This window comes from Rhinoderma darwinii, chromosome 2 (assembly GCF_050947455.1).
Source record: "Rhinoderma darwinii isolate aRhiDar2 chromosome 2, aRhiDar2.hap1, whole genome shotgun sequence".
Lineage (NCBI taxonomy): Eukaryota > Metazoa > Chordata > Amphibia > Anura > Rhinodermatidae > Rhinoderma > Rhinoderma darwinii.
This window is the reverse complement of record NC_134688.1, coordinates 249,321,368-249,380,670: the sequence shown is the minus strand read 5'-3', so window position 1 is coordinate 249,380,670 and position 59,303 is coordinate 249,321,368. Positions and strand designations below refer to the sequence as shown.

General features: G+C 45.5%; 1 protein-coding gene across 1 annotated transcript; it reads left to right on the top strand.

The window, feature by feature from the left end:
• Positions 1 to 12,373: 12,373 nt before the first annotated feature.
• On the top strand, positions 12,374 to 57,889 carry HPCAL4 (hippocalcin like 4). The gene is made up of 4 exons (XM_075853054.1): positions 12,374 to 12,581; positions 44,993 to 45,170; positions 45,827 to 46,042; positions 55,400 to 57,889. Exons 2-4 carry the CDS (start codon positions 45,009 to 45,011, stop codon positions 55,595 to 55,597), a joined length of 576 nt encoding a protein of 191 aa, XP_075709169.1. The 5' UTR covers positions 12,374 to 12,581; positions 44,993 to 45,008; the 3' UTR covers positions 55,598 to 57,889.
• The last annotated feature ends 1,414 nt before the right edge of the window (positions 57,890 to 59,303 follow it).

The window sequence follows — 59,303 nt, the reverse complement described above, 5'->3', positions numbered from 1 at the left end:
CTCCTCCTCCCAGCAAGAGACTCTCACACTTGTCACGGTTAATCTTGGACCCAGATGCCCGCGAGTAACATTCCACTTCTGACATCACCCACTCCGCCTCCCCTTGCGAGGAGACGAAGATGGAGATGTCATCCGCATATGCAACCACCCTCTGAGTGGCTTCAGTCCCTTCCAAGCCGATCCCGATCCCCGCCAATGGTCCACGGTCAACCCTTCTAAGAAAAGGGTCAATCGCGAAAACTTATAGCAAGGGACTCAGAGGACAGCCCTGGCGGACACCACACCCAACCTCAAAGGGGGTTCCAACCCAACCGTTAACCAGTGCAAAAGTCTCTGCCCCAACGCATAAGGTCTGGAGCCAATTGACAAACCCACCCGGCAGGCCATACCTCAGAAGGACCGACCATAGATACTCATGATTCACCCGGTCAAACGCTTTGGCCTGGTCCAAGGACAGGACGTACCCCTTCCACTGGTCAGAATTTCCCCGCTCCACTGCCTCTCTGACACTGAGGACAGCACTAAATGTGCTGCGGCCTGGAACGGAACAATGCTGGACAGGTGAAAGGAGTCGGGTTGCAAATTTCACCAACCGATTAAACAGCACCTTGGCGAGAACCTTTCTGTCCGTATTGAGGAGCGCTATGGGACGCCAATTCTCAATACGAGTCGAATCCTTACCCTTTGATAGAACAATCAAAGCTAACCTCCTCATTGACCTCGGCAGAGTGCCCGAGGATAGACACTCATTAAACACCGATGTCAAGAGGGGAACTAGGGCTCCTTTAAAGGTCTTATAGAATTTGGATGTTAAGCCATCCGGCCCTGGCGATTTTTTTCAGACCCAGCCCGTCAATCGCCAGCATTACTTCCTCTTCTTTGATTGGATCTATCAAAACATTAAGAGAGGAATCCTCTCATGGCTCGGGAACAGTTTCAGCTAGGAAAGCCGACATCTCCTCTCGGTCTGGATCCTGCTTACCCAAAAGGTGAGAGTAGAAGGATCTAACGATCTCCAGAATCCCTGACTTGGATCTCCTCAGGGACCCTGTACTGTCTATTAGTCCAGTCACTATTTTACGACTCACTGACATCTTACAGTTCCTGTAGGGTCGGGCGAGCGGTACCTCCCGAAATCCCTCTCAAGAACCAAAGATGCGTGCCTATCATACTGACACCTCTTGAGCAACGCTTTCACCCCGGAGATCTCCACCTGGCTACCTCCGGCCGAGACCAGACGTTCGAGTTTCCTCCTCAGTTCCTGATACAGGCGGTACCTGCTCATGGACCTGAGGCCTGAAAGCCGGCGGAAAAATCCTGCCACCCGATATTTGAACAACTCCCACCACTCTGACTTAGTGCCACCTAGATCCAACAAAGGTACCTGGTCCTGAAGAAAATCCTCAAAGGCCTGTCTTATCTCTGCTTCTTCCAGGAGAGTGGAATTCAGCCTCCATATACCTCGTCCCATCCGGAGGGATTCTGCAATGTCCAGAGAAAACAAAATCATACGTTGGTCGGAGAATTCCACCTCAATAACGGACACTGGTGAAGAGATGGCTTCCTCCTTCAAAAAAACCTGTCTATTCTAGACCTACAACTACCTCTTTGATAGGTGAACCCGGGGTGACCTGGGGTATGCCTAATGTGGATATCTACCAGGCGAGCCTCGCTAGCTATGCTATTTAAGGCCACGCTATCATAGCCCAGTCTATCTTTGGAACCTCCTCTATCACGGGGTCTAACGACAGTGTTAAAATCCCCTCCAAAGATGACCTGTCGACTAGAAAAAAGGAAAGGCTTGATCCTCATAAAGAGACTTTTTCGGTCCCACTTTGTTTGGGGACCATAGATGTTAATTAGCCTTAACTCTTGTCCCTTCATGAGAACATCTAAAATCAGGCACCTCCCCATTTCTAATTCTATCATCTGTCGGGATTTTACCGATGCGGTGAAAAGAACCGCCACACCGCTATATGGCTCAGCTGCAAGAGACCAGTAGGAGGGTCCACGTCGCCCTCCTGGCTTTTACGACATCTGCCAAAAGTGACAGTCTGGTCTCTTGCAAAAACAAAACGTCAGCTTCAACTCGGCTGAGAAAATCAAAGGCTGCAAATTTAGCTATATCTGACTTAATGCTGGCGACATTAATGGAAGCCAGCGTCAACGGTGCGGGTACCGCCATCCTGGATGATAAAATTAGACGGCTTTCTTCTTCCCTCCCGTCATGATCTGAAGAGGACCCTCCAGACCCTTTCTCTTTAGTTCTATTTTTGGAGGTAGTGGAGTCCATCTCCTCCTGGCGGACCTCCTCCCCCTCACTCACACTCCCATCCTCGTCCCCTTGTCCCAGGTTGACCCCTGCCCCAGATGCCTTTGTACCTCTCGGGGGAAGGGGCCCAGCACCCCCTGAGACCCCTACCTCACCCTCCTCCTCACTTTGCTGAGGAGCTGGAAGATCCATGAGGGCTTGGTAGCGGTTGGGGGAGAGCACCTGAGGGGTGCAGATTTTACCTTCCATGGCCGGGGCTTGGCCAGATGACTTTGGCCCCCTCAAGATCTTATCCTGTGTCCCAGATGTTTTTTTAGGCTGTATCCTCTCTTCCTCACCAACACTTTCATATTGGGAGGATTGAGAGTCCTCAGCCACTTGCTCCCTCTGGATCCTCCTGACCTCCTCATCCAGTTCAGCGTCCCCAAGTGCATCCGTCTCCAGGGCAGGCTCCGGGTTCAGGCCAGAGGTCCCCCCAGTTACCTGGGCTTCCCTCAGCTCCCTCTCCTTATGCCTCTTCTCCAGCCTTCGATGGTAGGAAGGCTGGAGCCCTTTCCTTGATGTCTTCACTTGCCCTTTTTCCCCGCCATCTCTGCATGCCTTCTCACCCACAGGAGTCACCCCACTCTCTTCTCCTGCAGGCTTGGCGACAGCATTGACCACGGAGCGAGGACACCTACTGAATGGGTGACCTAAGTCACCACACAGGTGACACCTAATCTGGTCACACGATGCAGCTAGATGACCTACCCCCCCCCACAGTGAGTGCATTTCTGCACCGTGCAGGCCGCACTCAAGTGTGAGGGGTCGCCACACCGGTGACACAGCCTCGGTTGTCCCTGGTAGAAGACCAGGATGCGATCCCTCCCAAGGAAAGCAGAGGATGGAATGTGGGACACAGTTTGCCCCAGACGCTTAAGTTTCACCATAAACGTCCAGGCCCCCGACCAGATGCCAAACTCATCCAGATTTTTCCTGGGCATCTCCGCTACCTCTCCAAACCGACTTAACCAGGTCATGATGTCAACACAAGAAAGTGACTCGTTACGGGTGAGAACGGTCACCTTCTTGAGACCATTCTGGCGGGATATTGCTTGTGCAGCAAAATCCCGTCAGCCGGGCTCGTCCTTCACCAGCTCATAATTCCCCCAGAAGACCTCCAGGCCTCCCGGTTGAACAAAGCTGATGTCAAACTCAGCTGAGCCATGAGGGTGTATCAGGGCAAAGATGTCACGTGCCCTGAAGCCCATCCCCAGCAGCAGCTCCACCACCATTTTTCTGGGGGGACAGATCTCATTGCCACGCCACCGGAGACGGACCACATTCCTCCTGACCACAGCCTGCCCGGTTGTCGGGAGTGACCACTGATCCCCTTTTTTCTCTCGGAAGGCCTCTAACCCGTACCTATCTATCCAGAAAGATAGGTCCCTCTGCACACCCCCTACAATTAGGGACTGCTTCCCCTCCCTTAAGGCCTGCAGGAGGCGCTGTTGCAAGTGACCTTCCCCAGGGCCAGAGGACGAGGATGGGTGGGCTGGTGGTCCCCCCCCACTACCCCGGCATAAGTCCTGCTTAAGGCACTGGGGAGAGGAGCCACCGGCCCCCCCACATCATCGGCTGATACATTCACCTGCGATCCTACCATTCTCTTGGCCAAGCCAGGTTCTTTATTTTTTTGCTTTTCCGTTGCTTTCCCTGCCCTGACCCTAACCCCCACCTCTGCATCATCAGGTGCAGCTACGAAGCGGCCGCCAGATGACATAAGCGGCACCTCCACGCGATCCTCCGCATCATCGGTGTCCATATCGCTTGCCAGGGCAGGAAAAGACATTTCTTTACTTGCAGAAATATTTTTATTCTTATCTTTATTTTTACTTTATTTATTAACTTTATTGCCTTCGGTGACTTCATTTGCTTTTTCTTTTGCAGGGCTGCTTTGCAGCGGGCATTCTGCACTTATTCTTGCCAGGCCACTCCCCTCCTCCGCTCCGGAGTGGCTGGCTCCGCCCCTTGGAGAGGCTCTGACTCCGCCCATATCCGAGGCATCGGGTGCCTGCAGACCTATCACGCCGGCCGGTCCCTGTGTGAGAGGACCGGCCACGTTACAGGCACCCGACCCACGGGACCGCGCTGCAGCCGACTTCCGGTCCGTCCCCTCCTCCGATGCACGGCTCACACCGCCCACCGGTCTCCGGGGCTCGCCGTTAGCTGGGTCTGTGACCACGCCCCCTGCTGCGCTCCGGCTGCCAGTGCCGCCCACTGCACTGTGAGTAGCGTCCGGCGCCATTTTGCCCGTCGTCGCTTCAATCTTCCCGCTTTCTCGCCCCAACTCCACTGCAGAAGCCGGGGCTGGGGGGCCTGCGGGACCTGCACTCTGGGCCAGAATCTCTTCTGACCCGGAGTGCAGGGGAGACCCATGAACATATACGAGCCTCACCTCTTGTTTTAGCCGTCTCTCCTCCCTCTGCTTCTGTCTCAGCTTCTTCCTTCTCCGCTTCTCTGCTGCCGCGTTTCGTGCTTCCTCCTCCGGGGGCAGATCCGGGGGCAGATCCGGGGGCAGATCCGGGCCGAAGCTGAAGTTCTCCAGAGACACGGGGGACTCCTGATCCCGGATCTCTGTTAGTATCCCGGGGGGATGCTCTCCCTCCAACCCGGAACTGGACTCTGGCAGGCGTGCCATGTTGGGAGAGATCTCCTCCCTCACCGTGAGCTCCCCTGACTCACGTGGTGCCTCAGAGTCCGACTCACTGTCAGGGACCGGCACCGGCGTGTCAGGGGTTTCTTCCATGGTGACCTCCATGCTGGTCTCCATGCTGGTCTCAGCTGCCTCTTCCTGCTGCTTCCCCACTCTCTCGCTTGCGTCAGCCATCGCCTGGAATCTGTCTTCATTTTTTAGCTTTTCGGCGAAGACTCCTCCTCCGGCCATTATCGTTCCCCTCCGCTCCTCCACCTCCTTCACTTCCCTTAGCAGGGCACGGACTTGTGCAGCGAACTTCGCCCGCCTGCTGCCTGATGACTGCCGGGCCACGGTCAGGTCGCCGCGGATTCGCTGCAGGGACCTCCCCAGATCTTTGTACTCCTCCATGTGGGCCCCCAGGCGGGAGCCAAACGTGGCGGCGTCTTCTCCTGGCCTCAGTGACCCCCACTCGGACGGGTCCCTGCAGCCTTGTTGATCCATTCCCAGTTGTCCTTCTCCTCCTCTCCTCATGGCATGCTGCGATGCCCCAACCCTGGGAGAGGACGAGGCCACTCTGTTACTGCCTCGAGATGTCCTTCTCTCCCCCAGGGCTGGCTCCACTTTCCCAGCCAGCTGGGATGTCCCTCCACCCCCCACCGGCCTTCTCCGGAGGGTGGAGGACCGGGACTCCATCTCCAGATGGAGCCCCCCCTCGGGGCACTCTGCTAGCCCAGGCAGGTGTAGTAAACCTGGGCAGGTGATAAAGCAGAGTCCCCAGGACGGTATATGCTCCAAGCACAGTGCACCACACCCAAAACACTCCTCTCTCCTCAGAGATCAAGCTCGTTCTGGCACCTGTCTTAGCCTGAATCCACCGCTACTGTCTGCATTGCCTCAGGTACCCTTTCTGGACTATAGACATTGTATTGTACCTTTTTGGCCAGCTGCTATCCCGCTACACGGTACAGCCCAGGGGGTCCACACCTCGCGCCGTGACAGTATGCTCAGGCCATGTACCCTGCTGGTCAATTCAAGGGCCTGTAGGACCTGCGAGCACGGCAGGATCAACGTCTTGTGGCAGTAGACTCCATGGCACAGAAGCTAGGGGCGCTAGCTGCTTCCTTCTCTGCTCCTGTTCCAGCCTCTCCGACTGATCCTCCTGCTACACCTCCTGGCAGCTCCGGTTCCGATCCTCGGTTCTCGCTGCCACTGCCACTTTGTTTCCATGGAGACACAAGCACGTGCAGGGGATTTCTTAACCAGTGTCATATCCACTTCACCATGCATGCCAGAGCATTTCCTTCAGACGGAGCCGGGATCGCCTTCATTATCTCGTAACTTGCTGGCAAGGCCCTTGTCCTGGCGTGGGCGAACCCAATATGGGAACGACAGGGACCCGAGACTTCCAGGGATTTGTGCAGTTATTCCGCACTGTGTTAGAGGAGCCTGGACGAGTCTCGTCGGCAGCTACTGCTATGCTGAACCTTCGCCAGGAGGACGCCTCCGTGGGCGAGTACAACATCCAGTTCCTGACCCTGGCAGGAGAGCTGTCCTGGAACAGTGAGGTGTTGGTAGCCTCCTTCTGGCATGGCCTATTATCCGAGATTAAGGACGAACTTGCTGCTCGGGATGTACCTTGGACGACCTGATTCTAGTTGCCACCCGAGTGGACATGAGGCTCAGAGAAAGATCCCAAGAGGCTTGACAAGAGAGAAGGCTTCCTAGACTGATGCCCAACTTCCAGCAACCCTTCTTACCTTCATCTACAACTCCACCCGAGGTCCCGATGTTAGTGGATCGGCTTAAACTGTCTGTTCAGGAGAAACAGCGCAGGCGCACTTCTGGACTCTGTCTATATTGTGGCCTCGCTGGCAGTGTCGTGTGTCTGTGTCCCCAGAAGCCAAAAAACTCCAACGCCTAGAATTGGTTGGAGAGACAACCCTGGGCGACTCAGCAATTGATAGAGAACTCTCCTCCAAGCTGTTCATCCCTGTGACCATTGTCGCTGGCGAGAGGCCCCATCTGGTCTCTGCCTACCTGGACTCTGGCTCTACAGTCAATTTCATACGCCAAGACCTTGTGGATCTTCTTCACTTGCCCACTGTCCTTCTGGAGAAGACATTGGTCATTGCCTCAGTACATGGACTTCTGCTGCCTGACCCAATATTGTATGTGACCAAGCCGCTGGTGCTTCAAGTGGGATCCCTTCACTCTGAGCTCATCTCCCTGTTTGTCCTGCCCAAGGCCCTCAACCCCGTGCTGCTGGGTTTGCCTTGGCTCGGTCTACATGCCCCAGTCCTGGATTGGAACTCCGGAGAGGTTGTCCAGTGGGGGCCCAAGTGTCTCAACCACTGTTTGGGGCATATACATCCGACTCAGTCTCCTCCGCATCAGTCATTGGCAGGGTTGCCTCCTTGTTACTCTCAGTTCTTAGATGTCTTCAACAAGAAGGAGGCAGAGACGTTGCCACCACATCGAGCATATGATTGTCCTATTGACTTGGTTCCTGATTCATCCCCTCCTTGTGATAGAGAATACGTTCTCTCCTTACCTGAAATCCAGTCAATGTCTGCCTATATTAAGGAGAATCTAGAGCGGGCATTATACGTAAATCCTCATCCCCTGCCGGAGCCGGGTTTTTCTTTGTCAAGAAAAAAGATGGATCCCTCCGACCCTGCATTGACTACCGGGGTCTCAACCAGATCACGGTAAAGAACAGATAGCCATTGCCCTTAATCTCTGAACTGTTTGATCACATACGTGGGGCAATTTTTTTTCTAAACTAGACCTGCTGGGGGCCTACAATCTAATCCGGATTCGTCAGGGTGATGAGTGGAAGACTGCACTTAATACACGTGATGGGCACTACGAATACCTGGTTATGCCCTTCGGCCTGTGTGACGCCCCCTCGGTTTTTCAAGAATTCGTCAATGACATTTTTCGTGATCTCCTCTATATCTGTGTTGTGGTGTATCTCGATGACATTTTGATTTTTTCCCCAGATCCAGTAACTCATCAGAGACATGTCTGCCAGGTTTTGCTTCGATTAAGGGAGAATCACCTATATGCCAAGCTAGAGAAGTGCGTGTTCGAAAGAAAGTCTCTACCCTTCCTGGGCTATATCATTTCCATTCAGGGCCTCAAAATGGATCCTGAGAAGGTAAAGGCTGTCCTGGAATGGCCACGCCCTCAAGGCTTAAGGGCCATTCAGCGCTTCCTGGGGTTCACCAACTTCTACCAGCTGTTCATTTCCAACTTCATTGACAGCTCCCATTTCTACCCTCACCAAAAAGGGCATGAATGCCAAGGTGTGGTCTCCAGAAGCAGAGGCCGCATTCAACAACTTAAAGAAGGCCTTCACGTCAGCCTCAAATCTTCATCATCTTGATGTGTCCCTACAGTTTTTGTTAGAGGTGGAGGCCTCCTCTGTTGGTGCTGGCACACTTTTGTTCCAGAGAGGTTCGAAAGGCAAGACTGTGGTATGTGGCTACTACTCTAAGCTTTTTTCTCTCGAAGAGCGCAACTACTCGATTGGAGATCGGGAGTTACTGGCCATCAAGCTGGCCCAGCAGGAGTGGAGACACCTACTAGAAGGCGCAGCTCATCTAATCCTGGTTTTTGCGGACCACAAGAACCTCACCTATCTTCAGACGGCTCAATGGCTGAATCCTCGTCAAGCCAGGTGGTCGCTGTTCTTCGCTCAGTTCCAGTTTGAGCTCCACTACCAACCTGCCGACAAGAATGTGAGGGCCGATGCCTTGTCTAGGTCGTTTGAGACAGAGGACACTGTGGAGTCCCCACAGAATATTATTGACCCTTCCTGCATCTTCTCTGTCAACCCTCTGCAAGTTAGAGATATTCCTCCGTGAAGGACTTTTGTACGTCTGGGAGACAGAGGAAGAATCCTTCACTGGGGACACGGTTCCAAGCTGGCAGATCACATGGTGCCTGTAAGACCCGAGACCTAATTGCCCGTCAGTTCTGGTGGCCCACACTGCCCAAGGGCGTCATGGACTTTGTTTCCTTCTGTACGGTATGCGCAGCAAACAAAGTTGCCCACTCCAGACCAGCTGGTCTGTTCCAACTAGTGCCTCTGCCTGATGGCCTCTGGTGACATATTGCAATGGACTTTGTCACAGATCTGCCTTTCTCTGCTGGATGCAGTGTGGTCTGAGTGGTGGTGGATCGATTTTCCAAGATGGCTCATTTTGTTACACTGACTGGCCTGCCTTCTGCTTCCCGACTGGCCGATCTCTTCGTTCAACACATCTTCCGCCTGCACGGCTTGCCTCTGCATATTGTCTCGGATCGAGGGGTCCAGTTCACCTCAAAGTTCTGGAGAGCACTCTGCGGTCTCCTTGGTGTAAAGTTGGACTTCTCCTCGGCCTACCATCCCCAGTCCAATGGTCAAGTCGAGAGGGTTAACCAGATTATGGAAAACTATCTGCGGCACTTTATCTCCAGACAGTATGATGACTGGGTGCAGCTGCTTCCTTGGGCTGAGTTCTTTTATATTAATCATACTAGTGAGTCCACCACCTCCAGTCAATTCTTCATTGTTTACGGTCAACATTCATGAATACCTCTTCCTGTCTCCACTATGTCCCAGGTGCCTGCAGCAGACTCTACCTTCAGGGACTTTCTACAGATCTGGCAGCAGACCCGATCTTCTATTCTGCCGGCGTTCAGCCGCATGAAGAAAAAGGCAGATACTAGAAGACGAGAAACTCCCCAGTTTCTTCCAGGTCCTAAGGTCTGGCTGTCTTCCAAGAATATCTGACTGAGGGGGCCATCTTACAAGTTTGCAGCCAGGTTCCAAAGACCCTTCGAGATTCTGCGGCAAATTAATCCTGTCTCTTACAAGCTTTGGCTGCCTCCTACCCTCAAGATACCAAACTCCTTCCATGTCTCCTTGCTGAAGCCTGTGGTCCTGAACCACTACTCCAGGACTTCTAGTTCTGCAGTGGCTCCTGGCAGATCGTCAGGTACTTTCGAGGTGAGGGAGATCCTGGCCACCAAGAAAGTAGGAGGAAGGATGTTTTATTTGGTGGATTGGAGGGGATTTGGTCCAGAGGAGAGGTTTTGGGAACCAGAGGAGAACATCGATGGTCCTGTCCTCGTGAAGAAGTTTCTCTCCCACTCTGGTCCCAAGAAGAGGGGGCGTAAGAGGGGGGATACTATAACATCTATGGGCGCGGACCATCGTCCTGACTTACCCTCTGATGGCCGCCTCCATGGACGTGTGAGTTCTTGGCGGCATCTCTCTCCTGAGAGACGCTGGCACTCGCTTCCTGGCCCGGACACTGTCTCCCGAAGGACGCGCGCTCTCGCGCGTGTACGGCCTTATAGGGCCAGTGCGCGCACAGTTGCAGAGAATCTGCAATTAGCCCAGAATGCTGCTAGACTATAAAAGGGGCTCTGCCCTCTTGATCATTGCCTGAGCGTTGTTGTGTTACCTAAAGTTTGTCATTGCAAATGGTCTCCTAGTGTTTTCCAGTTCCCAGTGTTACCCGTTCCTGATGCCTGTACCCTGTATCCCGTGCTACCATGCCTCTGTGCCGTCAAGAGGGGGAGTCGTGTTGTGTCTTCCACTGCATCTATTGTGTAACAACCCGCCGGGTGTCTGTCTACTGTCGGAGCCTCATCTTAGCCTGAATCCACCGCTACTGTCTGCATTGCCACAGGTACCCTTTCTGGACTATAGACATTGTATTGTACCTGTTTGGCCAGCTGCTATCCCGCTACGCGGTATGGCCCAGTAGGTCCAAACCCTCCGCCGTGACAACTGCATTGTGCCAACTGTAAAGTTTAGTGGAGGAGGGATAATACTATAAGGTTGTTTTTTAGGCATCGACCTGGGCCCCTTAGCTCCAGTGAAGGGAAATCTTAAAACTTCAGCATACCAAGACATTTTTGACAATTGTATGCTTCCAACTTTGAGGGAAGGCCATCTTCTGTTCCAGCATGACTGTGCCCCAGTGCACAAAGTAAGGCCCCTAAAGACATGGTTGGTTGGCTAAGTTTGGTGTGGAAGAACTTGACTGGCCCACAGAGACCTGATCTCAACCCCATCAAACACATTTGGGATGAACTAGAATTGAGATTGCGAGCCAGGTCCTCTCATCCATTATCAGTGTCTGACCTCACAAATGCTCTTCTGGGCGAATGGCAAAATTCCCAGAGACACTTCAAATCTTGTGGAAAGCCTTCCCAGAAGAGTGGAAGCTGTTTTAGCTGCAAAGGGAGGACCAACTCTATATTAATGCTTATGGATTTAGAATGGGATGTCATAAACGCTCCTGTAAGGGTATGTTCACACGAGGTCATTACATCTGTAATTGACGGACATATTTCGGCCGCAAGTACCGGACTGAACACAGTGCAGGGAGCCGGGCTCCTAGCATCATACTTATGTACGACGCTAGGAGTCCCTGCCTCGCTGCCGGACAACTGTCCCGTACTGTAATCATGTTTTCAGTACGGGACAGTTGTCCGGCAGCGAGGCAGGGACTCCTAGCGTCGTACATAAGTATAATGCTAGGAGCCCGGCTCCCTGCACTGTGTTCGGTCCGGTACTTGCGGCCGAAATATGTCCATCAATTACGGACGTAATGACCTCGTGTGAATATACTCTCAGTGTAAAGTGTAGGTGTCCCCATAGTTTTGTCCATATATTGTATTTTGCCTAAAATAGATTTTTTTTATAAGCAGCTCCAAATAATGGAATTAAGCATTACCTATGTAGGAGCAATATGTACTAATAGCACATTAAGGCTCTGTTCACACTACCATTTTTCTGTCAGGTCTTCATTGATAGCCTTAATAGTATATTATGCTGCACTATTCTATCCAGTCAACAGGGCGAGGTTCTATAAGAAATCGGATCATAAAGGATCCGTCATGGCTGCAGTAAAAATGAAAGCCATGATCCCAATATGAACAGAGCCTTATCTGCAAGAAATATTTTGGGATCCATATGATTTGCATTTTCATACACAGCCGTGCTTTGTGCTTATGACTTACGTCATAACATCATATGGAAGCTAGATGGAAGTAAATGTGAAAAGCTTGTTCCCCACAGATGTCTGTGTTATAAAAAGAGAACTGCTTCTTTCACTGCGTCAATTTTCCCACCACTAAATACATGTATTTTACAATTGCCTGTGCCGTGCTGCTATATCTGGGTATATAGGTAAATGCATGTATCCCTGTGTACGTACACATGTGAATATCAATTGCATCATTCCATTGGAGCGCTGCACATTTTTCTTACAGATTCTGTTTCCATGGAAACAAGTCAATGTGTGCAGCCTCTTAATACCCTTACTGAACTAAACAGTCATTTGCAAGCCCCTAAGCTACCAATAGCCAAACCTGCCCCTGTAATAGTGTAATACTGAGCCACAAAGGCATCCCACCTGAATGATGGATAGGCCCACCAATGACAGAAGCTGATCTGTACAAGAGGCGGGACTATGCAAATGAGTGACTGGGAAACATCGTGATCCAGGTTCTGTTGATTGCCCCCAAAAAGCAGCTCATCGTGACCATTCGAGACATCTCCGACAGAAGAACCGAGAGCAAGATCAAGATTCTGGGAGAAAATCAGACAGAAGGCTAGCTATTTGTGAGGTGAGGGCATTTATATTTATTTAGTGCCATACATAAAAGTGTTCTGTTATAGAGGGTGTGCACTGTACCATATGGCTGGCACTGGGATGCTCCGCACAAGTGATTTTATACTGTCCACTAGCATTGATAGATTAGAATACAGCGTATTGTATACATCAGACGTGTGACTGGTTCCTTCATAATAGACAGATCTTGTTAATATTCATAGGCTGCTTTTACATTCCAGGGGAATGGAAATATATTTGTATTATCACAGAATGCAATCATTTTTTGGGAAGTCAAACAATGGAGCACACACGTATGTAACGGGGGAGAAAAATACCAATAGACTTAAATGTATGGCACAGTTTTATGTCAGCTCGATGCTACGCATATTGATCTGAATACAGAAGAAGATACATTTGTCTCGACCAATCAACATAGACATCTTAAGGCACGTAAAACCAAATAGTGATATTGCTATAGGCATCATTTTTGCTACATATACATAAATAAACATAAGACTAGACCCTCCCTTGAAAGAACCGTGTGGGCTTTCAGTGTGAATATCACAGGGGGGGTGGGGGTGACAACGCTTTGCGGGGAAAGTGAGGCATATAAACACCCTCAGAATGCACTCTGGGAGCTCTGTGTGTACCAGGCAGTAGTTACCATGGAAACCACCTCAGCACCAGCTCACACTTACACAGGACAGAAGATGGGGCTGGGGCTGCATTTCTGAGGGAGTGGGAGAGACTAAGGGGATGAGGGACATTTGTAACAACGTATCTACATGCAAAAGATGCACTGGACCATAACAAGCAATCTGCAGTTCGATGTTATTTAAGTAGTGCTAGTCATACAATGAAAGCAAGTATTCCGTAGTATCTTAACCCATCCGATATTCAATTGTATATACACGATACACAAGTATTAACTGCCCTGTCTACAAACATTAAAAAAAGACATAGCGTGCCTAACCTTTCAGGTGACTTTCCACATTAAGCTGTCATATGCATGTACATGAGGAATAGCACTATTTATGGCCATTATATGACTTGTATTCTGCATTTTTTTTTTTAGCATTATCCTCCTCTGCAGTCATTATTTCTAATTCTCAGTTTTCTCTGCGCTAGTGGGTGGAACCTAATGGCTATCATTTATGCCATACATTAAACATAGACAAGAGAACACCCTGCTTTCCTATCGCACATGTAAAAGCAGCAGCAGCAGCATGGAGGAGATCATATAGCAGTAATAAACAGCATAGCTGTGAACCCAGCACTGGGGTGAGATAGAACACTTACTAGAAGCTGCTGCAATGTCTGTATCTCTCAGCCTCACTCTTACTCTGCTTCTGATTCCTCCATTCCTCTCCATAAACTTCTATGGGCAGCTCTAACCTGGTCTTTCAGGAAGCTGACAGTCCATCTTATTTTGAGGAAACTGAAAAATCTGTAAATTCATAATAAATTAACATTTGGAACGGAGGTAGGAGGAGGAAAGGCGCCTGATAAGTGAAGAAAGAGCATTTTTCTCTAGTAAGATATACTATAAAAGTTTTGTATATTCGCTTGTACTGTTGATTTAAGCAGTTTGTTGAAAAGTTAGTCGCCTTTTAAAAGGGGTTGTCCAGTCTTATGTAAATAAAGCATAATTGTATAATGAAAAGTTATGCTAGGATCTACTATACAGTAAAAACTCTCCTGATAAATGACTATTTAAATAGACTCAGATTTTGCGTGACAGATTTTCATTTCCATCATATTCTATGTATACTGGCTATCTTCTTCAAGTGAACCATCCATCCCTCTAGAAAACCATTTTTCAATGCAATTTCTGGTGGTCATCTCAAGTTTCATTGCACTATGTTTCATTTCATAGCATTTTTAGAATTGCTTCTGTTTGCTAAAAACCCTCCTGACCTAATACTTTTCAAAGCTTAGGGTTTGCTACAATGTATCGAGTCCAAGAAAACCTCTTCGAGCCTTACAGCCTAAACTCCAGGATGATATATTTTACCTACACTGATACATTGTAACAAACTATCACAATTGGAGAGAGATTTGTGCTGAGGTTGACCTATTTTGCTAACAAAGGATTGCCGAGACTAGATCTATAAAAATGTTCAGCCTCTGGATGTAAACAAGCATGGTTCCATTTAGTAACAGCAAGTACAGATCATGAAAATAGTGAAACCTACAGTATAAGAGAAGGCTACACATTTCGTTATACAATGATTGAGTCTTTAACATAATACAGTTTTACTAAAAGTTGTAGTTTAGGCATACTGTATTTAACTGTTTCAGCTGTATAGGTACAAGCTATCTGCTACATTGCACAAAAGGCGGAGAGAGGCCAGGAACGGCAGCTATACAACCATAAAGTTCAGTGATAACATTCTTACTGCCTGCAGCTGCCACTAGGGGAGTTTATTATACAGAGATTTATACAGCTAGCGTTGAGTTCAATAGGAGCTGTATAAAACTGTCTGCAGTGAGCACCCCCTAATGGTGGCTGCAGGCAGTAAGAACTTTATCTTCTTTTTTTTCCCCCAGAAACTGCACCACTCTTGGGCATTGTCAGAAAGAGAAAAGTAAAAAATAAAAGCTTGTTAACAGAAAAACAGAGTTCCAACTATTCCCAAGATATATTATGAAATTGAAAAACAATAAATTTTGATTAAATAAAATGTTACTGCTTAAGATTACCACAAATACCATTAACTCCTTCACATCCTGTTAGATGTTAACCTCTAACCCATCCTATACCACCAGAGATATTAAGTATTAACCCCTAAACATTTCTAGACCATTAAAGATATTACCAGGAATATTATCACTAACCCTTAAGCCATCATATATAAAAGCATGTAACTGTTGTACAGTAGAGAGCAAGGATCCAATAGTAGAAAATTATCAAAGGGAGTATAACATGGGGGAATTTTGCCCTATCTGTCACAGGCATTGACAAATTTGGGAACACCCTGTAAAAATCCTCTGTTATTTGCCCTTTATTGTTCTTCCTTTTACTGGTGAAAAATATGGTGGTGACTGTCTATGTCCACAATGTTTGCGCTCCTTTATTCAGAACATCTGATATATGGATCAATACTTTGGTTGCAGCTCAAGTAAAAGTAGGTCATCCGGGTTATTAGGATAGACCATCAATATTAGATAGGTAGGGTTATGACTGTCGGCACCCCCGGCCATCAGCTTATTGAAGGGGCCGTGGCGCTCGTACAAGCACCGATGCCTCTTCATTTATTACATGGTTCTCCTCTCCGTTCGTAATTGCTTGTGCCGTTACATTTGTAGCGGCTGTGCAAGGTATTGCACCACTGTTCTCTTTAAACAGATGATTGGTGGGGTGCCGACAGTCGGACCCCCACAATCTAGTATTGATGGTCATCAATTTTAATAACTCAGATAACTCCTTTAATAGGATCCATGATTATGATTCCAATTTTGGGAACTGTCACTGGAAAATCTATTTATTGGCCTACGTTTGTTATTAAACTTAATTTTACGTTTGGGTGAAATGGAAAGGATAATGTTATGACCATATCATTTTGCTTTCTTAAGACTTACCTTTTTGTGTGCCTTTATTTATAAGTATAAGGGAACCAGTATGCTTTTTATTGTATTTATAGCGATGCTTCCAGAGTTCGTATCTTTCTACATTAAGAAAGGTACGAAATGTATCTAGTTTAAAGCAGATACTAAGGCCACATGCAGATGGCAATGCATGAACCTGTACAGCAGTACATAAAATACCTATGTTTCCATGTTATGGAGCCATAGGCACTCCAGGTGCCGTCTTTGAGAGGCACTGTATTCTCCAATAGAAGCTTCTAGATGCTAAGTAAGAATACCTCCATAATATGAAATGCATTGGAACTTGTCACAAATTAATTTCATGAGGAAAAAACCTCTTTGTGTTTCTGTGTGAAATCAGAAGTTACAGAACGACCAATGGACTTTTGTGGGCACTATATTCAGGATCCATGTCACACAGATCCATAATACAGCCAAGTTCATGAGTCCTAATACTTAGTCTCTAAAACTTTCAAAAACGTGTAAAACTTATTGTTACTTTCCTTTTAGATAGCCAAAAGGTACCACATTCATGACAATGTGGTCATTTTGTTTCAAACTGATAAAAAATGTATTTATTTTCACATATATATTAGGCTCTGTTCACATTTGAACCGGATCCCATTTCATAGGGGGCTTTGGCTGCAAGAATAACGTAGTCTAAAAAAGATTAATAGCGGACAGAACCCATTCCATGTCAATAGGCTCCATTAAAAAGTGATTGGTCGAAGAAGTCATGGTTCCGTTAAGAATGGATGACATGATGCTAGTGTGAGCAGAGCCTTACAATTTCTTCCTAAGCAAGAATGTTGATGAAACAAAACCTGACATTGATTTGAATCTTATATCAATTATCTCATCTCCTCTTGGCAAAAATGTTATAAGGCATGTGGGTGCGAAACTAGGCATATTCATGTTTTTATCCAGTACTCTGCAGTGTAGAGACGTGCTCACTTATTTTCATTTTGCATAGGAATCGAGTATGCTTAAATTCCAATAAACAGCAACCCATGAAACCAGAGGCGGACATACCATATGTGCAACCTGTTCAGCTGCAACGGGGCCCAGTGGGTATAGGGGTCCACAATCACCAGATTTCTACTGTGTATTAGATTACATTTGAGGCTGGATTCCCACGAGCATTTTCGGTCCGTAAAGGATGGAACGTATTTCGGCAGCAAGTCCCGGACCAAACACACTGCAGGGAGCCGGGCTCCTATCGTCATAGTGATGTACGATGTTAGGAGTCCCTGCCTCTCCGTGGAACTACTGTCCCGTACTGAAAACATGATTACAGCCTGGGACAGTTGTCCTGCAGAGAGGCAGGGACTCCTAGCGTCGTACATAACTATGATGCTAGGAGCCCGGCTCCCTGCAGTGTGTTCGGTCCGGGACTTGCGGCCGAAATACGTTCCCTCCTTTACGGACTGAACATGCTTGTGTGAATCCGGCCTAATAATTAATGAATTTCATGGCTCACGATTACCGGTAGACTGTTAGAGAGACATAAGGTGCTCTATGCTGAGCTAAGGGCCCGTATACTGTTCTTGACTTGAGGGCATCTTATAGATGCCCTAATATAAATAGGTATGTCTCCATGACAGATCCTCTTTGAAATGTCCGAACATCACACAGCATTAATTTTAAACAAATATTGTTCAAAGAAAAATAAAAAAAATCATGCAAACCCACGGACATCAGCACAAAGCAATACTACGGACATCAGCACAACACTACAATGAATTAAATTACATAGGAACTATTGGAATTTGAGGGGAAAAAAAGGTTATTTAACAAGGCACTCTTCTGGAAAATGTTTATCCCAACAGTTTTATGCATATTAGAGCACATTTTGTTCTAGAAGCAATTGTTTCCGCTTCAGCTGGTTCCAGGGGGATTCCACTATCAGAACATAGGATTAAATGGAAATAGCAAATGTAACCTGGACACTATTTTGTTCCAAAATGCTTATCTAAAGACTCTCTGTTTACAATCTGGTGTCCCCATGTTTTGTCTCTGATAAAAAGATATATAGAGCCCACACAGACCAAAAATATGGTTATTTAATTTTTAGTTAATATTTTTTTCCTGTTTCTTATATAGCACCAATGTTTTCCTATATCCCGCATCGCCGCACAGAGATTCTCATTATTTACATCAGTCCCTGTCCCCAATGAGACGCACAATGTATTTTCCCTTTCACACACACAAATTAATTAGAAGTACATACAGCAATGTCTATAAACATGTGCCAATCTTAGCAGTTCACACAGATTTGTGTCTATATAAATGTACCAGCCATAGTATCCATATAACAGTATCAGCTGTAGTGCTAACTACAGAGCAACTGTAAGAGTGCCAGCCTTGCCTTTTGGGTATGGCAGGCATAGTTACGCTGAAGCATTGCTTAGCACAGTGTCATTAACAGTGCCCATGTAATAGTTTCATCTGCAGAACCCCAACAACTAAGTCAGCCACAGTGTACTTAAGATTTAATAAACTTACCACCTCTATTCTTTTTTTGCAGCTTCTAAGCTCTTCTGTAGAGTTATGTGACACCACTGATGCCCCCATTTCATCTGTGTGGAACTATTAACTCGCATTTAAAGAAGGGAATATTTTTAATGATCAGATCATAAATGGTGGTCCGATGGTTAGCATTGTTATCTTGCAGAACTGTGGCCTAGATTAGAATATGACAAAGGGCAACATGTGCATGGAGTTTGGATGTTCTCCCCGTTTTTGCGTGGGTTTCTCCGGGTACTTTGGTTTCCTCCCATACTGCAAAAACATACTTAATTGGCATCTTATGAAAGTGAGATAGGTACATTTTTGAGTCCCATTGGGGACAGTGACTGATGTGAGTGAGGACAATCCCCTTACAGCACTGCTGAATATGTTGCTGCTATTTAAACAATGGGAATTAAATATGAAAAGAAACGTGTAGTGTAATTCTAGGTTTAGTGCCCCTATAATAGTGCCAGCAGCCACAGTTCCCCATCAAAGTACTGCTAATAGCCACAATCACCCTCCTTAACAGCATCACCAGTCTCTGTGTCCCCATAACAGTGCCAGCAGCCACAGTGCATCCATACAAAAGTCAAGTGACATTGTTTTTAAGATGTAACAAAGTTACCATGCATTTAGAGTACTATTTTATACTGAGTCTCCGATGGACAACATTAGGAATATAGTCTACCCACTATTCCTACCAGACACCAGGAACCAATACTAACCAGTAAGGGAATGAATCACTGACCATTAGCAAGTGCTCATGTTGTGTCAAGGTGATTCATCTGATGGGGGAGGTAATGATACATATATATATATATATATATATATATATATATATATATATATTATACCACCGATAATGTAATCACGATAGGTAGAGCTATCTCATTATGCCCATATCACTTATACCTCCCATATTGTTTGGTTAAGGGCACAGGTATACAGGTCTTGCACTGGGGTCCAGGATGTTTAAATTCCATGTAGAAGGCCAGTATTAGGCTAAACCTGGGTTAATACTTTCCATCTTTAATGAAAATAAAAATGGATGAGCTAAATAATGCTTAAATGTAAACTGCTATTAAAGCTGGCTATTCACATTAGTCAAAACCAAACAAGTCTGGAGGTATTTACCAAAAATCTAATGTTCACACCTCATTTTTGTGCATATTTGGGACAGACAACGAATGTGCCCATAGGCAGATGTGTAACGTGAAGATCCTGGGCACCAATGCATATTACGTAACAGGGCTCCCTCATCTACCATGTGCCATTTATAATGCTTGTGTTTCCTTATGAAAAACAGATTACTGATGAAAGTAATCCTAAATTTCCCTTATGCCCATGACACAACCATGAGAGAATAAACTAGATAAGTCATGGAGGGATTACAGTCTGGTGAAACTTCCTACCAAAGGTCAGACGGTCCAATCTATTATGCCTAAAAAAGAGATTAGGAGAAATCGAAGTAGCTGCCTTACAAATTTGGTCAATAGAGGCATTCTGCCCAGGAAGTAGACACTGCCCGAGTAGAGTATGTGCTGAACCCTGATGGGGATCTCTTTACCTTCTGTAGATTAGGCTAGGTTATTGGCTCTGAGTAGCCATCTGGCAATGGTTTTACTGGAGACCCTATCTCCTCTACCTGGGCCTTAGTATTAAATAAAGAGTTGAGGAGACTTCCTCCATCCACTAGTAGAATCTAGATATTTGATCAGACACCTCCTAAGATCTAGACTGTGAAGTTTTTCTTCCTTAAAATTTTTGGGATCTTGACACAGGGAAGGAAGAACAATTTCCTGAGAGTGGTGGAAGTTGGAAACCACCTTGCACAGAAAGGCTGGGTCATGTTTAATAATCACCCTATTATTAAAAATATTTCTGGCAGAGTAATAGCTATCAGAAAAGCTGTGTCTTGTAAATCAAAATGTTGTATGAATTCTTAATAGGCTCAAAAGAAGGTTCAGTCATTAGGCCTTCCACAGACATTGCTCCCATAGAGATACTGACTTAGAAGATCTCAGAACCAATATCCTTTCTAGTAGAACAGGGAATTTTGCCTGGTGTAGAAAGCAAGCCTGTCTTCTAGAGTTTAACAGAATCCCTAGGAAAGAACACTGGTGAGAAAGTGATAGACAGGATTTTTCCCAATTTATCTTCCAACCCAATTCTCCCGGATCCCAATAGTAATGCCCAAATTAGTTCTGAGTATTGTCTTTGACTGAGCTACCAGGAGAAAGTCATCCAAGTATGGCACGATTGTAATGTAATTTTTCTTACATGGAACATCATTTCGGCCACTAACTTGACCACTAACTCTCCTATAAGCACCTGTGGGGCTTGCGACACCCCAAATTATAGGGCTTTGTACTGGAGATGGAGAATTTCGTGGTCCAATTGAACCGTTACCCTCAGAAACTTCTAAAATGAGGGATGTATAGGGACATGATTATAAGCGTCCTTTATATCTATGGTCGCCATAACGCAGTCTCTGAAAAAGTAGTGAAATGCAGACTTAATCGACTCAATTCGGAATTTGTTGTAGAACAGGTGTTATTTAAGTCCTTTAAATTTATAATGGACCGAAAGGAGCAAACTGTTTTTTTTTCTGCCTGAAATAGGTTGGAGTAAAACCCCTCTGCTTATTCACTTACTGCCACTTTGACTAATACTTTTTAGGCAATCAAGGAATATTTTCAATTCTCTTATCAAAGCAGACTGCCTTACCGAACTTGAACTGATATCCGTGAGCGTCAATCTTTTTGGTGGGGGGGGGGGGCAAACTCTAGTTGGTACCCGTCTCTAACCATACTTCTTAAAACCTGCCTCTCTTGTTATTACTTCGCCTGTTTCTGTTCCTTTCAAAGTCTTTATTCTCCTACCTCCTTTTAAGGGGACAAAGGACTTCTTTGGTTTAGTAAAAATGTGTAATCGGAAACCCTTTTTTCCTATTGGAAGCTTTCTCTAAAATCGGGTCCAGAGCGGGGTTAAACTTAAATTCTCCTTGGCAGGGGATGGCACAAAACTTAGCTTATGATCATGCATCCCCATTCTAAATTTTTAACCTTACGGCTCTATTCTCACTCAATAACCAGGCTGTAAGTGTGATGCTCCTAAGACAGTTCCTCTGTGTATGTCTGTATTGAATCAGTACTCACACCAAGAAACGTCAGTCAGTGTCAACTCAACTGAAGAAGCATGTAAGAAGAATCCAGATGCGGGTTTATTCTCAAGCTGATAAACTTGTAATTATGCACAAAACAGTAGGTGAACAGAGAATTCTTTGCCAGAGCTCATCAGAAGATGACTGAAGCCTATAATGGCGGACACACTATGAGCTAGAGACAGGAAAAAGCGAGGGACAAATATAACAAGATGCAAGCTTTTCAATAGTAACATGACAGCAACTTGACAGTAAGCGAAACACAAGTTGTGGGACATGAAAGGCTCTTCTCGCAGCGTTAGATAAAGTTGCTGCTCTAGCGTTAAGGTGGAGAGTAACTGCCGAAACATCCGCCACATAATCTATAGCAATCGATCTTTCCAATTGTAGGAATAATGGCCAATAACTGATCTCTAGGTATTTTACTATGGATATGGTGTTCTAATTGATTAATAGTGGCAGAAATAGTCAGTTTAAATTAAGCCACAAAACTTCCCAAGTTTTCTTAAGGTAAACTTCTACCCTTCTGTACATAGGATCATTCAACCCCTTAGTGACCAGGCCTGAAAGTTATTTAATGACCAAGCCAGATTTTGGAAATCTGGCATGTGTAACTTTATCAGATAATACCTCTGCAATAGTTTTGCATATCCAAGTAAGGGCTTATTCAGACGAACGTGATATACGTCCGTGCAACGCGCGTGATTTTCACGCGCCTCGCACGGACCTATATTAGTCTATGGGGCCGCGCAGACAGTCCGTGATTTTTACGCAGCAGGTGTCTGCTGCGTAAAACTCACGACATGTCCTATATTTCTGTGTTTCTCGTGCATCACGCACCCATTGAAGTCAATGGGTGCGTGAAAATCACGCCCTCCACACAAGGAAGCACTTCCGTGGGACGCGCGTGATTCGCGCAACAGCAGTCAAAAGTATGAATGAAAACAGAAAAGCACCACATGCTTTTCTGTTTACAAACATACAAACCGAGTGTCATAATGATGGCGGCTGCGTGAAAATCACGCAGCCTCGCATCATATGGTGATGACACACGGAGCTGTTAAGTACCTTTTGCGCGTGCAAAACGACATGTTTTTTGCGCGCGCAAAACGTACAGACTTGTGTGAATCCGGCCTAATTCTGACTTTGTTTTTCCGTCACATGTTGTACTTTATTTAGGTGTTAAAAGTAGACTGATACGATTTGCTTAAATTAATAAAAAATTACAAAAAATTATGAAATTTTTAAATAAATTAACATTTTCCCTAGTTTGAACTGCAATATGTCACATTTATACATACATACTGTACACTTCTTATTATTAAATATATATTTACATCTCTTTACTCTATTTTAGCAGCAGTTTTGAAAAAACTAAAAATTTTTAGCAATTCAGGAGACTTACAAATGTTCTAATAATTTTATACATTTTGAAGTACATTTTGTTTTCCTGCACAAGCCAAGTTTTCAGAGGATCATAGGTGTCAGAATGATGAAAACCCCCGTAAATGACCCCATTTTTAAAACGAGTCAGTACAGCAAAAACGTGAGGGGATGGCGGCGCTCCTCCGAGACTCTTATGAGGTGGTGAAGTGTAGATAGCCGGCTGCCACCCACTGCAGTCCCTTGGTGCTAAATCCTTAGTACCTGGGACAAGGTGAGAGTCAGAAGGTGAAGAGAAAAAAAATTGCAGTGTAATTACGGGTATCGGCGCCAGGCTGAAGAGGATCAGGAACGGAGTCAAGTGGGTAGGATCTAGGAGATCTTTTATTGTGAGGACGACGTGTTTCTGGACCGGACTGGTCCCTTCGTCAGGTCAGTATTCTCATAATTCTATACAAAACGAATATAATGAAACTAATAGTTTTTTATTGAAATTTTAAAACTTATTTTATAGCAACCATTTTTTATGAGTTTTTTGTATGGAGAAATTCAAAGGTTTTTATACATTTTTTTCTGATTTGATAAAATAACCAGTGCTTTAAGTAATACAAAAAAATGGCTTTTGACATAGGCATTTTTTCAAAAGTATTACAAACATCTTTTTATGCCATCTAATCACAAATAATGAAAATCTTAATCTCTATCCCAAAATGTTCCCCTATCAAGGGATAACTTGGTGAAAAAAGGATCACTATGGAAAGACACAGATGCACCGCAACTAAACAGCAGGTTGCAAACTGCAGATCACGTACAAATAAACAAAATGTCTTTATTTGTTAAAATACTTTTTGCTCACATATGTGAATGAATACAAACATCATGTTACTATGACAACACCTTTAAGCATTAAAGTATAACAGCTCAAAAACGGCTTTGAGATAAAGGTACATGAGAATCTATGTGAAAAACATGATGCTAGAACAGAATGTACACAATCATGAATAAATGTATAAGAACACATATGAATATGTGTGAATAACATATATTATCTGTATAAACCATGATGTTTTAAACTTTGAAGCCACGAAGGATCTGTCATCCTGTAACGGCTCTTGGTAATTTGTATGTTAATTGAAGTGTTGTGTACCGGTGTGTTCCCGGTCTTTTTACTGCATATATATGTGCACACTACACGTGCAACTATTGTATACTGACCTGACGAAGGGACCAGTCCGGTCCAGAAACGCGTCGTCCTCACAATAAAAGATCTCCTAGATCCTACGCACTTGACTCCGTTCCTGATCCTCTTCAGCCTGGCGCCGATACCCGTAATTACACTGCAATTTTTTCACCTTCTGACTCCCATTTTTAAAACGACAAGTAAGGTATGTATTATAAAGGGTGTTGTAAGTCAGTTTTTTTGTAAGAATTCATGCAAAGCAGGTGCAAAATATTCTTTTTTCACAAATGTATAATTTTAAAGACAGATTTCTTTGTAAACCGAACATGAGGATGAAGAAACAGACCCAAAATCTATCACCCTGTTTCTTCGGTGTTCAAAAATGCCCCAATTGTGGCCCTAATGCGCTGCTTGGGCACACAGAGAGCCCAGAAGGAAGAGAGCACCCTTTGGTTTTCAGGACACATATTTTGCTTGAAAATATTCTAGGCCCCACTGCACATTTGGAGAGGCTTTGAGCTGCCAGAACGATAGAAATCCCCCATAAATGACCCCATTTAGAAAACTATAGCCCTTTAAGTATTCATTTAGGGGTGTAGCGAGTATTTTGACACCACAGAATTTGCAGGTATTAATGCAACGCAGGTGAAAAAAATTATAATTTCACTTTTTTTCACAAATGAGTCGTTTTACAGACAGATTTCTTTGTAAAGCAAACATGATCATGAAGAAACACACCCCAAAATCTATCACCCTGTTTCTCCTGTGTTCAAAAATGCCCCCATTGTGGCCCTAATGCACTTTCTGGACACACGACAGGGCCGAAAAAGAAGGGAGCACCCTTTGGTTTTCAGGACACATATTTTTCTTGAAAATGTTTTAGGCCACACTGCACATTTGGAGTGGCTTTGAGCTGCCAGAACAATAGAAATCCCTCAGAAATTACCCCATTTAGAAAACTAGACCCCTTAATGTATTTATCTAGGGGTGTAGAGATACACAACGCAAAAACTTAAAACGCAGATAATATGGGTATATATTGTTTTCTGCACATTTCTAATACATTTTCAAATGAAGTTATAGAACAATATATATGTGTAAATCGGCTGCTGTGTTAGAAATATGTTGCATTCTTATCTTGGGGGCCATACAGAAGAAAGGCGAAGCTACGTTCTCATAAGGGAGGCATGTGCCTAGAAATGCATTTGACTGTCCTGAAGACTGTTTTGCTAACAAATCAGTGGTCCCATATTTGTATCATTCTGATGCCTTTGTGAACAGCATTCTGGTCAGATGCGTAAAAAATTATAGCGAAAAAATAATCTGTACTGGAGTGGAGGGCAATATATACAAATGGAGGAAATGTATCCAACTATGTTGCAAACTCGAGTCTGTTCACTAGATAGAAGAACACCTGCAGGGCTGTCATGACAAGCTTTATTTTTATTTTTTTTAGTGACTGGTTGTACAACGTCTCTTTAGGTCCATCAATCCCTATATGAGGGACGAACGTGCCAAGTGACGCGGTACACCATAACAGGCCCCTGCCCAGCAAGGTAGAAACCGCTATGTGCATAAAGCAACCATTCACCTAAAGAATATATAAAGGGACAGTGTCCAAAACCATCTATAGGAACAGTAAAGGATCACTAATCCCAAAATGATGTCAGTATTTGTAAAAGTATTGTCGGGTGTAAGAGATCCAGCAAAAACCCAAACAAAAGTGTAATAAAGCCCATGCTGTATTGATAAGGAACAGCTCGATTATTAGAGATCCTCCAAATAAAAAAAAGATCATGTCCGTATCACGGTACAGAATTAGGGCGGATTTACACGAACGTGCTATACGTCCGTGCAACCCGCGTGGTTTTCACGCAGGTCGCACGGACCTATGCAAGTCTATGGGGCAGTGCAGACTGTCTGTGAGTTTTGCGCAGCGTGAGTCCGCTGCGTAAAACTCACGACATGTTCTATATTTCTGCGTTTTTCGCGCATCACGCACCCATTGAAGTCAATGGGTGCGTGAAAATCACGCGCACCACACGGAAGCACTTCCGTGGGACATGCGTTATTCGCGCAACAGCAGTAAAAGAATGAATGTAAACAGAAAAGCACCACGTGCTTTTCGGTTTACAAACATCCAAATGGAGTTTCATAATGATGGCGGCTGCATGAAAAGCACGCAGCCGCGCATCCATATGAAAATGACACACGGAGCTGGCAAGTGCCTTTTGCGCACGCAAAATGCCGCGGTTTTTGCGTGCGCAAAACGCTCATGCTCGTGTAAATCCGCCCTTAGGAATGTAACAGCTGTATGTGGCAGGACATAGTCATAAGAACAGTAAAAATAAAAAAATTGTGGCTGTGGGCTTTTGTACTGGACAATTAATTCCAGGACTTGATCACCCACTAATAAATAAAATATATCATAAGGGGAAAAAATAGTTTCACGGTCTAAAAAAAATGTGCTCTACAACCTCTCCCAAAAGAAATAATCCGTACTTGGAAAGCCCACAAACTAAAAAGAAAATATAAAACATTTATTCCCTAAAAAGACCCCTCCCATCCATTTTTTTTTGGTGTTAAATACTAGTAATTTGAAACCGTGTGAAAGGTTTCGAAACAGGGGTAGTTACAAAGGCCTGGTTTTGATGGACACATGGGGCAATAAAAGCGGGTATCCCTCCTCCTGCCATGCTTGCTAGATACCCAGCACCTTTTTTGGGGATATTTTTGGGTCTCAGTGGAAGGAACAGGGTGTGAAAAGTGGCGCTCTGAAAGCCTGCGCACATCCTCAGATTCGCAGGATTGTGCAGGTATAGTGGACTCAAAAAGGAGATGCTCAATGACCTTCTCCTGAAATTGAAGAAAAGTGAGCGTTCCTTGGGCCTTTTTGAAAATAACAAAACTGTTATAGGTAGCAATCTGGATTAGGTAGATTGCTAGCTTTTTGTACCAGGCCTTATTTTTGCGCTTCAGCAGGTAAGGTTGAGGCACCTCTTCGGAAAGGTCTACACACCCCATAAATTTTTTGTAGTGTGTTACACAGACAGGTTTCTGCTTTGCAGCGGTAGCCCCCCTCTCTCTAATTGTCACAGTGGTGTCCGCGTTTACAGTATGTAGACATCCTTCCTGTCGGTCCACTTTACTGCAAGTAATTCCTCACTTGCAAGGACCATGGATGTTCCGGTTTCCAAACGCCTGGACACCAACTGTTGTGGGAATCCTACTCGGTTCTTCTGTACGGACTGTCCCACAGGCCCCTGTATTTGCAGCATGGAGGGCTTTATAAAGGGCAACACCTTTATAAAAGTTGTCTGTATAGACGTGGTACCCCTTGTGCAGAAATGGCTCCATTAGGTTCCACACTATTTTGCCAGAGATGCCAATAGTTTCTGGGCAGCCTGGGGTATGAATTTGGCGCTCCCTGCCTTCATATATTTTAAAATCACAGGTGTAACCCGTTGTGCTCTCACACACTTTGTATAATTTCACCCCATATCTGGCTCGTTTGGAAGGGATGAACTCACGAAAAGAAAGACGGCCTTTGAACGATTCATCTACAGACAAATTTTGGTCAGAGGTATACCAATTATGAAATAAATCATTTAGAAGGGTGATTAATGGCCTTAATTTATTAAACCGATCCCAGGCTGGGTCACTTCTTGGGGGGACTTGGGAATTGTCGGTAAAATGCATGAATCGCATTAGTGCCTCATAGCGTTTCTGGTCATCACTGCTGCAAATACAAGGGTAGCATGGACAGCACTAGAAGTCCAGTAGGACCGGACAGATGTTTTTTTTAACCAAACCCATATTGAAGGTAATGCCTAAAAATGTTTTCATTTCTGGGACACTTGTGGGGTTCCACATTCTGGAGTAAATAGATGAAGGCTTTTGTAGAACAAACTGCCTAGCATACAGATTAGTCTGCTGGACTATCAATTCTAGGACCGTATCACATACAAATAAATTAAAAAAAATTATAGGGGGTCAAATGTTGGATATCGACATTAATTCCTGGAGTCGCTTCAAATTGGGGTACTTGGGGGGAAAATGATAGTGCGGGATCCCACATCACGGGAGGGACTGCAAAACTCGGCCCTGCACTTGACGACTCTATAGCGATGGCTGTATCTACCACCACAGGGCTATGGGGTTCAGCGGTAGAATTGGAATCGTCACTGTAGGAAAAAAGTTCTGAAGCGGTGTCGGTTTCACTATCAGAACTGTCGGAACACAGCATAGGCTTGCTCCGCGCTGTACAGTCTATATTTATAGATATGTGTGTGTATATATATATATATATATATATATATATATATATATATATATATATATATTTATAAAAGCCCTATAAGTCCTATGAGAACCCTAAAGTAAACTTAAAAATAACACTAAATGTTGATGTACAAAAATTGAAATAAAATAAAGCCCTAACCTAGTCTTACAGCTATTACAGCCCTAAACACTAATGCTAAACTAGCATTGACGCTAATCTAGCACCAACACTAATCTAGATTTTATATATATATATATATATATATATATATATATATATATACAGTATATATATTAGAAAGCGGTGATTTGTGGTGTTTTTTAACTTTGTTTTTACAGCACAGGACGCAGACTGATCTCTCTCTCCTCTCACAGAACAACTACAATGAGGGGAGACAGAAAAACAGCCCATGTCCTGGCTGTGTTATGAAAATAACTGTCTGTGATCTCTGTGTTTTTATCACAGAGATCACCTCATCAGGGACCAGTCACAAGGGTCCCTGATGGTTGCTGTGCCAGCTGCTGACACAGGCAGCTTATGCACAGCGCAAGCGTGCTCCATTTTGTGGTGGGGGGGATCGGATGGTGTGAATCCCCCTCATCTGGGGTACACTGGGGAACACTAATTACCCTTTATCTCTCCTCTCTAAGGAGTTATTCCATGAGAGGAGAGAGAAAGGGTAACGATCTGCCGCTTTGCAGTGACTGCCGTGATTTAAAGAATCACGGCGATCACGTGACCAGAGACCACTTGTTATGGTCTCTGGCTGTTGCTCCGAACCCTCAGCCACCTCCGGTAGCTGAGAGAACGGAGCTTTAATAATTTATTTTGGCGCTACATTAGGCTAAAGCGCTGCCGTGAAATGGCGGCGCCTTAGCCTAAAGCCCCTTAGTGACTGCCGTGAAAAAACGTATTGGTGGTCACTAAGGGATTAAGGGCCCGATATTTTCAAGGGGTTGAGCAGACTTATTTAAAATTTTAGCGACCTGGGCATCTATTTTAGGGGCATTGACCCAATGGACTACGTCCTCGTCCTCAAAAGGGTATTTACGTTTAACTGAACTAGAAACACTTACAACTCTCTCTAAATTAAGGCCCTAATGTTTCTATGAATTAGAAAAACTTTAGATTTCCTGGTATGCAGTCCCCCCAACAACTAATCTTGGACTGATTTCTGCCCCCTGACTTCATCTAAATTCACAGTAGACCGAATCGCCTTTAGTAATATATTAGTGTCTTCAGGTGTAAAGAGTATCTTTCCAGACAGTTCCTTATCCAAGGGAAAATCGGAATCCAAAGAAATTTCACCCCCCTCACCATCAGATACAAGATCACTAGATGAGTCAGATCACAAGTATTTTCCTGATGATGTACTGGGAGAATTTGAACTAAAGCCTTACATGGATTTTTGCACCGAAGACTTTAATATTTCCTTAATATTTTGAATTAAGGAGTTGTTCTCACTTTATCCAAGCGTTGCTGACATAATGGATTGACATGAGAGGAGGGCAGCTTCTCTTTACTAATGCCGCACTCTCTATTTTTCGTCTCATGTGTAGCTTTTCTGGGGGTTCCTTAGATCCTTACAATAAAATAATACAATAAGAAAGAATAGAAAAACATACAAAATCGGGGTATTACCTCTCTTACCCCCATCAGAAACTACCAATTTGCCATCATATCTGGGTCCTGGGTAATCGGCATGCTGACTTTCCTTTTCCTCGTTCGGCATAGTTGTGGAAGTTTAGGGAAGAGTGTAGTAGAATCTGTAGCAGGCTTGTCGTTCAATACTGGCTGAAGTCCCCTTTTTCCCCAGAGCGAGACAGATTTTTTTAAAGTTATCCACCTCTGGATAAGCTCCTCGACAGGCCTGTCAGCTGACCACATCGCAGACTTGACGTACAGACTTCCGGTGCAGACTAGCAGGAGCCTGCCCCACTTCTGGTATGTGCCAGAAACAATGCCACACATCTGGTCATGCTTCACTTTTGGTGCACACCAGAATGCCGCCCACTTCCGGCCACGCACCGCAAGGTCACCACGCAATGCCAGTGCAAAAACAGGACCTACTATTCATATCTAATGTTCCCTCTAAATCTTGGCAGCTCCTAAATACTATAATATTACAAGTCCACCAGTGAAATAGACAGTTATAAACACCAATTATAGGCATCAATGAAAGAATCCCTCTCTTGCACTACTGTCCCTGTAGATAGCGCCACACTGACCCCCTATAGAAAGCGTCACACAGACCCCCTGTAGATAGCGCCACACACATCCCCCTGTAGACAGCATCACACAAACCCTTCGTAGATAGCGCCACAAACAGCCCCCTTGTAGACATCATCACACACATCCCCCTGTGGATAGCGTCACGCACAGCCCCCTGTAGGCAGCATCACACACATCCCCATGTACAGTGAAGGAAATAAGTATTTGATCCCTTGCTAATTTTGTACGTTTGCCCACTGACAAGACATGAACAGTCTAGAATTTTTAGGCTAGGTTAATTTTACCAGTGAGAGATAGATTATATTTAAAAAAAAAAAAAGAAAATCACAGTCAAAATTATATATATTTATTTGCATTTTGCACAGAGAAATAAGTATAAGTATAAGTATAAGAAATAAGTATTTGATCCCTTTGGCAAACAAGACTTAATACTTGGTGGCAAAACCCTTGTTGGCAAGCACAGCAGTCAGACGTTTTTTGTAGTTGATGATGAGGTTTGCACACGTTAGATGGAATTTTGGCCCACTCCTCTTTTCTGTAAATCATTAAGATTTCGAGGGTGTCGCTTGGCAACTCGGATCTTCAGCTCCCTCCATAAGTTTTCGATGGGATTAAGGTCTGGAGACTGGCTAGGCCACTCCATGACCTCAATGTGCTTCTTTTTGAGCCACTCCTTTGTTGCCTTGGCTGTATGTTTCGGGTCATTGTCGTGCTGGAAGACCCAGCCACGAGCCATTTTTAATGTCCTGGTGGAGGGAAGGAGGTTGTCACTCAGGATTTGACGGTACATGGGTTCCATCCATTCTCCCATTGATGCGGTGAAGTAGTCCTGTGCCCTTAGCAGAGAAACACCCCAAAAACATAATGCTTCCACCTCCATGCTTGACAGTGGGGACGGTGTTCTTTGGGTCATAGGCAGCATTTCTCTTCCTCCAAACACGGCTTCTTGAGTTAATGCCAAAGAGCTAAATTTTAGTCTCATCTGACCACAGCACCTTCTTCCAATAACTCTCAGAATCATCCAGATGTTCATTTGCAAACTTCAGACGGGCCTGTACATGTGCCTTCTTGAGCAGGAGGACCTTGCGGGCACTGCAGGATTTTAATCCATTACGGCGTAATGTGTTACCAATGGTTTTCTTGGTGACTGTGGTCCCAGCTGCCTTGAGATCATTAACAAGTTCCCCCGTGTAGTTTTCGGCTGAGCTCTCACCTTCCTCATGATCAAGGATACCCCACAAGGTGAGATTTTGCATGGAGCCCCAGATCGATGTCGATTGACAGTCATTTTGTATGTCTTCCATTTTCTTACTATTGCACCAACAGTTGTCTCCTTCTCACCCAGTGTCTTACTTATGGTTTTGTAGCCCATTCCAGCCTTGTGCAGGTCTATGATCTTGTCCCTGACATCCTTAGAAAGCTCTTTGGTCTTGCCCATGTTGTAGAGGTTAGACTCAGACTGATTAATTGAGTCTGTGGACAGGAGTCTTTTATATAGGTGACCATTTAAGACAGCTGTCTTTAATCAGGCACAAAGTTGATTTGGAGCGTGTAACTGGTCTGGAGGAGGCTGAACTCTTAATGGTTGGTAGGGGATCAAATACTTATTTCTCTGTGCACAATGCTAATAAATATATATAATTTTGAAAATGTGATTTTCAGTTTTTTTTTAAATATAATCTATCTCTCACTGGTAAAATTAACCTAGCCTAAAAATTCTAGACTGTTCATGTCTTTGACAGTGGGCAAACTTACAAAATCAGCAAGGGATCAAATACTTATTTCCTTCACTGTAGATAGCGCCACACAGCCCCCTGTATATATAACCACACACATCCCCCTGTAGACAGCATTACACACATCCCCCTGTAGATAGCTCCACACAGACCCCCTGTAGATAGCGCTACACACAGCCCCCCTGCAGAAAGCATCACACACATCCCCCTGTAGATAACGTCATGCCCAGCCCACTGTAGACAGCATCACACACATCCACATGTAGATAGCGCCACACAGCCCCCTGTAGATATTACCACACACATCCCCCTGTAGATAGCGCCACACAGACCCCCTGTAGATAGCGCCACACACAGCCCTCTGTAGACAGCGTCACACAGCCCCATGTAGATATTACCACACACAGCCCCCTGTAGATAGCGCCACACGCATGCCCCTGTAGATAGCTTCACACACATCCCCCTGTAGATAGCATCACACACATCCCCCTGTAGATAGCGCAACACTTATCCCCTGTAGATAGTGCCGCACACCACCCCCTGTAGATAGCGTCACAAAGCCCCCCTGTAGATAGCACCACACAGCCCTCTGTGGATAGCATTACACACAGCCCTACTTATAGATAGTGCCACACCCCTCCTGTAGAGAGCGCCACACAGCCCACCTCCCTTGTATATATTGCCACACAGCCCCCCTTGTATATAGTGCCACACAGCTGCCCTCCCTTGTATATAGTGTCACACAACCCCCTATAGCAGGGGCGTAGCTAAAGGCTAATGGGCCCCGACGCAAAAGTTCTTATTGGCCCCCCCCCTCGCAAACTTCTCATGGCCGACGGTCCGCAGCTTTCAGTTGCATCGCTGGGTCTCCATAGTGACCCAACAATGCAGCACTAGCAGCCAGGAGCATCACTAAGGGCTTAAAATGTCAGGGGGAAATAGCCCCAATACATATGTGTCCGCCCCAAAAAAATGTGTGTGTATAGGAGACAGCATAGAATATCTATAGCAATACGACCCTATAAACTATGGATAGGATTAGATACATTGGCTCAGCAGACAGTATCACACATGATAGGATTAGATACAGTGGCTGAGCAGACAGTATCACACATGATAGGATTAGATACAGTGGCTGAGCAGACAGTATCACACATGATAGGATTAGATGCAGTGGCCCAGCAGACAGTATCACACATGATAGGATTAGATACAATGACTCAGCAGACAGTATCACACATGATAGGATTAGATATAAGGCCCAGCAGACAGTATCACACATGATAGGATTAGATACAGTGGCTCAACAGACAGTATCACACATGATAGGATTAGAGATAGGGCCCAGCAGACAGTATCACACATGATAGGATTAGATACAGTGGCTCAGCAGACAGTATCACACATGATAGGATTAGATACAGTGGCTCAGAAGGCAGTATCACACATGATAGGATTAGATACAGTTGCTCAGCAGACAGTATCACACATGATAGGCTTAGAATCCAAAAATCAGGCAGCACTCCAAGGTATAAGCAAGGTAGAAAAAGGTGTTTTATTGGCCATATACACACGACGTTTCAGCTCAACACAGGAGCCTTTCTCACTTGATATTACTTGTTAGCCCTGACCTGGGAAGGTCGGCACCCACCTACGATTTACAAGGCTGTGCGGCTGACATTGTATTTGGACTTTACATGATAGGATTAGATACAGTGGCTCAGCAGACAGTATTACACATGATCGGATTAGATACAGGACTCAGCTCGCTGACATTGTGGCTCCAGCGCTGGACCCAGGAAAGGTAAGAATAATAATTTTGCTTCTTTATGTGTTACTGATTATTTTAGTGTGTTTGTGTTTTTTTACAGGTTCGGTTGTTGGACTTCGCATACGAGGATTTCAATGACGGCGTTTTTTTATTCTCAATAAAATGGTTAATGAGGGTTGTGTATTTTTATTTCAATAAAATATTTTTTCTATGTGCTTGTATCTTTTTAAACTTTATTATCACCGCCTTAGTAATGGCCGCTGGCTGATTGACAACCTCCATTACTAAGGCGGGGCTTAGCAGGTGCAGAGGCCAACACTAACCCCCATTATTACCCCGGTACCCACCGCCACCAGGGGTACTGGGAAGAGCCGGGTACGACCAGTACCCGACCATCTGTAGTAACGGACAGGCACCGGGGCGGCCGCAGGCTGGTAGTATTAGGCTGGGGAAGGCCAAAAACAGTGGCACCTACCACCCTGGTAATGCTGCCTGCTGCTGCTGTGTTGTATCTGGCTGGTTATGAAAATTGGGGGGGCCCGACATCGTTCTTTCCAATTATTTTTTTAAAATGACGTGGGGTCCCCCCCATTTGTCATAACCAGCCAGATACAATAAAGCAGCAGCAGCCTAGCATCACCAGGGTGCGAAGGGCCACTGTTTTTGGCCTTTCCCTTCCTGATAATACCAGCCTGCGGCCGCCCCGGTGGCCGACCATCACTACAGATGGTCAAGTACTGGATGGTACCCGGCTCTTCCCAGCACCCCTGGTGGTGGTGGGTATCGGGGTAATAAAGGGGGTTAGTGTTGGCCTCTGTACCGGCTAACACTAAGCCCTGCCTTAGCAATGGATGCTGTCAATCCGCCGGCGGCCATTACTAAGGTGGTGGTAATATAGTTAAAAAAAAACACAAAGACACAGAAAAAATATTTTATTGAAATAAAAATAAAACCCCACACACAACCCTCATTAACCATTTTATTGATAATAAAAAAAAGCCGTCATCGAAGTAGTCCTGGAATCCGACGTAGTCCAACGACCGAACCTGTAAGAAAACACACGAAAAAAACGATTAGTAACACATGTGTTAGGCTTAGATACAGGACCCATGTGTGATACTGTCTGTGGGACCCTGTATCTAAGCCTACCACAACGTAGGCTTAGATACAGGGTCCAGCAAACAGTAATCTTATACAGTATAAGATTACTGTGTGCTGGGGCCCTGTATCTAAACCTAGTGTGGTAGGCTTATATACAGGGCCCATCAGACAGGATCACACATAGGCCATGTATCTAAGCCTACCATGTGATTGGCTTAGATACAGGGCCCAGCAGACAGCATCACACAATCTGTGATCCTGTCTAATGGGCCCTCTAAGCCTGCTACATCATAGGCTTAAAGGGGTTGTCCAGTCCCTAAACAATGATGGCCTATCCTCAGGATAGGCCATCAATAGCTGATGTGTCGTGGTCCGTCTCCCGGGACCCGCCAATCAGCTGTTTTGAAGGGGCCGCAGCACTTGTGCGACAGCTGCTTCCCCTTCATTTCACTACTCGCTCACACTGTGAATCGCCGACACCGATTCACAGTGTGACCGGAATGAAGGGGAAGCAGCTCTCGTACGAGTGCTGCGGCCCCTTCAAAACAGCTGATTGGCGGGTCCCGGGAGTCGGACCCTGCCAGTCAGGGCTACTAATCTTATCTTCCTCTTCAGCCGCGGCGAAAGTTCTGTCCTCTCGATGTTGTGCGCGGCGCATAGCGCTGTGACGTCATGCGCTGCGCACAGCGCTTGACGTCAGGACCTCCGCTGCGATCCGGAACCAGGAAGGTAAGTACAGTCAGTTACTATAGTAAGAGGGGCCCGAGTTACTATAGTAACTTTTTTTTTTATGTGGTGCCGGGGGCTGTTGGCCCCACTGGTTTCGGGGCCCGGTCGCAATTGCGACCGCTGCGACCCCTATAGCTATGCCAGTGCCCTATAGATAACGCCACATGTCCCCCCTTGTATATACTGCCACACAGCGTCTCCTTGTATATACTGCCACACTCCCCCTTGTATATACTGCCACACAGCCCCCCTTGTAAAAACTGCTGCACAGCCCCCCTTGTATATACTGCCACACAGCCCCCCTTGTATTTACTGCCACACAACCCCCCTTTGTATATACCGCCATAAGACCCCATTGTATATACTGCCACATAGCCTCTTGTATATAGTGGCACAGAGCCCCCCCTTGTATATAGTGGCACACAGCCCCCCCCGTGTATATAGTGCCACACAGACCCCCTCTCTTGTATATACTGCCACACAGCCCCCGTGTATATGCAATCCCCCGTGTATATAGTGTGCTACACAGCAATCCACCCCGTGTGTATATTGCCACATAGCCCCCCCCCCAAAAAAAATGTATTGTGCTTACCTTGCCCCGTTCCCGTGACGGACGGAGCTCTGAACTGCTTTGTGGGTGGGACGCATGCGCAGACCAGCGTGATGTAGTGACGTCATCAAGCCGGCCTGCGCAGGGAGTTTTCCCAGCACCTCATAGGCTGCAGGCGTAACGTGGTAGTATTCATTTGTATTTGCGTCTTGAGGATGCAGGTACTAGTGAATGTGGCTGTCGCTAGCACCGGGGCCCCTCCAGTGCTAGCGATGCCACTGCATGCCCCGCCACCCGTGACAGTGTGCAAGCTTTAAAAATGAGTGACTGTGGAAGGTGCGCGGCCACGCAGCCACACACCTGATAGGGAACACTGCTCATATCCCCTTCAAAGGAAGAGAGGAACACACCATAGCAGGAAGGCAATGAAGCAGAGGAGAATTACAAGTCCTAGGGATCCACTGCATGGCAGGGAGCTCCCAGCATACCGCTTACAGAGAGGATGCTAACCAGGTAAAATCATCCTCCTATCGTATGGGAAAGGGAGGACACCATAGAATTCTTCCATCAGAAAGAGGGAAGGGATCTTTTCAGACTTAAAATGGCGGCTCCTAGAGGAGAAATAGGCCGCCAGGAAATATCCCATAACCCTAAGGATAAGATTTGAGTACAAAGGTCATGCAGCCTGGTGTAGTATATCCTAGAGGAATCCAAAATTCCTAGTATGTCCCAAGGAGAGGAAACAGAAACTGAGATGGTTGGAGGCATTCCCACTTTTAAAGCATTCCTAGAGCTTTCCTGTCATGAATTGGAGCTGGTCTCTCATGGTGCTGTCATGGGAGTGGGGGAAAAATGGGCTAGCGCAAAGAACTGAGCGACTTTGGCATGGGTCAAATTGTGATGGCTAGACCACCTACTTAGAGCATCTCCAAAGCGGAAGGTCTTGTTCCAAGTATGCAGTGGTTATTCCCTTCTAAAAGTGGTTCAAGGAAGGACAGCTGTTGAACTGGTGACAGGTTGTGCGCCCAAGGCTCTTTGATTCACGTGGGGCGCAAAGACTATACCATCCGGTCTGATTCCACAGAAGAGCTAGTGTAGCGCAAATTGCTTAATAAGTTAATGCTGACTGGCTACGTTTGGGGCTGCGTAGCCGCAATCCAGTCAGAGTGCCTGTGCTGACCCCTGCCCACTACTGAAAGAACCTACAATGGGCAAATGAACATCAGAAATGGACTATGGAGCAATAGAAGAAGATGGCCTGGTCTGATGAACCACATTCTCTTTTACATCATGTTAATGGACGGGTGCATGTGCATTGCTGTCCGAGAAAGAAATGGCACTAGGATGCACTATGGGAAGAAAGCAAGTGATCATAGGCACTGTGATGCTCTGTGCAATCTTCTACTCGAAAAACCTTTGAGCCAGTCATTTATGTGGATGTTAGTTTGACACGTACCACCTACCAAAACATTGTTGAAGAAAAAGTACACGGTTTTCCCTAATGGCAGTGGCCTCTTTCAGCAGGATAATGCGCCCTGCCACACTGCAAAAATTGTTCAGGAATAGTTTAAGGAACATGATAAAAAGAGTTCCAGAGGCATAGCTAGGAATTCCTTAACCCGGGGCAAATATGCAGTTTGGCACTTCATCTGAAACTTAACTCCGTACGGTGCCCCCCACCTCCAATTTGACCCGAGGTTAATCATATTTTTCCTTACATAGCGGTGCTGTGCAGGGAACTTAAAGAGGCTCTGTCACCAGATTTTCAAACCCCTATCTCATATTGCAGCAGATCGGCGCTGCAATGTAGATTACAGTAACGTTTTTTTTTTTTCAAAAACGAGCATTTTTGGCCAAGTTATAAGCATTTTTATATTTATGCAAATGAGCCTTTCTTAACTTTAAACACGCCCAGTTGTACTTAAGTACAAGTGGGTGTGTATTGTGTGTGTACATCTGGGCGTTTTTACTTGTTTTACTAGCTGGGCGTTGTGAATAGAAGTGTATGATGCTGACGAATCAGCATCATCCACTTCTCTTCGTTACCACCCAGCTTCTGGCAGTGCACAGACACACGGCGTGTTCTCGAGAGATCACGCTGTGACGTCACTTCCTGCCCCAGGTCCTGCATCGTGTCGGACGAGCGAGGACACATCGGCACCAGGCGACAGAGGCTACAGTTGATTCTGCAGCAGCATCGGCGTTTGCAGGTAAGTCGATGTAGCCTCTGTCGCCTGGTGCCGATGTGTCCTCGCTCGTTCGACACGATGCAGGACCTGGGGCAGCAAGTGACGTCACAGTGTGATCTCTCGAGAACACGCTGTGTGTCTGTGCACTGCCAGAAGCTGGGTGGTAACGAAGAGAAGTGGATGATGCTGATTCGTCAGCATCATACACTTCTATTCACAACGCCCAGTTAGTAAAACAAGTAAAAACGCCCAGATGTACACACACAATACACGCCCACTTGTACTTAACTTTAAACACGTCCAGTTGTACTTAAGAAAGGCTCATTTGCATAAATATAAAAATGCTCATAACTTGGCCAAAAATGCTCGTTTTTGAAAAAAATAACCATTACTGTTATCTACGTTGCAGCGCCGATCTGCTGCAATACGAGATAGGGGTTTGAAAATCTGGTGACAGAGCCTTTTTAAGCACAATGCCATTTACTTGAATGGAGTTGTGCTGCAGTTCTCTGCACAGCAAGTGGCTAGGAGTGTTGCTGTGCAGAGAAAAACTGTGAAGGGGCTGCAGGGCTAAAGAAGCGCTGTGCTATTTTCACTCTAAGGATCGGCAGGGGTCCATCACTTTCTGAGGTAGGAATACCTCTTTAAAAATTTATATACACTACCGTTCAAAAGTTTGGGGTCACCCAGACAATTTTGTGTTTTCCATGAAAACTCACACTCATATTTATCAAATGAGTTGCAAAATGACTAGAAAATATAGTCAAGACATTGACAAGGTTAGAAATAATGATTTTTATTTGAAATAATAATTTTCTCCTTCAAACTTTGCTTTCGTCAAAGAATGCTCCATTTGCAGCAATTACAGCATTGCAGACCTTTGGCATTCTAGCTGTTCATTTGCTAGGTAATAGGGAGAAATTTCACCCCATGCTTCCAGAAGCCCCTCCCACAAGTTGGATTGGCTTGATGGGCACTTCTTGCGTACCATACGGGCAAGCTGCTCCCACAACAGCTCTATGGGGTTGAGATCTGGTGACTGCGCTGGCCACTCCATTACAGATAGAATACCAGCTGCCTGCTTCTTCCCTAAATAGTTCTTGCATAATTTGGATTTGTGCTTTGGGTCATTGTCCTGTTGTAGGATGAAATTGGCTCCAAACAAGCGCTGTCCACAGGGTATGGCATGGCGTTGCAAAATGGAGTGATAGCCTTCCTTATTCAAAATCCCTTTTACCTTGTACAAATCTCCCACTTTACCAGCACCAAAGCAACCCCAGACCATCACATTACCTCCACCATGCTTGACAGATGGCATCAGGCACTCTTCCAGCATCTTTTCAGTTGTCCTGCGTCTCACAAATGTTCTTCTGTGTGATCCAAACACCTCAAACTTCGATTCGTCTGTCCATAACACTTTTTTCCAATCTTCCTCTGTCCAATGTCTGTGTGCTTTTGCCCATATTAATATTTTCCTTTTATTAGCCAGCCTCATATATGGCTTTTTCTTTGCCACTCTGCCCTGAAGGCCAGCATCCCGGAGTCGCCTCTTCACTGTAGACGTTGACACTGGCGTTCTGCGGGTACTATTTAATGAAGCTGCCAGTTGAGGACCTGTGAGGCGTCTATTTCTCAAACTAGAGACTCTAATGTACTTGTCTTGTTGCTCAGTTGTGCAGTGGGGCCTCCCACTCTCTTTCTACTCTGGTTAGAGCCTGTTTGTGCTGTCCTCTGAAGGGAGTAGTACACACCGTTGTAGGAAATCTTCAGTTTCTTGGCAATTTCTCGCATGGAATAGCCTTCATTTCTAAGAACAAGAATAGACTGTCGAGTTTCACATGAAAGCTCTCTTTTTCTAGCCATTTGGAGAGTTTAATCGAACCCAGAAATGTAATGCTCCAGATTCTCAACTAGCTCAAAGGAAGGTCAGTTTTATAGCTCCTCTAAACTGCAAAACTGTTTACAGCGGTGCTAACATAATTGCACAAGGGTTTTCAAGTGTTTTCTAATCATCTATTAGCCTTCTAACACAGTTAGCAAACACAATGTACCATTAGAACACTGGAGTGATGGTTGCTGGAAATGGGCCTCTATACACCTATGTAGATATTGCATTAAAAACCAGACGTTTGCAGCTAGAATAGTCATTTACCACATTAATAATGTATAGAGTGTATTTCTGTTTAATTTAATGTTATCTTCATTGGAAAAAAACTGTGCTTTTCTTTCAAAAATAAGGAAATTTCTAAGTGACCCTAACCTTTTGAACGGTAGTGTGTATATATATATATATATATATATATATATATATATATATAGATAATGCCACAGTGACCTCTGTAGATAATGCAACACACCCCTAGATAATGCCACAGTGTCCTCTGCAGATACTGCCACACACCTACTTGTAGATGCTGCCAGTGCCCTCTGTAGATGCTGCCACAGTGCCCTCTGTAGATGCTGCCACAGTGCCCTCTGTAGATATGCTGCCACAGTGCCCTCTGTAGATATGCTGCCACAGTGCCCTCTGTAGATATGCTGCCACAGTGCCCTATGTAGATATGCTGCCACAGTGCCCTATGTAGATATGCTGCCACAGTGCCCACTGTAGATATGCTGCCACAGTGCCCTCTGTAGATATGCTGCCACAGTGCCCTCCGCAGATGCTGCCACACACACCCCAAGTAGATAGCTCTATTGGCGCTGCCTCTAGGAGTGGAATCCCCAGCTAGAGAGTTGCCGACACTTTGGCTGGGGATTCCTCTGCTGTTGGAGCCCCTGACGTCACTGTCCATACACTCTGACGTCAGGGGATGCTCCTGGACGGGAATGTGATATCAGGGGCAACCCCAGAGCTGGAGTCCTGGGCAGAGCGCTAGTAGGCTCTTCCTGGAACTCCAGCAGTGCTCCTGACATCACTGGGACTCCTGCTCTGGGGAAGCCCCTGACATCACTGTCGATGTATGGACAGCGATGTCAGGGAATTCCACAGAGTCCCGGAGCAGAGCCAATACTAGCGCTCTGCACGGGACTCCAGCTCTGGGGAAGCCCCAGACATCGCTGTCCATATGTGGACAGCGATGTCAGGGAATTCCACAGAGTCCCGGAGCAGAGCCTGTACTAGCAGCTCTGTGTCACGTGGGCCGCAGATGACTGCCCCAGGGGCCACATGCGGCCCGCGTGCTTGAGACCCCTGGTCTAGTCTATGGTCACCTTTAGGTCTCACTTGTTCTTCCTATCACGTTACTTTTTTATTCCTTTTTCTCTGACTGGCTTCTCTCTGTTTCAGTTAACCTTTTTCTTTGTCACACTACTCATCCTCACACGTATTGCCACCATTTAACTAATGCTATACCACATCCTTACAGTCAAAGTTATAAATAAGACTTATAAAAAAGTATTATATTACTGAGTGAAGCAGTAGTTAGTGAAGGATTATGGTTGTCCAGGGATGAAAAAGGATCAAGATATCTAATATAATATGAGTGCAAAAGTCATTCCCCCAGAGAGATTAGCAACCAAGATGTAAAATTATCATAAATTAAAATGACTCAATTAACCACAATTTCTTATTAACTCTTATAATCCATTCCTACCTTAACATTTACTTGATGCACTGTAAACCCTTAGTGACCACCAATACACCTTTTTACGACGGCCACTAAGGGACCTTAGGCTAGGCTGTCGCCTTTTCACGGCGGCCCAGTCTAAGTCCTGGAAGGGTGTCCTGTGCAGTCTCATCAGACAGCCGGGCTCCTGCTCCAACCTGTTAAATGCCGCTGTTAATAGCGACTGCGGCATTTAACTTGTTTACAGAGGGAGTGAGCTCCCGCTGTCACCCATCGGCGGACCGCAAATACAATCGCGGGCCTCCGATGGGGTGTCATGGCAGCCGGGGGCCTGATAAAAGCCCCCAGGTCTGCCCTGGGTATATGCCTATTAGGAGGCACGTTCTAATAGATTGCCTATCAGATTTACACTGACAGGCAATAATGCTCTGGTATACTAAGTATCTTTAGATCGCATAATAAAGTCCTCTAGTGGGACTAATGAAATAAGTAATAAATGTGAAATAAAAATTATTAATAATAGTTACAGTAAAAAAAACAAAAAAACATTTTTTTCCATAAAAAGGGATTTTATTTAGTAAAAGTGTAAAAAAAAAAAAAAAAGTACACATATATGGTATTGCCGTGACCGTAATAAACCAAAGAATAAATTTAATATAGAATTTAAACCGTAAGGTAAACACCCTAAAAAAGGAAAAAAACAATGGTGAAATTGCTATTTTTTCCATTGCCCCCAAAAAAAGTCATAATAAAAGTTAATCAATAAGTCCCATGTACCCCACAACAGTAACAATCAAAACTACGTCTTGTCCTGCAAAAAACAAGCCTTCATATCACTACATAGATGGAAAAATACAAAAAATTCCTGCTCTTGGAAAGCAACGATGCAAAAGCAAATAATTTTACTTCAAAAGTGTTTTTAATGTGCAAAAGTCGTAAAACATAAAAAACCTATACATATGCGGTATTAACGGAATTGTACCAACCCATAGAATAAAGGTAATGTGTTATTTACGCCGCACAGTAAACGGTGTGAATTTAAAACGCATAGAACAATGGCGGAATTTCAGGGGTTTTTCTATTCCCCACAAAAAAGTTAATAAAAGTTAATAAAAAAATTCTATGTATCCCAAAATGGTGCCATTAAAAATTACAACTTATCCTGCAAAAAACAAGTCCTCATACAGCTATGTCAACGGAAAAATAAAAAAGTTATAGCTCTTTGAATGCGACTATAGAAAAATGAAAAAAAATAGCTTGGTCATTAGGGCCTAAAATAGGCTGGTCACTAAGGGGTTAAATCACTGTATTAGACACAATGCAACATATTCACAAAATGTCATAGGTTAAGCACCATACAATAGGACATTGGCCATGTGATGTTGTTCATAATAATAATAATAATAATAATCATAATAATCTTTATATAGCGCCACATATTTTGCAGCAATTTACAATGCAGAGGGAACATGTACATGTAATACTTCGTTCACATCTGCGTTGGGACTCCATCCATGGGTTCCATCAGACCTTTTCGTCAGGGGAACCCATGAACGGAATCCAAACTGAAACGGAAACCATAGGTTTGCATCACCATTGATTTCAATGGTGACGGATCCGGTGCAAATGGTTTCTGTTTGTCCCCGTTGTGTAAGGGTTCAGTTGTTTTGACGGAATGAACGGCTCAGTAGAATTAATTCCGTCAAAATTTCTATTTGCACCGGATCCGTCACCATTGAAATCAATGGTGATGCAAACGGAAACCTATGGTTTCCGTTTGTTTCAGTTTGGATTCCGTTCATGGGTTCCCCTGACGGAAAGGTCCGACGAAACCCATGTTCGGAGTTCCAACGCAGATGTGAATGAGGCCTAACAACTTGTGTTATTAAGACATAGAAATAATATACCAAATAAGTATACAACAGCTTTGACGATGACAGACATAAGAGACAAATAGATCAAGAGAAGAAGACAAAGAGGCAGGGAAACTAGAAGTAGAGAAAAAGCACCAACAAACCTGGAGATGTGTTGGACTCGGAGATCAAAATGCACAAGCGGGGGTAGGAGTGCCAGACAACCACAAGTGAAAGACAGGTGAAGAATCCTTGAACAAAAAGCAAGGACGCCAAATTACGTGACACTTGTCATCCTGCCCAGTATCCACAGCAACCAGTTTTTCCATACGTTGAATGACAGTGAACACTAAATGTCATTCTGACAAGAAAGGAGGCACTCTTGATTTGTAATGTCTGGGTATAGCTGCACGGGCAGATGTAGGAGGAAGTCGTTCTTTAGTTTACAGTACATATATATTTATATATATATATATATATATATATATATATATATATATACACGTATATTTACATTTTGCAGCTAGTGACAAACACTAAGCATAAATAAGCTGTCAATTATCTTCATATATTATTTTGTTTTTAAGACTTTCTACTGCTGAAATGGGAAAACCAAACAGCAAACTCGCCCCAGAGATGCTACAAGATTTAGTGCAGAGCACAGAATTCACAGAACAAGAATTAAAGCATTGGTACAAAGGATTCCTGAAGGATTGTCCATCTGGCATCCTTAACCTACAAGAATTCCAGCAGCTCTATATTAAGGTATTTATGGTCTTAATATCCATGACCACACCACCAGAAGTCGACAGTATACATTTGTAGTTCTGTACAGAAAGTGGGTGCTGTATGATTGTAGTGTGTGTGTGTGTGTGTGTGTGTGTGTGTGTGTGTGTGTGTGTGTGTGTGTGTGTGTGTGTGTGTATTCCATTGCATTATTATACCCTGCAATCATTGTTTCTATGTAAGAGGCTTTGCTATGCATTTTCACCAAACCAAATGTCTATTTTGTTTATGCCTGTGATGACCTGTACGGAGTAATTCCCGCTGCACACGACCGGATGCCACTGGGGCTGTTTTTCATGGCATTTGAGTGGCACCCGATAGTTTTCACGGACCCTTTCTTTTTAGAGGATGAATCGGATCCACGAAAACGGACCGACTTTCTGATCTGTGGAGAAATGGGACATGTCCTATCTTACCACGGATCACGTGGCTTCGTGTGCATGAGGCATTAGTATTTTCTGCTTATTTTTGACTTGTCTGTTTGAAAACTAGTAAATGAAACTGCTTAAAACACACACACACACGCACGCACGCACGCACACACACACACACACACACACACACACACACACACACACACACACACACACACACACACGTAGCTTACTATGTATCTGCTTATATTGTTTTTACAGTTTTTCCCATATGGTGATGCTTCCAAATTTGCTCAGCATGCCTTTCGTACATTTGACAAGAATGGGGATGGCACTATTGATTTTCGGGAATTCATCTGCGCATTGAGTGTCACATCACGTGGAAGTTTTGAGCAGAAGCTGAACTGGGCATTTGAGATGTATGATTTAGATGGAGACGGGAAGATAACAAGACTGGAAATGCTGGAGATTATTGAGGTATAAAATATAAAAGTGAAGATTTTATGGCATAATGATACGGCTGGGAAATAGATAAAGAAACACATAAAGGAATGAGTTTAAATGAGTTATTTAACTTATCTACGGCACACATCGAAGAAAAACATGACTTTATGACAATGACAGCATATTTAGTAGAAATTGTGTGTCAAGACGGAAAATAGTAGTATCTCTATACTACATAACCGACAATAAATCAGCATAGTCATGTAGCTAAGAAATGTTTGGGTGGTCACTGTCACTATTTCAGCAGTTAGATGGCGCTATAGAAAGAGCAATAGGGGCTACTCCCTTCATCTACAGGGAGGTTTTAAAAGAGTTGAGTAGAGAGGCCTTTAGTTTGGAGTAGCAGTTTTATGTATGTATATATATATATATACATATATATATATATATATATATATATATATATATATATTGGGGACCACTTAGCTCACAGGATCGCCATCTCCCGGGTGAGATGGTTGGCACACATAGAAAGTTCACTCCAACTCCTTGAATAAAAGGTTTAAACCAGCCGCTAGCTTTATTGTCTTCACCACAGCAGTCAGTGTTACAACAATAAACATACAAAATAAACCCTAGGCCATCCAGCCTCTAACTAACACATTCAGTGTCCCTCACTACGAGACACTGAGCCTTGTGCCCAGCACCTGACCTTCACAGTTTTACCTCACACGGTGGTGACTCTCACAGGCTAGCATGCCTGTCTTCCCCAGACTGAGAGCCCTGTGTGAACTGTACACACCTGAATTAAAGAGGCGTCTCAGGTGAAGCCTAACTAAGCTCATCAGACAGCCCATGACCTGCCTAGGTAGAGTCGTGTGTTAACCTTAAACCATACTATCCCCCACCCCCATTTAGTAACGACACATGACACCGAGGTTGGATGTGAAATGGCCACAGCAGCCGTTTATTAATTTCACAGTTTTATAAAAACAATTTAAATCCGAAACATTCGGATAACTAGTTAGGAATCCACCAGAGAATTCCTCCTAATAATTCACATGACCCAACATGGGTCAGAATCATAAATAACCATTAAACGTTAACATTAACCCGAGCAGAGGAAGTCCTTGAAGCCCCTTCAGATGTTCCTTTCAAGAACACACCGAATTAGCCATCTGCAAACCACTAATTACCTCCAGCCGTAAACCAGCTCGGAAGCACCGTTCACCTCTGCAGATGGCTCCACCCACTAGAAGTCCACTTCAAGGGGATAACACCCGTTGAAGCCCTCAAGTGATATACCGACCACTAGAAGTCCACTTCAAAGGGATAACACCCGATGAAGCCTTCAAGTGACATACCTTCTACCAGAAGACCACTTCAAAGGGATAACACCCGATGAAGTCTTCAACCATGTACCTTTTTTGGGGGACGCATACCCCCGATGCGACCCCCCCACCATTTTGTACTGACTGGCCTCAAGGACTCCCCCCGCCAGCTGCCATGACAACAGAACCTACTCCGGAAAAAAGAAAAACATGTTAAATAAACACACAAAATAAAACACAACGCTCATATACGGACGTACAGAAGACCTAAGGAGTAACAAAACAAGGGTGGGAGGGTGGGAGCTTTGCTTCTTGTGTACTACTCCTCCCGCTGCTTCCGGCTCAATGCCGAGAAACAGCGGGAAGCGCAGTAACGGCCCCCCCGTCCCCCCTAGCTCCTCCCCGTCCCTCCTTCAGCTTCTTCACCTTTCCCTCACCTCTTAACATTAACCCTTTCCCTACCAGGACGGTCATGTCGGCTTCCCTCAAGCCTGCAGCTGCGTCCAGCCTCTTCTTGACCTGCCTAGGTAGAGTCGTGTGTTAACCTTAAACCATACTATCCCCCACCCCCATTTAGTAACGACACATGACACCGAGGTTGGATGTGAAATGGCCACAGCAGCCGTTTATTAATTTCACAGTTTTATAAAAACAATTTAAATCCGAAACATTCGGATAACTAGTTAGGAATCCACCAGAGAATTCCTCCTAATAATTCACATGACCCAACATGGGTCAGAATCATAAATAACCATTAAACGTTAACATTAACCCGAGCAGAGGAAGTCCTTGAAGCCCCTTCAGATGTTCCTTTCAAGAACACACCGAATTAGCCATCTGCAAACCACTAATTACCTCCAGCCGTAAACCAGCTCGGAAGCACCGTTCACCTCTGCAGATGGCTCCACCCACTAGAAGTCCACTTCAAGGGGATAACACCCGTTGAAGCCCTCAAGTGATATACCGACCACTAGAAGTCCACTTCAAAGGGATAACACCCGATGAAGCCTTCAAGTGACATACCTTCTACCAGAAGACCACTTCAAAGGGATAACACCCGATGAAGTCTTCAACCATGTACCTTTTTTGGGGGACGCATACCCCCGATGCGACCCCCCCACCATTTTGTACTGACTGGCCTCAAGGACTCCCCCCGCCACCGCGAAACAGGCCTTGACCACCTTAAGCCTGTGAGTTCCTCCACACCACCACCGCCCTTTCTATGCCTTCTGCTATAGCCAAGCTCCAAATATCAATGCCAACCTCGGTCAGATGAACCCCGTCACTCCTCCAGAAATTCCCCAATCCTGACTCCAAATCCCTATGCCTCACGCAAATGCCCCCGTTCTTTGCCACAAAACGGGACACCGCCCGGTTAACTTTTATCCGAGCCTTATTGACTCTCTCCACCGATCTAGCTAACCGCCAATGCTTCCTTGGGACTATGTCCGACCACACTACCACCAACTTGGGATAAGATACCCACAAACACAACAAATCATGTTTGATATCCCGCACCAACTCACGAAAAGGGCGGACTCCTAAGTCATTCCCACCCACGTGCAACACTAAAACCTCCGGAACCCTATCAAGCCGCACATATGTCTGGAATTCCGCCAACACCCTGTTCCACGACATACCTCTAAACCCCAGCCAATGCACAACCGCATCCTGTCGCGGAATGCGCAACTGGCGACCATCCGGGCGGACGTCCGCCCTCAAAGCCCCCCAGTGCACGTACGAATGACCCATCAACCACACCAGACAAGGAGGCGAATCTGAAACGGAAAACACAGTTAGGCACCACCATATACATTTGCAAGCATAAACAACAAAATTACAACATATGGGGGCGGACATAGGACTTAAACCTTTTAGACTCCCAACGACCAATACGCCTCACCCCCTCATCATCCAACCCCCAGCGCCCTGCTTCCGTTGCTGCGCCAATCCGGAAGGAATGAGATGAATATGAGCCTGCCGCAACCCCAACCGCCGTCAAACATTTTTTAAAAACAGCTCCAAACTGAAACCTGGACAAGAACGACCCGTCCACATGACATAACAAAGGCAAATCTGGAGACCCCCTGTTTTTTGTAAAACCACGCATGCACTCTACTGGGCACATGACCGACCCCGGGAGAGCGAACAAAACTATCAGTTTTCCCTTCCCTAATTGGTCAGTTTTTGATCTACGCAACCATACCTCCAACCGATCTGCAAAAAGGCTCACCTCCCCAGATCTCAGCCCCCCTGCCTGTTTAGTACTTGGCGACACCAACTCACCTATTCTAAATGCTCCGAAGAACGCCAACGAGAAAGCCAACCGAAACAAACCCATTTCATCTGAAGAACGACATACCGATGCCAATGAACCACCCAACAAGCCCAGCAAAGCAAACGACACCGGCCTTCTACTATCCGCCTCCACCCTACCTCTGCGCAACCCCTTCAAAGCCTGCGATACCAGAAATTCCTTCGATACATCCCGCAAGCCCCGCAACTTAAGCCCAAACGCCACCGCGGATACAAACCGGTTCACCTTCGCTACTGAAAACCCCGCCTCCCAGGCATCCCCTAACCAATACAAAAGTGCCACCAACCTGTCTCTATCCGTATTGACATCACCCAACTCTCTTACCCACTCCTCCCACTGCCTCCAACAAGCAGCATAAGCCCTCCACGTCGTGCCCGCCAAAGACCTTTGTAACAGCTGCTCTACGGGACCGATACCAGATCCCATAGATGATCCGGACACGCCAAACCAATACGTTCCGCTCCCGGAGCCAATTGCCGAAACCGGTCCCACTGCGAGCGAGAAAGAGCATCAGCAACACAATTCCGTACACCCGGGACATGCACCGCCACCACCCACGCGTTCAGCGACAAACACACCAACACTAAATGTCGCAACAATTGAACTACCGGAGGAGAGGACGCCGTGATGTTATTAATGGCAAGCACCACACCCATGTTGTCGCAGTAAAAACGGACCTTCTTATCCCTGAGCCTGTCCCCCCAAATGGTAGCCGCCACCACGATGGGAAACAGCTCGAGCAGGGCCAGATTCCGCGTCAATCCACTGGACACCCAGCTAGCCGGCCATTGACCTGCGCACCACGGACCTCCCCCGTAAGCTCCAAAGCCACCCGCCCCAGCCGCATCCGTGAAAATATTCAGATCACTCGTATCCTGCGCTGGGGCCATCCATAGCGAGCGACCATTGTACTGGCCCAAGAAGTCATCCCAAACCTGAAGATCAGCTCGGTGCTCCTCCTTGAGCCTCACAAAATGATGCGGCGCCCGCACTCCCGCCGTTGCCGCCGCCAACCTTCTACCAAACACCCTCCCCATCGGCATAATCCGGCAGGCGAAATTCAACTTCCCCAGCAGCGACTGAAGCTCCCTCAACGACATTTTCTTCCTTCTACAAGCCCGTCGCACCTCCAGCCTCAAAGCACCCAGCTTATCCGCCGGGAGCCGACACTCCATTGCCACCGAGTCAATTTCGATTCCCAAGAAACAAATCGTCGCTACCGGGCCCTCCGTTTTTTCCGGCGCCAAAGGGATCCCAAAATCCCTCGCCACCTTCTGCAGGGCATGAAGCAAGTTACCGCAAACCGGCGAACCCCCCGGGCCAACGCACAAAAAATCATCTAAGTAATGGATCAACGAATCGACCCCGGATACTCCCCTCGTTACCCACTCCACGAAGCTACTAAACGCCTCGAAGTATGCACAAGAAAGAGAACACCCCATCGGAAGGCACCGATCCACGTAAAAGGCCCCATTCCAAAAACAGCCCAACAGCCGTTGGCTTTCTGGATGCACCGGCAACAACCTGAACGCCGCCTCGATGTCGGTTTTTGCTAGCAGCGCCCCCGGACCCGCAGCCCGCACTAACCCCACCGCCTTATCGAATGAGGTATAAACTACGGAACACAACTCGTGATCAATCCCGTCGTTTACCGACGAACCTTTGGGATACGATAAATGTTGAATCAAACGAAACTTTCCGGGCTCGCGTTTAGGGACAATACCCAAAGGGGACACAACTAAATCTTTCACCGGCGACTCCACAAATGGCCCCGACATGCGCCCCAACGAAACTTCTTTTAACAACTTTTCCGACACGACTTCCGCATGCACGTAAGCCGATTTTAAATTTCTCCGCGTAACCGGAACCTCATAAGGAGGCGGAGGAATAACAAAACCAACACTAAACCCTTCATAAAGCAACTTAGCCGCCGCCCTATCCGGATACTCATTTAGATAAGGGGCCATCCTTTCCACCCTCACCGGCGACACCCCCTTGACCAGCCCCGTGCTGGTTCCCGGACCTCTTTTTACGCAGACATTTTGCCGCCCCGTGTGATGCACCATTACACTCGGAGCACACGTGCTTGAACTTGCACGTGGCCCCGAACTTACACTGGCCTTCATTGAATTGCCAGCAAAACCCCGCCTTTCCCCCGCCGCTTGGTCCACTCTGACTAGTCTGGCCTCCCTGGCCACCGCTCCCGGGAAAGGGCTGCCTAACCGGAACCGTAACCCGTAACCAGAGAGCAATATCCTTCTGGTCCCACCGAATCGCCGGCCGAACCGCCTTCCGCTGACGGAATTGCTCATCATATCGCAGCCACGCCTGACCCCCATACGCCCTATGAGCCTCCCCAATAGCATCAAAATAACAAAATAACGCCGAACAATTTTCCGGCGCCTTTTCCCCTATCACACTAGCCAATATGGCGAACGCCTGCGACCAATTAACGAACGTCTGCGGGATAAGCCTATACCGCCGCCGTTCCTCCTCGTCCTTTTTACTCTCATCCCGCTTGCTCTTATCCAAATTGAATTTAGCCAGCGGCAAGAGAGAAAAAATTTCAACATATTCATCTTTCCAGATCCGATCACGCACCTCCTGCTTTAAATGCGCCCCCAACGGACCCTCAAAACAAACATACACCTCCCCCCGAGCACGATCGTCCATGCGCACTCGATCGCCGTCCTTCTGTGCCTCAGTCTGCACCGACACCGCGACCGCCTCTCTAACCGCCACCACAGGACGCGCCTGCAACGATCCCACTTCCCTGGGGCCTTCCCAAACTACCGCAGGGGACACTTCCGTTACCACCGGCACCGCGGCCCTATCCAGGCGCCCCACCAGCTCCCGTAAGCAACCCACTAAATCTGCCAAACCCGCTCCGTCGCGTCCGCCCGCGCCACTACCGGCCCCCGATGCTATGCTAGCAGCCCCCCCGCCGACACCCGACATAAAAATCGCTGGATAAGACAATAAAGGAGTTATACACTCACCGGGCTGCACAGGCGCTGTGTTCCCGTCAGCCGGACCATCCTGACCTCGACGATAGACGTCCAGTTCACCTTCCTCCAGTTCTTCTCTCGCCGACGACTGTCCCTCCCAACGACCTCTTCGGAAAGGGGATGAGGACGCGCTGACCGATGGGCCGGCAACCTGCCGCCCGACCGCCGGGACCCAGACTTCCGACCGGACCTGTTGCCTCGACGTCGCTGCAGATCTAGTCGTCCGTCTAGACGATCCTGACGAAGCCTGCCCCCTGGCCGGAACATCACCATGCGGGGCGGCCGTACCTTGCTCTTGACATCTTCCATCTGATGGGGGAGGGGTGACAGGGAGCCCGGCCTGCGACTCCCTGCTTACCGCCGGACCCCGTCGCGGCCTGGGATTCCTGCCAGGACGCAGGGCCTGGGAAGGGGCGGTCCTCCCAGCTGCCTGGCCTGCAGCGTCCGGGATCGGGCTCCCTCTGCGACGCCGTGTCCGCGGGACTACCTCCGGACTCAGGCGCTCTGGAGGTCGGGACCGCCGAGAGGGACGGGTCGACACAGCCTGCATCGCCGTCACCCCTGCTACCGCTCTCTGCCTGCCCAGCGCAGGAGCGGTTGTTGCCGACTCCCCCCCCGCCGCCATAGCCATGCTCGTAGGGGGGCCGGGGGAGGGGAGCCTGTCCCTTACAACAGACCCCGAACGCCGTGCCCGACGTGGCGAAACGGCGTCCGGGATCCGCGTTAATGCAGCCACGGTCTCCTCCAGCCATCCGGGACCGTGGTGCACAGCAGCGGCACGCAGCCGCTCTAAAATCAGGGCCTCTGCCATACTAAAAAGCCGGGCAACGGGGAGCTTTGCTTCTTGTGTACTACTCCTCCCGCTGCTTCCGGCTCAATGCCGAGAAACAGCGGGAAGCGCAGTAACGGCCCCCCCGTCCCCCCTAGCTCCTCCCCGTCCCTCCTTCAGCTTCTTCACCTTTCCCTCACCTCTTAACATTAACCCTTTCCCTACCAGGACGGTCATGTCGGCTTCCCTCAAGCCTGCAGCTGCGTCCAGCCTCTTCTAGACACGAACTGTCTCTATAGAGTGGAAGCCCAAGACACGGACTGTCTGTATGGAGTGGAAGCCCAAGACACGGACTGTCTGTATGGAGTGGAAGACGCCTTTCTCCTTCACACTCCAGCAAACCAGGCCCTATTCCAGGCTTTACACCCAAGCAACAGCAGAGAAAACCCTCTCTGCTGTACATGCTCCCTGGTTGCTTAAAACCTGAGTTTCTGCACTGTCCAGTAGCTGCACTGCTACAATACACAGTATATATATCTATATGAAAAAGGTTTTACAGTGTCTTCCCACTGCATAATTTCATGACCTGTCGAGTGAAGGCTTTGGTAGGGGTTCCAGCTGTTGAACCCCCAAGATTAATGCTTTATAACTTGACAGGTCATAAAAATATGCAGTTTGGCTTTTTATTTACTTAATGTAGGTTTTCTACGATAATGAAAGCGTAGGTTCATCATCTACATCTAATCTACAGAAAGAGTGGAGTAACATTATAAATGCATTATCGGACATTTCTTGTATTAGATGCTGCATTAAAAGATCAATTCTGCATCCAGGTTAGATGCATGAGTGAGCCTACCACTTTGTTAATATATTCATTTTATAGCTCTTTTCAAACATTAGGCCTCATGAACACAGCTGTTTTACAGATGCGTGTAGTATGGATCAAAATACGGGCACAATTTTTTTTGTACCCATACTGTACCTCCATGTGCTCTGTTTTTATAGAGATTTTTCCTCATGGATTCTGTGCGAATACACAAGAAACAAACAAGTGTCATGTTTCATCACTTCACACAGGCATTCTCCCCTTAAAGCGTTGCTTCGAGGGGAGAATCCAGAGCACCATACAGCGGCACATAGAGACACTACAAATCTGTGATAAAGATGTGTATGGCTCTTAGTGCTGCCGTGCAGGATCCACACTTAGGCTAAGCTTACAGGTAAAGATTTTGGTCCCAATCAGATTTACTTGCTAATTCATTATCGGAATGATTGTCTGAGTAGGTCATTTACACACACAGTGATAATAAACTAGGATCGGAACCGTTTTACTGGAAAAAGTTTCCATCACATCAAAATAAAGACCTGTTACTTCTTATTATGATGTAATTTTACATTTTGATCGGTGCTTACACACTAACATCATGTTAATAACTGTGACCAAATAATTTTTTTTTAGAAAGCCAAAATGTTATCAGAGACGGTAATGTTGCTCATTTACACATGGTCATCTCTAATCCATGATCTGACACCTTTAGCGGAACCCGGCGGACATCATTACAATTCAATGGGGTCCACCGGATGCCTCTAGTATCCATTGCTACAGATCCTGCACTGCGTCATGGCTTACGTTATGTGAACAGGGCCTCATGTACTATGTTACGTGTTGGTTCCTTTTTCATTCTGCATCTGTTTTAAGAGTAGAATTTCACACCATGGCTTCTGTAAAACAATGAAATAAGAAAATAACTGGGGGAAGAAGAATGTATCTTCTATTGTAGATATTGTCAAAGGAGCATTTTGCAAAGAGAATTGGAAGAGTATATTATTCCTGCTCTAAATAGTTGCGGTGTTGCAGAATGTAACTTATTAGATCCATAAACTTTTTGGGGAATAATAATCATCTTTCTAATAACTTGCAGGCTATTAATTGTTATCTATTCTCTCTCCACATTTAACCCTTAGGCCATTTATAAAATGGTAGGCACTGTAATTATGATGCGCATGAATCAGGATGGCCTAACTCCACAACAGAGAGTTGACAAAATCTTCACAAAGATGGACAAGGACAGAGATGATCAAATCACCCTGGAAGAGTTCAAAGAGGCAGCAAAGAGTGACCCCTCCATAGTGCTTCTCTTGCAATGTGACATGCAAAAATAGTCTCTTACGCATTTTCGCAGCTCCGTTGAGCATCCTGCATGCACCTCACTACCTTCCCCATCCCACAGTCTCCTGGGACTTTCTTCCTATTCAGTAACAGAACATCTTACACAGTCCTGATCACATGAAAGAGGGAGGTGGTGAATCAACTAATAATATGAGACTGACAATGCCAGCAAGTATAACACACATGCACAGGAAGTTACACACAAAGCTACACAATTTCATTGTGTACAGGATTTCATAACCTTGCTGGATTTCAAGCATAGATGTTATTAACAAAATAATACACATATGAACCTGCCTGTCTCTGTCAATGCCTAAGGTGATAATAACTAGTTTAGTCCTTTACAGTAGAAATGTTTATATATACTGTTTGATATGTCATGGATGAATTTGTGTGTTTTGTGTTGTGCTTGATATATAAGCAATGCCTATTATATATTTTGTCAGCTGCTTAAAGCTATGCACAGGAATAGCCAAAGTCATTTTGCTACCAAAAGCTGTCCCTATTTCCTTCTATCCGCCAGCCTAAAGTTTTGAGGTATATTTGCTGAATTTATATGAACATATGAGGGAATTATGGATATGTGCTCTTTTGCAACTATTTTTTATTGTTCCTATGCATCTAAAATATAAAAAATAGTCTTGCTTAAATCTAACAAATTGTGTCTACAGCTACTGTGCAGACTTATGCATCTCCATGATGACAGACTACAAACAAGCCCACTGAAGTCTGATCTTACAGTCATATGTTATTGCCTTCCATCTGCCCTCTTTATTGTACTGCCTAAGGGGTAGCACAAAGAAGGTGCTGAGGAAGTGGAGTAATACATGTTGGCAAAATTAGATTACTCACAGAGTTTGTTTGTAGTCTGTTACTATAGGAACACATAGGTCTGCCTAGGAGCTGTAGACACAAGATGGTAGGCTATTTTTAATCTAGACTACTTTTAAAGTTTGTTTTATTTTTGTTGTTTTAGTTACATTAGAGCAACGAAAAATGTGGTACATACCCTTTAAAAAATGTGCCTAGATTAAAAAGCTCATACATTATGAAATATACTTACATAAGTAGAAATGTTTACTTCTGCTACTAAAAACATAACCACCGGCAGAAAAAAAAACGCTGCTCCTGCCAAATGGAGATCTTTATAGCGTAGGACGCAAAAACTGGCAGGAAGTCTGTAACATGTTAATGCTACTGTAACAATCAGAAGCGATTCTGAGCTGAAGCATGAAAACAATATGCAAAACATATTCCCAGTGCAAACCTGCTTTAGCTCAGTTTTGGTCCTGCTTGTTAATCCATCTTAAGTAAATGTATTAGGAAGTAGCATATAATTGGACACAATACAATTTACAAATATATGAGTTTATGCACATCCAAACTGGATGTAAACTTCACATTGCTATTGAAAAGGTGTGTCCAGGACCCATTAAAGTTAATTGGGCTGAGCTGCTATACCACACACAACCTGTGGACAGATGTGGTGCTGTTCCTGGAAGAAAGCAGCCATGTTTTTCAAATCCTGGACAACCCCTTTAAGCAATTGACTTTGGTGAACCTAAACTTTAAAAAAAACTACAATTAGACATAAGGGGAAATAGGAGGGAAAACCACAAGCTTTGAAATGATGCCCTTCTTTGAATTGATAATGTTATTAATATATTATAAGTCACAATGGTTGGCTATGGGTGCCCACTGCATGGCATGTGCTTTTATTTTGCTTTCATATGAATATTTGCATGTTACCTATGTGGAATACCAACTAGCTATTTCTCATCATTATGTTGTATATGTATAGTGCATAGTTGAAGTGTCTGAGTGTGTTCCTAAATGTGATTTTGTGGCAGATACCACATAGGTAAATTGAAAAAATTGTTCTTTTTCTAGAGATATCAAACCAGCAATTGCATGGCAGATACATATTTGGAGCATCGTTCCCATATTTCTAGGTGTTTTCAGAGACAGGCTCAGAATTTTGTTTGTAACAAGACTTCTAAGGCAACAATTAATAATGAACATGAAACCCCTTATGTGCCAAATAAAAGAATAAGCAAGCAAAATTTAGCCCTTATTTTGTTGCTATGGCTTATATTGTGCAATTGAGCCCAAGAATTCTCTGTCAGCACTTTAGGGCCTGTGGGCCCCAACTGTCCCCATGACTGTCCCAGCTGAAGATTCCTAAACCCTTGCCTGCTCTGTGTGTGAGTGTATTGTCTGAACAGTAAAAGTTGACTTGGTATATTTTTCTATTTGAAAATAAAATATATTAAAAATGATGAAAACATTATTTTGCATTCTGACTAAAACCCTTAGAAGACTGAATGTCATGGCAGCCACTTTATTCTTCACATGTGCCTGTGTCTTCTGTCCTATGCTCCAGGTGTCTTGACATCATATACGGCCACTGCACTTAACAGGATAACAAATCATAAAAACTGCATATTGAATATTGTATGCCATATTGCAGCCTCCGAGAAGCCATTCAGAGACCCTGCCAGACTGACCTTGACCAATGGATAGAGATCAGGTCGACAGTAAATCAGGATTAATAAACAAGATACAATTCGTCCAAATATTTAAATTCTAAATAGATGGACATTCAATACCAGAAATAACCCCGAGACTGCATATGACTGCTTGCTTTTTTAAAATGTTTTGCATAAGCACCACCCCACTTTGTGCCAGATTGGTACTAATGGAATGCTTTTCAACATTTCGTGAAAAAGGGTAGAAGAGTGGCTGGCACTACTCCGTAATCTGATGTGCGCCAAACTCCTGACAACAGGGCATGGGGCTCAAAAAAATGACCAGGGAATGCCCAGCGAAATATGAGCAATGCCATATACTGAAAGTTCCTAGAAAAAAGAAGCAGCACTCCCCTGGAGTTGTATGAAATATCCTTTATTGCGATCCTAGTAGGTATCACAGCGGGGAAAATTGTAGGACTGCGCACGAGGCAATGACAATTTCGCATAGAGGATGCTTCATTGGGCCTGACTAACATTTTGGTGAATGGTACTTTGAAAACTATAGGAGCATAAAAATAAAATTTGTATGAAAATCGAATGATATAGGTGATATATTGATTATAGAGAGAAATACTATAAAAATAATGATTTACATTAAGCCATTCTCACCAATATAATTTATGTTATGATTATATAAACTCCTAGAACAATGTAGTAACGGACTAGATGGTGTCCCAAGGAAACACCCTCCCTTTTTCAACAAGTGGGCAACTCCATAATTAATTTTATACAAAAAGAGCGGAGTACGAAGCATATATATATATAAAAATATAACAAATTTGTATTAACACAGAAATAAGACAAACTGTAATGGGAGGGGGTAGGGAAACGGACAAGTGAGCCCTAATCTACCCACCACTCTGTCCCTGCCTACTTGCAACGACCCGCCCTAGGCGACGGGGTACAACTGGGCGGCGGTCCCTACGCTCAGTAAGTGCATGAGACAAACAGACAAGGGAACACAAGGCTAAGGGAAATGGGGCAGTTGTCCACGGCAACACCGTGAGCAACAAGAGTGGTGAACGAGCCGAGTCAAACCAGGAGTGCACGAGGTACCAAACGCAGAGCAGGAGAGTAGTCAGTAAGCCGGGGTCAGTATGGAGCAGGATCAAATAGTCAGAAGCTGTAGCTGGGCCAGGAAACCACACAAGAAGAATCACAAGCAAAG

What these genes read in the sequence shown, in the direction of transcription:
- HPCAL4 (XM_075853054.1), top strand. Translation starts at nt 45,009, where the DNA reads ATGGGAAAACCAAACAGCAAACTCGCCCCAGAGATGCTACAAGATTTA. An exon ending in TCCAGCAGCTCTATATTAAG is followed by an intron (nt 45,171 to 45,826) that starts GTATTTATGGTC and finishes TTGTTTTTACAG; the next exon opens with TTTTTCCCATATGGTGATGC. An exon ending in AAATGCTGGAGATTATTGAG is followed by an intron (nt 46,043 to 55,399) that starts GTATAAAATATA and finishes TTTAACCCTTAG; the next exon opens with GCCATTTATAAAATGGTAGG.